Consider the following 70521-nt stretch of genomic DNA (forward strand, 5'->3'; position numbering starts at 1 on the left):
TGATTGGTTATTTGCTATTATGGTTAATTAATCATGATTTTCGTTTGGTATCCATATTTCTAGATTAGATAAGCTTAAAAATAGACACAATTGCAGGGCCGTATTAATTATCCTGCGTAATCGAGAGGGGAGGCGGTATTAATTATTCTGCGTAATCCGAATTTTTAACTCAGGGCCTTTCACATATCACAGGGCCATCCACATAAGTGTTATAGAATACCAAACTCTTTACTACTCTGTATTAACTTAACTAATATGCTGTAAAACTCAAAACCAAACAGGCCCTTAATGCGGGATCCAAACTCCACACACAACGCCCTCATCGAACTTTTTTTAAAACTCGCACCAAGAAAAGTGGGGAACATTGATCGTGGACGGAGGGAGTTCTATTTTTACCACTTTCAATAATAATTATAAGTTTATAACACTTTTTCAATTTCATCTTAAAACTGGTGCTCCTCCCTCCTAGGAGGTTATTTGTGGGACGGAAGGATTATTATATATTTAAATGAATATATTAATTCGTTAGGTAAATGTATCAATTAATTACATTATCTTATTGAACTATTTGAATATATCTAAAACTCTTTTTAGAATCTTGAAAAAGATAGATATCCTATAAAATTTAACTATTTAACTAGATAGGTAAAAATAACAATAAGTCACTATATATTATGTAAATAAATAGCGTACATATAAAGTAAATTGTATATAAATATTAGCATACCTTGATATGTATATATTTGAAAATTTAGTATAAATGCTAAATTTATTTAAAAATATAGCAAAATATTTATTAATTTAGAGAGGCATTAATATATTGATAGATTTTTTTTTAAATATAGAGCATTTCTTAATTTTAGAAATTATAATTTTAAAAATCAAGTTATAATGTGTTAAAATAAATTAGAGATATTATTTAAATTAAATAAATGCATATATCTATTAATTCATCGTGATTGGTATTATCCTGAGTTTCCTTTTTGAGTTGTTCTCCTTCGCTTTTAAAGTTTTGTGCCCTTAGTCTGCGTCTTTGTTCTTTCAAGGGATCTTTTTTCTTTTTCATTTTTTAATAAATCTCAATTTAATAATAGAGATTCTAATAATGATCAATTTGAAGGCGATTCAACAATAAGTTCATATTGTAACAAGTTACTAAAGTATTCATAATTGTAATATTTTAATGATTATTAATTTATGATTTTATGGGACCTATGTATTTATAATATTCTCTAAAAAATTATTATTTTATTCAAAGATTGATCATTTTAACAAGTGACACAAGTTAGGACTAGAAAAATTTATTAGTTTATGGAGTTTATTAATTTGTTGAGTATTATTTCCAAAAGATTTTATTATAGTTGTAGAATCAAAATAAATTAAATTCTAATTAAAACAACTAAATATAATATACATTATATCTATATTTTTATTTTATTAAATATAATAAAATTGATTACGCGCATAACATACGCTCTTTCTGCTGGTGATAATAAAAACAAGATCCTTCCTCCGTCCACAATCAAAAAATGTTTCCTTTCCACTTTTAAACAATATCCCACAATACAAATAAATAATGTGGGACCCAAACTCCCCTCTCCAATCACACATTTTTGAACACTACCCCACAATAACACGTGTAATGTGGGACCCAAACTCCACCAACACTCAAACTTCATTTCTCCACAACACATTTTTAAACACTGCTCATTATAACACATTTAATGTGGGATCCAAACTCCACTCACAACACACTTATCTAACATTTCTTAAAACTCTCACCCAAAAAGTTGGGGAACATTGACGGTGAACGGAGGGAGTATTACATTATTGTCCTTAACTTAGATTAAAAAACAAGGACATAATAAGAAAATTGAATTTTGTAAAACAAGGCTAGCTCTATTATAAACTTATTATAGATATAGATTACAAAATGCTAGTTTTATATCTAGAGTTTTCTAATGTGCAAAACTTTTTAACACTTGTGAAACAGGTTCGTCTGCCAAGAGAGAAGGATGTGGTGGGATTCGCAGATGTGACTGATGAACTAATAAGTCGTTTGACTGAAGAAACCGACTACTTCGATATCATCTCTCTTATTGGTATGCTTGGCTTGGGAAAGACGACGCTGGCATGGAAGGTTATGAATGATCCAAAAGTCATCTTGCGGTACCCTACGCGTATATGGCTTTATATATCTCAAGAGTTTTCAGACAGGGAAATATTCGTAGCTATTCTGAAAGAGATGGATATTGTACCCGGTGATATAAATGAAAAGAGAGTCGAGGAATTAGCCAGGATGGTTGCCGCTGCACTCGAGGGAAAAAGTTTCCTCATTGTCATGGATGATGTATGGAGTCGGGCTGACTGGGACAGACTCCGCATTGCTCTGCCGCATGGCAATAAAAAGGGTAAAGTATTGATCACCAGTCGTATGGAGGATGTGGGCAGGTATGCTAGTAACCCAAGGGATCACCACGAGTTGCGTTTCTTCAAAGACGAAGAAAGTTGGGAGCTGCTCCGGTTAGAGGCACTCCACCAGAGGGAATGCCCTTCCGAGTTAACAAGTGTGGGGCAAATGATTGCAAAAGATTGCAAAGGATTGCCACTTGCAGTAGTAGTCATAGGAGGCATCCTTGCAACAATGTTTTCAGCTTCAAACTTAAATGCAACGATGAGAGATTGGGAGACGGTGTCCAGTCGGGTGAGCGCATATTTTAGTGATGACCCGGCTGATCGCATGAAGAAATTTATATCTCTGAGTTACGCAAACTTGCCTTATCACTTGCGCGCATGCTTCCTCTATTTGGGGATGTTCCCTGAAGACTATGAAATCCCAGCATCGAAATTGATCCGCATGTGGATTGGAGAAGGCTTCATACATCAAAACGATGATTATAGCTTGGAGGAGACTGCACAAAAGTACTTGGAGGAACTTATCAACAGAAACTTAGTCAGAATTGACAAGTTTAAGCCTAATGGCAAGGTTAAAACATGCAGGATTCATGATGCCTTACGTGATTTCTGTCGAATTGAAGCTGGAAGGGAAAATGAAAATTTTCTCCAAGAAATCAGGTATAAAGGAGGATTTACACCTCCAATTGATGATTTGGGTAAATATCGGCGCCTTTCTGTTCATTCCAATTGCTTGAATTTTATATCTTCAAAACCTTCTGGTCCTCGTGTCCGCTCATTCGTTTGTTTTCCCAAGTATGAATTTATATTGCCCTCCGAATACATTTCACACATCCTTGAAGCTTTCAAATTGCTCAGAGTGTTAGATGTTAAACCCATCAAATTTACCAGACTTAGCAGTAACATGTACAAATTGGTTCATTTGAGGTACATTGTCTTGTCGTTCAATTTGGACACTCTTCCTTCAGACTTCAGCCTGCTTTGGAACATACAGACGCTTATTGTTCACACGATGTCTCGTACACTGAAGGTTAAAGCAGATATATGGAAGATGAATCAGTTGAGGCATTTTAAGACTAATGCGTCAGCTACCTTGCCCAAGCCAAGTAAAAACATTAAACATAATGCAGAGCTTCAAACACTCGGCACAATTTCAGTGGAAAGTTGCACGGCCGCAATTCTCGTGCAAGCTTGTAACTTGAAGAAATTGGGCATTCGTGGACGACTAGCCTTCCTTATGGAAGGACAGGTTCAACCATTTGATAGGTTGGGGGAAATGAAATATATCGAAAAGCTGAAACTAATCAATGATGTATATCCTAGACCACCTTCTGTAGGCCAATTGGATGCCCTTCCTCATCCTTACCAGTTCCCATCTAACCTTAGGAGCCTTACACTAGTTGCTACTTTCCTCGATTGGAATTGCATGTCTACCCTTGGATTGCTACAGAAGCTCGAGGTGCTCAAACTGAAGGATAAGGCGTTTATGGGAAGTGACTGGGAGACAGTTGAAGGAGGCTTTCGGCAACTTGAATTCTTGCACATTGAAGAGACAGATTTAGCTGTTTGGAATGCTTCATCTCATCATTTTCCTAGACTCAGAAGCCTTGTGCTCAAGAACTGTGACAAGCTTCGGGGAATTCCAATTCCGATGGGTGACATAGCAAGTCTCCAAATGGTGGAGCTGTACAATAGTGTATCTGCAGTAGCCTCAGCCAGGGATATTCAGGATGCAAAAAAAGCCAGAGGCTGTTCATTCAAGCTCTCAATTTTTCCTCCTCTGAAAGATTAATCTTGATTTATCTCGACAGGTAAGTTACCTTCAGTCCAAGCAAATATTTTTAGATAATTCCGTAATAATCTTTAATCAGGTAGAATTTGCTAAAGTTTCTATTTAGCAATGTATTTTTTTTTTTTTCTAGTCTTTGACTCTTTGCCTTGATCACTTTTTCTTGAGTCTCTTCAGCATATGGCAGGCTTCTTAAGATGATATCTATATTTATAGCTAGAAATTTTCTCTCTCTCATATGTCAAAATTGATTGGTGTTTTCTATCCTAATGCAGTATACGTAACCTTTCTGTCTACATGAATTCTACGCTTTCAAGATTAATAGATTAATTAGACAACCAAAACGGGAAACTGCAATTTGTTCTCCAAACTGTAGTATTTTTTAGGGTAATTTGCCTCAAAATATACCAACTTTGACTCAATTCTTATTTTGTCTCTAACCTTTCAATCTTTGCCAAGAAATATATCACCTTTCAAATTGTAGCAAATCTTGACATTCCCATTTTCAAATTATTAGAAATCGACCCCTCAAGAATAGAAAATTGCAGAATAACCCCAACAAAATACAATCCATGACAAAATACCCTCATTATGATTTCTAAAACAGTTTAACAAATAATCAGGCCCAACATGCTTCCGTAACACTTCGAAATAAATCTTAAATTTAAACCAACATTATACCTTTGTCGACTGGTCTTCTTCAGGAGTCAGTCTTGTTGCGTTTTACGGCTCGTCTGCCCACCCGGCACGCACCAACTACACTCTCGCAAGAGATGGTTGCAACCCTTCTCCTTCACTAAGTGCCGACTCAATACTTTGTTGGAAAAATTAAAGAAGATATTTTTACTCAACCGGAATAGTTGGACAAAAACTAAGCGTTTATAGAGGAATTATATAATAATTAATTTATTTCATAAAATACTCCCCAAGGGAGGAGACTAACTTGTTTAGCTACTCATAGTAGCTAATACTTGTGTACATAAAAAAACTAAAACTAAAAACGAAAACTTTGAAAACAAAATTAAAAGATTACAAAGATAATTTAGAGAGAGAAAGTGCTTGTGAAAATGTGTTGTGATTTTCGGATGCCTTCTTCTCTCCAGAGCTTGAGTTTATATAGAGGTTTGATCCCCTCTATTATTGCTTGGTTGTTGGCCTCGGATTCTTTCTTCGTGGCCAGCTATCTTGAATGTGACCTCCACCTTCTTTTGTCGGCCATAATTGCCGACACTAGTTAGTGTCATCACATGGTGCTGGACCCTTACTTTATCGCTTTGTGATAATGCTGGTAGGGGCCGGCTGCTTTTCCCTTCCACTCACGTTTTGTCCTGGAGTGTTTTGTGAGTGGTCCTTCTGTCATTCCACCCACTTTTGTCGTTTCTTTTGTGGGTGCGATCCTTGCTGTGAATCACATGATTCACTTTGCTTTGTCGGCCACCTTACTTTTTTGGTGCCCGAGGTGTCCTTCCCTTTGGAGTCTGATGCTCATCATGTTCATCAGACCGGAACCTCCTTCTGTCAGGCTTCGGGAAGAATCCTTTGCCGAATTCTGGCTCCTTCTGCGATGAACATTGATCGCAGACTTTCTCAATCCAATGGCCCAGATGAGCCATGTTGCAAAATTTGCGACGAGTCTCCTGGCTCCCCGCTATCTTGTTTTCCCACAACATTTGCCGTTTCTTTTCGAAAGATTTTTCGGCAAAGGGGGTCGTAGTTCCTGTCATTGTGTTAACCAGGAACGTTCCCAGATCCGAGCTTTGGTAGAACTTGAATCTGGACTTCATTTTGTCCATCTCTGTGAGACAGACCCATAGGCCCCATGCTTGTCTAGTGGAGATTTGCTCCTCCTTGAATGTTGAGACGATTGCGGCCTGAAAATCGGGAACTTTGATCCGGTTCAGGGCTCCCGTATCAGGTCTTCGAAGCTTGATGAAGTGGAAAGCTTCACGAATCCCTTTTCCAACTGGCTCTAGCGCTGCACTGAAAAAGTACAACTCCAGAACATCTCCCCGTTTTAGGGACTCGTTGTTCTCCCATGCATCAAACACCGTCTTTTGGATCCATTTAGGTAGACCCTTGATTTCGGTGAAGGCTGGAGAGGTGGTATAAACTGAGGCCAACGCCCCAAACTCATACTCCATCCGTCCCAATATTCAAGTCCCGTATTCCTTTTTGAGCCGTCCCATGTAACAAGTCCCCTTTCCTTTTTTGGCAATAATTAGGACTCAATTAAGCATTTAATTAAGTCTTTATACCCACTTGCTTTTCTCTCTCTCTCTCTCCTCTCTCTCTCTCGTCTCAACCCCACTGCCTCTCTCTATTTTCTCTCCCACTGCCTCTCTCTATTTTCTCTCTCAATCTCCTCCACCGCCATCCTCTTCCACCGCCATCCTCTTCCACCGCTTCCCACCTCTCCACCTTCACCGCCTCTACCACCACTGCGCCGGACTCCAACACCTCCTGCTCCGCCTCGCGTCTCCGCCGCCAACGCAACTCGCGCCGCCTCCAACACCTCCTGCTCCGCATCGGGTCTCCGCCGCCTCGCGCTTCCGTCTTCACCGACTCCAACGCCACCGCCGCTTCGCGCCTCCTCCTACGCCGCCTTCCACCGCGGGCAGATCTGCTCAAATAATTTAGGGATTTGCAGGTATTTAGGGAAAATTGTCTGGTTTTGGTTGTTGGGGTGGGGTTGCATATTTACAGAGGGTGGTGCGGTTGTCGCCGGAGACAGGGAGAGAATAGGGAAGGAAGAGGGCGCTGGTGGTGGCGGCGGACAGATCTCTGGCCATGGTGGTTCTCTGCCCAGCGCCGGACTCAATTTTGCTAGATCTGGGAGAGAGACTGCCGGAGATCGCCGGAGAGAGACCACCGGAGAGAGAAGGTGGTCTGTGAGAGATAAAATTTCCAGAAGGTGGCTGGAGAAACCACCGGAAATGATTTTGATTAATTTCCAATTTTTTAATTTTGCTATATTCCTTGTTGTATTAGTTAATTGAATTAGTAAATAAAATAACATTAAATAAAGTACTAATTATGTGGTCCCTACTACTTTTACATTCATTTTAACTCTCCTAAATACCCGTGCCCAAAAGAAAGGGGACTTCATTAACGGGACGGAGGGAGTACCATTCCTTGACATCGTTTGGATTGGCTCCTGGCGTCGTCCAAACCCAAGGATATTTTCCCACAACATCAACCCGGCAATTTCCCGGATTAATGCCCTTCCTTGTGAGAAGTTTCTCCCACCTGTCTTGATACATCTGCCAAGAAGGAGAAATTTCAATAAAATCAGTATCAACCTTAAGTTGGCCTGTCATTGGCCTAAGATTGATCTCTTCCTCTTTTACCCCAGAGGTGGAGGGTTGACATGTTGAGTCAGGGTGTGATCCCTTAACAACATCTTTTCCTCGAGGGTCCGGCTGTGAAACCATCGCCTCAGGACTTGTGCTAGGGGTACTTGAATCCCCTGCTACAGGTAATCCGTCCTGTACGGAAAGCATTGCTTTAATCCGATTATCTCGGATAACGCGCAAGAGCGGCTTGTTGAGTACTTCCTGAAGATTGAACATCTTCATGAAGCAAGCATTGATTTGGTTGGATACTTGGGCTTCGTCAGCCGCTTGTATCTTTCCCGCTTGTTTGGTGTGTAGAACACACTTTTCCCATTCTTATTGTAGCAGCTCTAGACTTTCAAAGAGCTGCGCCTGTTTTGCCTCGATGGCCTCCACCTCAGGGAGCTCCATCCCTTGTAAGGAAATCTGCAAGAACATTTTGATCAGATTTCAAGATGACAATATCATAATCATAATATTGGCATTCTGCTTGCCATCTAAGCAATCTAGCCTTTTCAGGTTTAGATTCTATCTTTTTTGTTAAGAAAGCTTTAACGTTAGTGTTATCTACTTTCAAAACGAATTTTTTAGCAAGTAAGAAAAGCGGCCATTTTTTAAACGCCTTTCGCACTGCAAAGAATTCTTTCTCGTTGATGTGCCATCGCACAGCTTCGTTGTCGGAGAAAAGACCGCTACAATATCTGCAAGGTTCTTCTCCATAAGGGGTGATCTTTGTAAGCACAGCTGCCCACCAGAAATCACTCGCGTCGGTGTAGAGGACCAAGTCATCCTCGTCTTGTGGTATTGAAAGTTTCGGGAGATTTTTGCAAATCTCTTTCAACTTCTTCATACCCTCTTGATGTTCCTCCTTCCATATGAATGGAACATCTTTCTTCAGTAGTGGACTGAAGACCTTTCTGTGTTCTGCAAGGTTTTTGATAAACATCCCTGCAAAATTGACAACCCCGAGAAAACTTTGGAGCTGCTTCTTCTCCTTGAGATCCTCCGGAAATCCCTGGACTTTTTCCACAATATGATTTTGTAGAATTATCCCAGTTTCATCGATCTCAATTTCCAGAAACTCCATCTTCTGGGTGGCTATGACTGCCTTCTTTTCAGACAGCACTAGTCCTTCTTGTTGACAAACATCCGCAAAGATCTCCAGATGCCTGACATGTTCATGAATGTTCTTTGATGCAATAAGAATGTCATCAATATAAACAAACATAAACGAAGAATAATCTTTGAAGAGATTATCCATCTTCCTCTGGAATATCTGAGGCGCGTTGGCTAACCCCATTGGCATGACATTCCAGACATAATGTCCTTGTGGAGTTGAGAAGGCTGTGAACTTCTTACTCCCTTCCTCCATGCGAATCTGGTAAAAACCTGATTTGCAATCGAACTTTGAGAATACCCTTGCACTTCTGATGCAGTTGATAAGGTGTTCTCTGCTCGGGATGAAATATCCATCGAACTCAAGAATGTCATTAATCCCCTTATAATTAATGACCAATCTTGGCTTTCCTCGCTTGATCTCCCCATGATTTCTCATCAGAAATCCAGGACTGCTGTAAGGCGACTTCCCTGGTTCGATCAGCTTTAAATCAAGGTGTTCCTTGATTATACTCCTCATATCCTGTTGATCTTGAGTGTTCATCAGGATAGGTCTGAACCTAACGAACTCATGCTCCTTTCCAGTTTTAACTTTCAAGGTTGCTTTGAGCTGGTTCTTGTCCCACCATGCCAAAGGATCCTCGTGGTAACATTTCTGAATCCTCATTTTGACGTCGGCAATGGACACCTGTTCTTCTTCCTTGATATCTTGATGTGATATCAGGGAGACTTTGAGGATTTGACTTTCTTCCTCGGAGAGATCTGGGAATCCCTCAGTTCTGCATTTGAGCAAAACTTCTCCGAATCTCCTTTGATCCTTCATCTGGGGTCTCCGGAGTCTGCCATCATCACCACGCTTGCTGCGGAATTTAATTGGCATTGAGCGATGAAAGGCTCCATTGAGCCTTTGCACAATGATCTTGTGATCACAATTGGTTGTGAACACTAGCCTCCTGGCTTCATTGTCTTGTATATACCGCTTGAAGCTTTGCAGAAAATTATTTCCGAATAATATATCTGCTCCGGTATCATGGAAATAAATTGGTGGAGTTTTGACCTTGTACCAAGGTGTCTGTCCTGCTCCGCCGATCAATATTTCCGTTTGTTTTACTCCCTTTGATAAGAGCAAAATCTTTTTGGAGAAATCCCTTCCTGCAATTCGAGGTAGATCTTCTTCCACTTCTGCTGGAAAAACACCTCGTTTTGCTGTACAGATTCCTGCTCCCGAATCCACGTAAGCAGCGAAATATTCTGCTTTGAATTTCTCATACAACATCCCTACAGAGATGTATATCGAGAATGGACTTGTCATTGGATCATCACTCTTTGGCGTCCAATTGTAATCTCCATTCCTCCTGATTTCCATGACCATGGTTTATATTTGTCAAGGAAATCCCATCCTAAAATCAGGACGTCCGCTTCTTGTCCGGCTTGGCCTTCGGTCTGAATTTCAAAACCTCCAACCTCAAGAGTTCCGATGTATCGGTTGTCTCCTGGATTCGCCAGATAATACAACGAACTACAAGGAAACTTGTTTTCCCTGTTTGTTGTATCAAATCTTGTGGAAACTTGTCTCCATCCTTCGGGACATTTGAGCTTGATTCTCATGTCCAGAACCGGTGTTTCCTGAATCGCCCTTCTCTCATACGAATGAGAGAAACTTCTTGTTATAGGCCCTGAAGATAGCCTATTTCCTTGGAATGATAACCTTGGTGCTCCCAATCTGAGACTCTGGGTATGGCTGAGCACCTGCTTGTCTCCAATATCGATGCCGATTTCTCCGATCTGAGGAATCTCCACTCGGTTTGGATTGACTGCCTTGGCAACCTCCTTGAATATTTCTGGAATTTCAATAAATTCTTTTCCCAGAAATAACTCCGTGTGATGGGAATTTGATAAGGCATACGAGACTTGATAAGTCAGTGAGTATGGCCTATTTCCTCCCGTCATAAGCTCCTTCTTTTTGTAGTCCTGATAGAGGGTCAGGGCTCGGCTGAAGGATGAATCCTGCAGATTATAAGCGATCTGTGGGTAGAACTCGGTTATAATCCTCTTGGTATAGAGATTGCCCGAGAATGCTCCAAGAACTGATGCTCTAGCATCTCTGATCCTTTTGTCGCAAAGTGCGACATCAATTGGTTGGTCTGTCCCTGGGGAGAGGGACGATTTGATCACCAACTGAATTGCTCAAATATGAATCCATTTCATCGTGTTTGCGACTTCTGGCTTCATTTTCTTAAGATCCTGCATAATATCTTCGCCTGGAACCAGCTGGATCTCCACCTGATTACTTGTAATCTCAATTGGAAGCGCCATTTCTCGGTTTGTGACACCAAAATAGACATGATGCTTCCTCTTGGATGGAATCAAGCTATTTAAAACTCGATTCAATCTTCCATTGGAAAACCCTTGGTATGTCTGTACCTCTCCAGTTTCTCTATTGAGTTTCTTCACGAGCTTCTTCACCACTTCTTCCTGTGGAATCAGAAAATGGCTAGTGAATCCATTCTGATCCTCCTTCTGGATATGGTGGACCTCGTGTTCTTCTTTATTATGACTCGTCTCCGGTTGATCCATCGGTCATCTCCGAATCTTCAGAACTAAAGACTTCTTCTTGCTCATATATGCTCTCATCAGAGGATATATCTTCAAACTGATACACGGGTATCAGATTCTGGTAAAAGATAGCATCTTCGATATCCTGTGTGGATTCGAATCTTTTTATCCCTTTATTCTCGTTGTCGGGGCAGTTGGTAGAGATATGCCCCTTTGCACCGCACGACCAGCAGTTGCAATCCTTGAAACTTTCATTTGCTTTGGCCTGAGTTCGCCTGAAAGTTTTTCTCGCTGGGATTCTCTTTTGATTTAAGAATCGGTTTCTTGATGGTCCGCTCCGTTGGCCTGATTTGTAGGAGCGTGCCTTATGTCTGGTCCACATAGTTCTTAGCTTCCAAGAACTTCTTCTAGACTTTCTTTCATAGGGTTGGTACCTATGTTTCTTTCTGGTCCTCCTCTGATACAGCAACTCAGCACCAATCTCTGTTGGAAGATCAATGTTGTTGCACATCAATGGGGATTTCTTGTTGAGTCTCCTCAATCTCTTGAGATTCCTCTGGTCCGCCGCCTTCTGGCACCATTCGGACAGCTTCTTGTGGACATAAGACATCCTCCTTGAAGCGCTATCAAGTGGATATCCTCCTGGTGAAACATACTCATTGATGAGCATCTCCCTCCATGGACTTGGAAACGTTGGGAAGAAGAGGTCCATGGCCTTCTGATCTTCAACATCCCCCATATGGACATATAGGGTGTATAGGCGCAGAAATTCATCGAGAGCTTTTGGCTCTAGCACCATCAATCTTAGATTGTAAAGTGCCTGTTGATATTTCTTGCGCTTCTCTTCTGCGGATCCTTCGAAACCCATTCCCAAGAAATGGATTTTAATCTGTTTAGTAATCTCCTTAATGATTTCATACATTGACGTGCTACTAAACAACTCCTCCCTTGTCATGACCTCCAATTTTTCCGTGTATTGTTTTGCCATGCCTGCCAAGCTAGCTTCGAAGACTCTGGCAAATTCTTTTTTGTCGTAATCAATTGTGGCAATCACGACTTTTAATGATGAAGCCCATTCGTCGATGAGACCCTCCCATTCTTTGAAACTGGCTTCGTCGAGTTTGAGAATCAATCCATATGGATGGACTAGTTCCAGTGTGACCTTTCCTACAGGAGTATCCTGCATCTGAGGCCTCCGTCGTCTGGTTCGTTGGAACTGGCCTGCATCGTCTTGAGCTGACCCCTTCTTCGACGGTTCTCCTTCTTGAGACTCGGTTTTGGGAATCTCATCTCCTTGGTTCATCTTTAGATCAACCATATTGAGGTTAGCAAAAGATTCTGCTAACTCTTGTAGATCTTCTAATCCGATTCTGTCAAGGCTATTCATGATATTTGCCTTTCATGATTCGGATTATATCATTCGGCTGCAACTCCTTGGGTGTTGCATCAAATAGAGATAGATGCATTGGGTCTTTGGACCATTGATTCCGAATTTTTCCGGAACATGGTTTTCGCCTTTCGATCTCCTCCACTCTTTTCTGGATATCACGCAAGAGGGTTAGTATTTCCTCTTGTTTGAGTGATATTTTGCTCATCTCCATCGGTAGCTCATACAGCTTGTTGCCGTAATACTCCACCGTCTTTTGAATCTCCCGCAAGTTGACATTGTCGGAAGAGTCTGGCTCGATCTTGTGGTAGCTTGGATAAGCTACTCCCGCCTTGTTTTTTGGTTCCATCAATCGTGTGACTGATGGGCCTCGTCTCTATTTTGTTCTATCGCCGCTCTGGTTGCGGCGAATCTCATGAGGTTCTGATGGTAGAACTGGATACTCGCGATAATTTCGCGAATAAGCTCGATATCTCCTCCTCGTCGTAGGTTGGTAACGAGGGCTCGATTGTTCCATGTGAGATCGCCTATTAGGCGACTGGTTTCTTCCTCCAAATGTTGGAGAGAATTCTTGTATCGTACACATCTCGGACACTCGTCCGGATCCATGTTTTTCAGTGGAGTCTCCTCCCACATAGGTTAATTATAAAATAAATTAAAAATTATATAATTCCTCTATAAAAACCCGCTCTGATACCATTTTCAACAAGGATCTTTTAAACTGTTTTTTCCAGCCGATATACCATTCAAGCCCAATCTTATATATGTTTTGGGTATAAATTGTCAAAATCAAAAGTTTCTGGGGTGAATCTACAAGAAATCATTCAAAGGGGGTTAATCTTAAATATTCAAACATGGAAAAGTGCAATTTGAGACAAATCTCAAAGTTAGTATATCTTTTCGCAACTATGGAAAGCTAGGAGGCAAAACAAGAATTAGAGCAAAGTTCATATATTTTGGGGCTAACATCCCTATTTTTTAAGTATTGCAACTTAAGATTTTGGTAGGATTGGCAACCTAAATTTTACATTTATGACCTATATATGCCTTTTTTGCTCAAATGGGATCCTCTGTCCCAAAATATAGTGTGTACCACCGTGTACCACTTTTATTATGTTATAATTGTTAATTATTTTTTATTCAATTTTAATTTATTATGCTTTTATATAATAGAAAGATAATTAACAAGGGTTCACTCATTTGAGTTTATAATTATTTTTTTATATTTATTTGAATTAATAATAGATTATTTGGGTTCATTAATTCAAAGTTAGGGTATTTAATTTTTTAAATTTTAATTTTTCAATGATAAACACTAATTAGAGTTTATAATATAATAATAATTTTTATTTTTATAAAAAATAATTAATAAAACGAAGAAATGAAGAGTGGTACACGTGGTACATACTATATTATGGGACAGAGGATCCCATCCGTTTTTGGCTAAGCTTTGGCTAAAGTTTGCAAGATATGTTGATCATTATGGTAAATTCTAGTTTCATGATTGTTAATTATCTGGTTCTATTCATTTTAGTAAAGTTAAATGTATACAACTTAGCTTAAAATCAAGGTCATGAATGCTTTTGAATGACATTGAGAAGTTACTATCACATAATTTGTCAAATATTTCAAATATATGTATCAATTAAGGTTTTACACAACCATGTACATTTTATATCAAATATACGTGAATCGGCTATCAAAATAACGTTGATTAGTCTAGGCAGTCGACTCATATTGTGGTTCCAATATTCAAAACTTCGGCCAATGTGTAACTTAAAGGTTCATATTGTATAAATTAAGGAAGAAAAAGATGACACTACAACAAAAAAGGGCTAAAAGGACACGTAAATATGTCCCAATAAATATCTTATTGCAACATCTAAGTTTTCTCCAGGTTGAAAAATGGTGTCGCGTGTTAGAGTGTAGCTAAAGCATTATTAGGTATTAGGACACTCTAGAATGTCGTAATAGATAAAAAATACACAGATTTTAGGGTTAATGGTGTTTTTTACCCTATTTGAAAAAGGAAACATAAAATATACCCACCCAAAATTAAACATATAAAATGTACCCATTTTGAGGTTGAAAGGACTAAGATACCCTTAAAACAAAAAGAAAATACCAAACAAATCCCCTCTCCAAAAAAAACACCAAAAATCGCAACCTCTTCCCCCCACCCCCAAAAAAAATTGCAGCCTCTCCCCATCTCTCTTTCTCTCAGCGCGCCTCCGCCTCCGCCGCTGCCGCCCTGGCGTCGTCGCCGCAGCCATAGATCCTGTCGTCGTGGCCGCCCAGATCTGTCTCCGTCGCGCGCCGCCGTTTTTCTCTCCAGCGCGCTTCCGGCGCGCCTCCGGCGCCTCCACGCACGCCTCCGCCGCAGCCTCCCGTCTCAGCCGTCCAGCCTCTCCTCCTCCTCTGCCTCGCCGCGACTCCTCTCCAAATCACAGGCGCAACCTTCTTCTTCTTCTTCTTCTTCTTCTTCTTCTTCTTCTTCTTCTTCTTCTCTCTCCCATCTCTCTCTCAGCGCGCCTCCGCCGCCCTCCAGCGTGCCTCCGCCTCCGCCGCCCTAGCGCCGTCACCGCAGCCACAGATCCCGTCGCCGTGGCCACAGATCCACCGCAGCCTTCTTCTTCTTCTTCTTCTCTCTCTCTCTACCGATTCCCCCACCTGCACGATTTCCGATCTGATGTCGCACGATTTCCGATCTGATGTCGCACGATTTCTGATCTGAAGTTTGATTTTTGAAATTGTGCCAAGATCTGAAGTTTGATTTTTGAATTTGTGCCAAAAATGTTCAGTGCTCGACGGTTCACATTGCTCGACACTTAATATCGAGCAATAGTTCAATTTGAACTATTGCTCGTCTTGCTCGACATTGAACTATTGCTCGACATGCTCGACAGTTCTTAATTGCTCGACATGCTCGACAGTTCTTAATTGCTCGACACTCGATGTTCGAGGCGTCAAGCAATAGTTCAATTTAAACTATTGCTCGACATGCTCGATGCTCGACAGTTCAATGCTCGACGCTTCAGTGTCGAGCAATGCGAGCAATGCGCGAATTACACATAGGGGTAAAAATGTCCTAAGTGGGTAGATTTTATTGTTTTAAAAAAAGTGGGTATATTTTATGTTTCATCTTTCAAAAAGGGTATATCACATTTTGCCTCCAGATTTTAAATACCTAATGCGACATTGATTTATGTTGGAGCAAATTATTACGACATCTCTTTTTGTCCAAATAAATACTTTATTACGCCATTTTCTTGTGTCCTCAATAATTTGAAGTTATGCTAATAATTTTAAAATGCGAATTTTTATATATTCACATTATTCAATCTATTGGCATCAAATACATTCATTGCTACAAAACTTCAGGAAATAAAAGTAATTGAAACACATAGAATATCTAAATAAATATATTCTACTTTTTATAATATGAAAATATTTAAAATTACAATTAAAAGTCAAAGTGCTTGACACAAGTAACTATTAACAAAGTAATAACTGAATCATACTCTAGGGAAAAATCGGAGTAATCACAAGTTATAACTAAAACATAAATTTCCTTGAAATTTCTAACATTAGCAGAAATCTCCCATGTAGAAAAACTTGAAGGAAATATCTGCAACAACTAACGATGGCCTATACATCTGAAATGGGACGGAGCTCTTAGCATTTGCATTTAATTTAAATTCCTGAAAGAATATGAAAACGAGTAAGTAAGATAGGAAAAGATAAATTAAGCATGTAAATCTAATGCACTACAAGATGACACTAAATTATGAATGGCATGCATCAAATTTTTTAAACATGTACTTCACCTTAATTAGCATGTGGATTAAGTGTTGACTTCTTTGAAGACAATGAATCAACAGATGAACTAGGAGACAATCCACGGCCATCAGAAGTTGTAGTACCTCTTCCATGAGCAGAAACAAATGATGCAGAACTACTGATCCGAAGAACAGAGACTAGTGCATCTTGTGCTTCAGGACCTGTACCTTCTGATAACTCGTTGAAGAAGCTTCCTTTATCCTGATCTTTGGGTAATATACGTGATGGATCAAACACAATAGCATTTGCGGATAATTCGACATTAGAACACTTTCTTTATTTAATGAGTTTGGACCTGAAAATGTAATCACTCAATCTTAATAAACACAAAGATGAATAACACGGAACAAATCAAGTATATAGAACAAAATATAAACCAAAGCAAAAGAAAAATGAGGCCAGAATTGTGTCATTCAATGAAAAAATGTCAATTCAACAACTCTTATAAATCCTACAAAAATTTAAAAAACTCATCCAATAAAAGAAAGCTACAACTAATTAAAAAGAAGGAAATGACAAATATATGTATGTAACTGGAATAAATAAGAGAGATCGCTCACCCTCAGCTTTAGATGCTTGACGCTGATCATGTAACTGCAAAGAAAAAGAAGTGATGGTTAGATCCGTAAACAACAATTTAAAGAAACACCATCAAACTGCAGAGCACTCAATAGACTCTCACTTCGTCCTCCTGAGGCTAACAAGCCCTTTCAATGAGAAACTATATAATCAAGATCACATGCAAACTATAGCTATCTACTTGAGGCTAACAAGCCCTTTCAACATGCATCCAATGACAGCAGGTGCAAACAATTAACAATTTCAAACTCAATCGTCAAATAAACGGATGTTCACATGGCAGCTTATTCAAATACCTTTAAGCGAGATGAATTAGCAAATGACACTCTTAGAGGTGGAAATAGATGCATAGAAGTATATTTGCACTAAATAGAAAAGATCTAACAAAAGAATCAAAACAGGGAGGAGGTAAAAAATAACATATAATATATATTCGTTGATAAACTCAAGTTGCTCTACTTACGCCTTCGGATTTAGTAGCCATACCCTGCAACTACATCAAGAAAAGTTGTCATCTAATATTACATTGTATCATGCCATAAAATATTAGTGGTCCAACGTGGTTTAAAATTAATTTTCAATGCTTACTTCACTCTTTGTAGAGCGCTCTTTATAGAGCGGCTGAGTTGTATGTGCTTGATGACAAAGTAGTTGTATAAGCAAGATTGAGTACCTGCACCAACATAACAAGTCGTTTAGAGAAACAGGAAAAACAAGAGTAATTAGAAATGCATAGTTCAACAATCTAGCTAGAAAAGTAAGTAATTACTTCCACCGCCTAACAAAATTAATCAAACATGCAGGGGGAAAATCAAGTACAAACTTGGTGGAAGGTAGCCAAATGAAAGCTGAGTGCTTTTGCATAGAGAAACGTATACACGAGCACTATCCTGGACTTATTAACAATTGGACTGAGACTTTATCAACCTGTACATCCAATATCAAGACATTAATAGACATAGATCTTCTTGACCTCAAAAATGTTCCAATTGGAAGTTTCAATAACTTAAAAACAAGGCAAGTCAGACATTCAAGACACCACTATATATATACCCTAAAGTATCCATTCAACGATTGAGAGAAGATTGGTAACTAGAGAAAAACAAAAGGGTAGTCCAAATCGTATCTCACATATGCCTACGGATTGAAGACAAAATTGATGGCTGCAGACAGGAGATATCATATTTTTAATATAAAAAAATGTAGGAATAAGAAGAGTATAAACCTTACATCGCCGCGTCGGTGCCCTCGAATTTATGCCTGAACCAAAGTATATAGGCAATTCAAAAACCTAGCAGATTGAATTGAAAATATCATATATTCAATCAAAATCGGATAAATGAGAATAGTAGAGCCCTATCAAAGTCTTACCTTTCACCGTCGAAATTGATGGTTGACAAGAAGAAGACCAGCAATTAAAAACTAATTGAACTTAAATTATCAGAATTTTATAGAGCACATCAGCATGAGAAAAGTAAGCATCCTATCATATAGGTGATTTTGGAGGAATCATACCTACGGAGATGACTTCCGAGCGCAGCGGGTGCGAGCACAACGATGGCAATTTTATGGCGGTTCACGGCATGTCGAGGATAGTATACTGGCGGAACCATTGATTGTTCACATCAATGGGAGAATTCAAAGAGGGATGAAAACTGCTGGTGTAATTTCTAGAGGATTTTTGTGTTTTTGGAGCGAAATATCAAATAAGTTGTTGTAATATTTGGAATTTTTCGTGGGAATGGTGGGAAGATTTTTTGTTTTGTTTTTGAAACATGGTGGGAAGCTTTTGACAAAATAAAAACTCTGGTGGGAAATGTTGTTGCTGGAGGTTTTTCTATCTGTTAATTATTTTTGTTAAATTAATTATTAAAATAAAGGATATTATTGTAATACTATTTGTTTTATTTTTCAATCTTTGGTGGGAAATGTTGCTGTAGTATTTGTTTTGTTTCTGTAATTGAAAAAATAACAATAAATAAATAAATAAGTTATAAAGGGGTTCTAAAGAAAATATAAGGGGAAAATGAATTAAAATGTTTGGTCTATAATTAGAACTTGAAAAGGAAATCGGAACATCGTCATTTTGCAAGATGAGTTTTAACTAACACAAATTTAGTATTTATATCTGATACCTTTTATAAGTTATTTAGAATTTATAACTATACAATTAAAGTAAATCAACCAATAAATAATTTATTTAATTTAATTTATCATAAAATACAAGTATATCTTAAATAGCTTATATATATATATATATATATATATATATATATATATTATAATAATTTATATTATACATTGAACCATGCATATGTGTTGTATAAGAAAAGGTATCCCAGCCATTAATTGCTATCTATCTAAAATGTAGACGGAATAAGTAATAATTTTATTAAAATAAAATATTAAGTTATTCTCCCACAAAATTAATTTAGCAACATTTTATCATGTCATAATTATATATGTATTACAACATATAATATTGTGTGGCGCAATAGCTTATAATACATGTATACAACATTATATAATGTTGTAATAAGATTAGTATTACCACATATAGTATTTGGTGTAGCAATAGTTATTAATAAATATTCAACAATGAATCATAAAAAAGTTGATGTCACAATAGAGGTTTTATTATGACATCCGAAGTTTTGTGTCGCCAAAACTATGTAGTAATAGTCATTTTTTCTTGTAGTGTGAAGAAGTTGCAATGTGTGAAAATGACTATGTTTTACTCCATTAGCTAAGATTTTCGTAGTTTTCATTAGGAAAGCTCTCAGTTATATATTAGTATATGTTGATATGAAGCCTTTAGCTAGTTGAGTAATAAGAATTTTCGAGTTTCACATGAACTAACTACTCATGATGTTTACAGCCTACAGGGATACCATGCCAAGCTGCAGTCTGAAATGCTCGATAACTCCTGCCCTTCAATTTCTTCTACTCATTTATGCTCGACTCATGAAATGTTACATTTCTAGAGTACGTTCGGAATAAATGCAGACTTAATTTCTGTTTGTTGTGTTGAATACAAAATATTGCACGGTTGTGTTGAGTTATCATTTGATCATATCATATATCCATTTTTCTACTATTTCAAAGATTTTGCCTCAGTATTGCCCATTCGAGTTTTAGAAAAAATATATATATATATAGAGAATGATAAATATTTTGAGAATGAAGAATTAATTTCGTCCCTTGGATGTAGGAGATCTGATGAATGAGATAATTAATTAGCATTAATTCTTATAGAAATAATATTAAAGGTTAATTAGGTAATTTTATTATTTTATGTAACCGTCCTGAATTAGATAGGAGTTGACCGAATCTTGTTTTTTGTTAGATCAAAGACATATCTTGTGTTTGTTGCGATTTTTACTCTTTTTTTTCCCTTTTTTATTTTGCAAGTTTTTATTGCACACATTATATTTTTTTTAAATAAGGCTGTATCTAACAATATCGCATAATGCAACTTCAAAGTTTTATTCACTGTATTTATTTCAATATTTAATATTTTTGAATATTTTGTTTTATATTTTCGACTGTTACGCCTCTAATCTATGTCAAATATTTTATATCAGCTAAAAAAAAATCGAATATTTATTTGGATGTCAGAATTGAAAAGCTCTATGTTACGCTTATTTTGTTCGGAATATTTTGTTTTATAAGTTGTTACGCTTATTTTTTGTTTATGTTTGTGGTTCTCTAATGCAATCGTTTATTTGTATAACATTACTGTTAGTAAAAAAAAATTCGATTTTTTGTGTTGTTACATGTGTTTCAGTTTTTCGTTATTGATTGTTTTTTTTTAATTGTTTTTGTATTTTTTTTATCAGTTTTTGATATAGTAGTATTGTATCCTAGATTAATGGAATATCATTGAATTTATATTTGGTTTTAGTTTGATAATTATTAGTTTTTTTTTATATATGTTGATGTATTATTTTCGTTTTTGTATTTCTTCAAATTAATGTTTAAAATCCGTGAAACAATATGTGTTTTATTCATCATAATCATTTTATTTCTTATTTTTCAAAAATTGTCCTCCCTTTTAGGCTTATTTGAAATATTTTATAATAGCAAGTAAAATTCGAACATTTTATTTAGATGTTCCTAAATTTATTAGGCTTGTTCGAAAAGTTCTATGTCAAATATTTTGGCTGAACCACGTTAAAAATATCGGTGTTATTTTTTTTTTATCATTTCATATCGGTCGATATCTAAAATATTGTGTCACACTAGATCCAGGGCAGAATAAGTTGCGTCTAATTCCCAACATAACAATGACACTACAAGAAAATGCGGCTCTAACGTCCGAATTTTCGGTCGTTAAAACCCAAAATTGGTCGTTAATATTTTAACGATCGTTTTCTGTGGTCGTTGTTTGCATCGTCGTTCCGAGTCTTAACGACCGTTTTTTCGGTCGTTAAATTTAACTACCGACTTTTTATTTTTAACGACTGAATTTTCAGTCATTAAAAATAAATAAAAATAATAATAAATTTTTTCGAAAAAATATTTTTTTAGTTGTGCTACACAAGTATTTTAGTATTTCTAATGTATTTTGACCTTAATTTCATACGATTTGACGAACTTTCCAATGGGTCATCCATCTTAGTTGTGTTCTAAGTCAAGCACGCTTAACCTTGAAATTCCTTTCGAGTGGTCACCGGTACAAAACACTCGTATTATTGATATATCTATTACCTATTAATTCATTTAAACTCTATTTCAATATACAATATCATTAATCATTGATAACCTTATAATATGTCGAGATGATATCTAAGACTTGTGGTACCGACGAAAGATTGACGGTAATATACGATCGAATTTAAAATAATAAAAAATTAATATTATCCTAATTTTAAAAAAATATGAGTATGAAAAATAACAATAAAATAATAATCGTAATATACAATATTATTGTGATAAATTACTAAATTATTAGATTTATTTAGATTTATTAATTTATTAGATTTATTATAATTCAATATACAATATCATTCATTTATTAAAACAAATAACTTATTATTTTAAAATAATAAGATATTTGAAAATAAATAAAATAGATGATATCAAATATTTTATTATTTTAAAATAATAAAATTATTTATGTTTTGAAAATAATGAATCTAATAATTTAATAAATCTAATAAATCTAATTATATTCTCAATAATTCAAAAATAAGAATTAAATAGAAAATTAATTAAAAATAATTATATATATATAATCAAAAAATAAAAATAAATAAATATAAATAATAAAAAAATGAAATTGAAAAAATAAATAAAATAAATAAATAATTAAAAATAAATAAAAATAAATGAAAATTAAAAAAATTAAAAAATATTTTTAACGTCCGAAAATTTTGGTCTTTTAAAAAATTTAAAAATAAAATTAAAAAAAATGAAAAATATATATATTAACGACCGAATAATTCAATCGTTAAAAAAATAAAAATAATTAAAAAAAATATTAACGACCGAAAAATCGATAGTTAAGAAATAAAAAAGTATATAAAAAAATTTTAACGCCGAAAATTCGGTCGTTAGAAAAATAAAATATTAAAATATTAAAAAATTAAAAAAAATCAGTCGTGAAACAATCATAAATTGGTCGTTAAGGCCGCAAAATTAACGACCGAAAATTTCGGTCATTAGAAGCGTATTTTCTTGTAGTGTAAGTCATGATCTGCTCAACTAAGAATCCCTCTTAATTAAGTAGTACTAGATGAAACACAATAGGAAAAAAAAACTTAGAATGTGGCTGTGTGCTTGAGGCAAAAGTAAAGCCCGTGCTTGAGCCTAAAGTAAACTTGAATCAAGCACTAACCACTTCTTATTTCACCAAAACATGGGTGCAACCAGTTACACCATGTAACCGGATTGATCCGCATTTAAAATAGTATTATTTATACGGTTAGGATCATGATATGGATTCAAGTTAGAATACGGATCATGATTTAAGTGAGGGTGGTTGCACCCAAGACCACCTCCTTCCATTTTAGCAATTTGACCAAGTCTTCTTGTTCGATTCCATAACCCAGTTTGTTAAGCTGCAAAATATATAAAATATAGTTTTGAAAAACAAAGAATATTAATTTAATGAAGAATGCAAATCAGCAAAATAAAATAAAAAAATGTTAGAGTTTATTTGAAACCCGACTCTAATACCAATTCAAAGTTCTTGCTCCCACAAATACTATGTTGGACTAATTATTTGAACAAATATTCGAACAATTATTTATGAAAGCAAAAGATACAGTGGAAAATAAATGTGGACACAATGCATAATTTACACAATACAACTTATAATTAAATTGCACCGTGAATCCACTATAAGAATCTTTCATACAATGAATTAAATTCTTACTTAACAAATAATTTCTCTTATTTTTTTTTTTTTTTGAGACAGAAAGCTATCAATATTGTTACTCAATAGTCAATATCATCCCGTACAATATCCCCAAGCTAACTAGGGAAGTTTTGAGTCCACCTCGTTGGATGCTCAACATTACGCGCAACTATGTATGCATAATTAAGGTTAGCAACAACTACTATACACTCATAAATGTTGTTTCATTGTTTGCAAAGCTCTAACATGGTTGAGAAGCTGATCATCCAAGAAATGCAGTGAACTTGAATCCCAAATTTTTAATCCATCAGCTAACTGCTAGAACTACAGATTTCATTCTTTTAATAGATAAACATAATTTTTTTTGTAGCTTACTAAATTAAATTATTTATTAGTGTCATAATTTGACATGAGCACAAATCTTTTTGCATGACAAATACATACTCACCTTACTACCGATGCTTCTGATCCGAAAAAGTCAAATCACTTCATTTTCTTTAGATTTCTTCTCCAGCGCTTATATCGAGGCAAGTCCGTAACATGGTAAACTTTACTTATATTCCTACAAAACAAGAAGATGCAGAGTTACAGCTGACTTTTCCTTATATAATCATATAGAGTTGATGGTAGCTTTTACCTAAGCAAAAAATCAAAAACAAAAAATATTCATCATAAAAGAAAAGTATAAAAACTACCCTTTTGAAACTTCATCTTGTTGTTCTGCATTGCTCGAATCACAAACTTTGCTCGAGCAATACGAGTTGAGCATGTCGAGCAATAATGGAAAATGCACTAATGCACGACGTGCTCGACCACGATAAGCCGAGCAATCGAGCATTCTTAGAAAATGCACTAATGCTCGACATTGTCGACCATCGAAAGCTGAGCATTAGTGCAAAAGCTCGATATAAGGTAAAAAAAGTCAAGAGTAGATACTCCCTCCGTCCCGGCCAAAACGCTACATTTGCTTTTCGGCACTGGATTTAAGGAGTTGTAGATTAATATTTTTAATTGTGTAATAATAAAGTGATAAAGTAGGAGAGTGAAAGTAATAAAGTGATAAAGTAAAAAAGAGAAGGTAATAAAGTGATAAAGTAGGAGAGAGAAGGTAATAAATAAATACTTAATTAGTGTTAATTAAGTGTTTAAAATTCCTTATTTTTGCCAAATATAGAAATGTAGCATCTTCAGTTGGGACGGCCCGGAAAGGAATATGTAGCATCTTGGGCGGGACGGAGGGAGTATATAATTTATATATTTGTGTTGAAAATAGAAGTCAGAAAAAGAAGCACAATAACTTCAGTCAAATATTAACCAAAATCCCTTAATCAAAGGGATTTTGGTATGACTATCAGCTATATCTTTACACTATAAAATAGGAACGATTGTAATGAAAACATATGAAATACAAAACACAAAGTATCTTTACAGCCATCTTGTATCTCTTCTTTATCATGTCAAATATACTGCGACAACAAGGCTGCCATCAGCATATCTGAAAACCCAGTTCAACATGATAGAACTAAGCATGTCGAAGTGGACTCAAACAGTCTTCCAAACCAAGCAGTCGATGGCGAACCAAGCACGCCAGTACTGAGACGCTCCTCCAGAGTTCCCAAGCCAACCCGAGATTTCTGAAAAAGATGTTCAGGTCAATCCTGAAGAAGTCGATGGCTGCCATGGACGGTCAGGAGGAGGCCGAATCGGCGGTGGCGATGTCGGTGGTTGCCGTGGACGGCCAGGAGGTGGCCGAATCGGCGGTGGCTATGAGCGGCCGGCGACCGGTGGCGGTGGAACGAGCAGACGGACGTACAGGAGGAAAAGGAGGAGACGGACGAAAATGTGGAGAAGGAGGCGGAACTTTTGAGGAGAAAGGTATAGGGTTTGGTGGTACTTTTCCACTAAACCCACCAACTTATACTAATTTTCCCTTACACCCCTCAAACTTTTGGAAATTACAAGAAATACCCCATCTTTCTAAAAGGCACCCACAAGTCATAGGAAATTCTAAATCTGACCCTAATCTTTATCAAAATTCTTTAAACACCCCTATTACATGCCAAACAATAAATTCGAAAATTAATAAGAAAATTGATAAGGAAAAGGGTTGGATTTTTGATTGTGGGGCTACAGACACAATGACTTTCGATAAATCAGACATTATTGAGTCATCCAAGTCTTTTAGAACACATGTCCAAACTGCCAACGGGGATTTAACTCGGGTTGAAGGGGCTGGAACTATAGAAATATCTCCCACCTTACGTCTGTCAAACTGTCTTTATGTCCCGTCTCTCTCTCATAAATTAATGTCAATCAGCCATGTTACGAAGGAACTCAATTGTACTATGCTAATGCATCCTCACTTCTGTTTTCTTCAGGATATCAGGACGGGGAAGATTATTGGGCGTGGCACTGAGCAGAATGAAATGTATTATGTGGATGAGATAGCTCAACAAGGCAAGGTGATGCTGGCTCACGGAACTGCAGACCGGGAAGCCTGGCTTTGGCATCGTCGTTTAGGGCATCCTTCCACGGGTTATCTTAAGCTTTTATTTCCTAAATTAGTGAAAAATGAAACTTTATCTTGTGAAGTCTGTGTTCTGGCTAAAAGCCACAGACAATCCTTTAAACCTAATAACACTCAAGTGAACTCTATTTTTTCACTCGTACATTCTGATGTTTGGGGACCATCACCTGTTATGGGGGGTCAGGGTTTGAGATATTTTCTGCTTTTTATTGATGATTGCACTCGGATGACTTGGGTTTATTTTCTTAAACATAAGTCTCAGGTTTTTGAAAAATTTACTCATTTTTATACTATGATCCAAACTCAATTTCAGAAAAATATCCAAACTCTTAGGACTGACAATGGGGGCGAATTTGTTAACAATTCTATGAAAGAATTTTTTGTACAAAAAGGAATGATTCATCAAACAACCTGCCCTCACACCTCTGAACAAAATGGTGTTGCCGAGAGAAAGAATCGTATTCTACTCGAAATGACTCGTGCTATGATGCTCGAGTCTCATGTCCCCATTTCCTTCTGGCCTGAAGCTGTTGCAACTTCTGCTTATCTTATAAATCGTCTCCCAACCAGAACTCTTCAGATGAAAACTCCTTTACAGAAGTTGTCCACTTTGGCTAATATACCCACTGCCCTTACACTGCAACCACGAATCTTTGGTTGTTCCGTATTTGTTCATGTTCCCAAACATGAGCGAACAAAACTCTCTCCTTGTGCCATTAAGTGTGTGTTTGTGGGCTATGGGGTCAATCAAAAAGGGTATAGATGTTACAACCCCCAAAACCGTCAAATTGTGACCACCATGAACTGTAACTTTCTCGAAACTGAGTATTTTTACAGTAACCACCATAACAGTCAGGGGGAGAGTGAAAGTGAGAATGAGAATGGGATAGACTTGTTAAGATGGTTACCAATGCCAGTCCCGGAAGCAGATCCAACAGAAAAAGTTAACCTAGCCACCGAGATTACTTCATCCACATCTGAGCAATCCAATCCACCGCCACTCCAAATATCTTCTTCGCCACTGATATCTGAGGTAAGGGCTTCTGAACCTACTATTGTGACTCCTGATTCTGCTGATAATATTTCTCAAGTCATTGAAGAGGAACAGGAGGACAATACAGTAGATGGAGATACTGGGAGATATGTGCTACCATCCAGAAGTAATCGGGGTGTACCTCCTAAACGGTATACCCCAGAGAAAATTGTGAGAAATTCCCGATACTCAATTGGGAATATCGCCAAAGGAAACTTGTCAAAAAATGCCACAGCCTATGAAGCGGCCTTATATGATGAGGAAATTCCACAAACAGCAGAGCAAGCCCTGAAGATCGAGCATTGGAGAAATGCTATGAAGAAAGAGATAGGAGCCCTAAACCGGAATCACACATGGGAGAAGTGTAGGTTGCCAAAAGGAAAGAAAACTGTGGGATGCAGATGGGTTTTTACAATCAAACGAAAACCCGATGGATCTATTGAGCGATACAAAGCTCGGCTGGTTGCGAAAGGCTACACACAAACATATGGGATCGACTATGCAGAAACCTTCTCGCCTGTGGCAAAAATGAACACTGTCAGGGTGCTCCTCTCCATTGCTGCAAACAAGGATTGGGATCTTCATCAGTTTGATGTTACAAATGCCTTTCTTCATGGTGAGCTTGAAGAAGAACGGGAGGTATACATGGAAGCACCCCAAGGTTTTTCAGATGAGTTCAAAGAAGGGGAGGTATGCAGTTTAAAAAAAACTTTATATGGACTCAAACAGTCTCCCAGAGCTTGGTTTGGAAGATTCACCACAGCTATGAAGAAGTTCGGGTACCAGCAAAGCAATTCAGATCACACCTTATTCTTGAAGAAACGAGGTGATCTTATTTCTTGCTTAGTCATTTACGTTGATGACATGATCATAACAGGAGATGACTTAGAAGAAATTCAGAAGTTGAAAGAAAATCTCTTCAAGGAGTTCGAAATGAAGGACCTTGGGAGACTGAAGTACTTTCTCGGGATCGAAGTACTCAGATCAAAGAAAGGGATATTTATCAGTCAGAAAAAGTATACTCTTGATCTTCTTGCAGAAACAGGGATGTTAAATTGCAAGCCAGCTGAGACACCTATGGCTGTCAACCATGGGCTACAGATTGTGAAGGGAGCTGAATTGGCAGATCGAGGAAAATATCAACGTTTGGTAGGGAAACTCATCTATCTTTCCCATACCCGACCTGATATTTCGTATGCTGTTGGAGTTGTGAGTCAGTTTATGCACCAACCACAAGCCGATCATATGGAAGCTGCGCTCAGAATTGTAAGATACTTGAAAAGAACCTTTGACTATGGAGTACTGTTCAGGAAAACTGGACATCTCGAGATACAAGCCTACACTGATGCTGACTGGGCTGGAAATCCAGTTGACAGGAAATCAACAGCAGGATACTTTGCATCTGTGGGAGGAAATCTTGTCTCATGGAGAAGCAAGAAACAAAAAGTGGTTGCTCTCTCAAGTGCAGAAGCAGAGTTCAGAGGGATCAAGAGTGGATTAACCGAAGTACTTTGGCTAAGAAGATTGTTGATGGAATTAAACCTTCAATCAACAAAGACATGTCAAATATACTGCGACAACAAGGCTGCCATCAGCATATCTGAAAACCCAGTTCAACATGATAGAACTAAGCATGTCGAAGTGGATAGACACTTTATCAAAGAGAAGATTGAGAAAAAGATTGTGGAGCTCCCGTTCGTGAGGTCCGAAGATCAGCTCGCTGATATCCTAACTAAGGCAGTGAACTTCAAAAGTTTTTCAGAAATTCTTCACAAGTTGAGTATCGGAAATTCCGTCACTCAACTTGAGGGGGAGTGTTGAAAATAGAAGTCAGAAAAAGAAGCACAATAACTTCAGTCAAATATTAACCAAAATCCCTTAATCAAAGGGATTTTGGTATGACTATCAGCTCTATCTTTACACTATAAAATAGGAACGATTGTAATGAAAACATATGAAATACAAAACACAAAGTATCTTTACAGCCATCTTGTATCTCTTCTTTATCATGTCAAATACCAATTTAAACAATTTGTAAATCTCTTACCATCGAGCTGAAACCAGCCTTTTGATGGCCGGTGGTGGCGGCGGAAGCGGCTTTTGGATGGGCTTACAACCAATACAACGAACTTGAAACACATCATCTCCGTAACTTTGCTGCTCTTCTTGAATTAGTTTGACGGATTCCGCCACCGAATTCTCACAGTCCTTAACCTCGATCAACTTTAACGTCGGTATTTCTCCCATACTATCTGGGATTTCACTGAGATTTCGCTGTTCCATTGCTTCAGATCCGATCGATCGATGAGTAGAAATCTCAGCTTTGGGAAGTCTGTATCGCTAGTAACCCATTCTTGCTGCACGAAGTTGAATTTTCTCAGTTTTAGCACTTGAAGATTAGGCAACGGACCGAAAATTTTGAGGTAAGGATCGTGAAAACCCCAACCGATCAAGGCTAACTTCTTCAGTGAAGTTGGAAGCAGAAGATCGTGGACACCAGACTTACACCGATAGCTCTCCTTTTCCAGCTTCAAATTTTCAAGTTGATGGAGATGTACAAGATTATGGAAGAGTGATTCTCCCGATCCCCACGAATAAGAGATGGACAGCTTCCTAAGGTTGGGAATCATGTGGAGGAGACTTAATGAACAATCGAGATCTCTCACTTTCCCTAGTGTTTGCAGATTGTTTAGAGCAAAAGGAGCACTATTGGGATGAGTTAAGTAACAACTAGAATAACCGAGGATAATGAGATGCCTTAGTTGCGGCATATTCCAAATTTCATCCGGCAAATTTCTATAACCACCTGTCCGAATGATTAAGGTTTGAAGACTTTGAAGGTTTGAGATTGCTCTAGGAATTTTATCGTCATAGGAGAAAGCAATGTACCTCAAATGAAACAGCTCAAAAAATTGATCAGGGACCAAACGCGGAAGAAATCCGACTCTCAGCACATCGAGGACCCTGAGCAATCTAAAGCTCCCGAAAGACTCAAGTTTATACTCGAAGTACATTATAGTCCGGATGGTTGTGCTAAAAATGTGAGCGAAAGAATCGAGTTTAGAGCTAGAAACACTTATCCTGCGCTCATCTTTCATGCTCTTCATCAGCTCCAGCGCTCGCCTACCCTTAACGTGCACAAGAAACTTCTCTTCCTGCGATTTCTTGATGCACAAATCTCGTACCAGATCATGGAGCCTGCAACTTTTTATTTTGCCATTAGACTTATTATTGGAAACAATAACAAGACTTCTCCTGATAAGATCCTCCAGATACTCTTCTGCTCTGTCTTCAAAGCTTTTGGATGCAACTGGTTTCACAAAGCCTTCAGCTATCCATAACCTCTTCAGGTTCTCGACTTTGATCTCGTGATCTTCTGGAAATCCTCCCACGTGTAAGAAACACGCCCTCAAATGATGAGGCAAATGGATGTAACTCAAGGATAGAATCTTTTGCACCCGCCCATCTGTTGTGGCAAGAGATGATCTTACATTTTTAGCAATTTCCTCCCATGAAGTTGGAGTTTTACTCACCGAGGATAGGAGTCCTGCAACCACCACCGTTGCAAGGGGCAATCCTCCGCAGCTTCTTGCAATCTCCCTTCCAATGGCCTCCAATTCACGAGGGACGGAATCTTGGTGTCCGAACACCTTCTCTCGTAGTAGATTCCAGCTCTGACACGGATCCATCAAACGCATCTTATGGGAAGGCGTGGAAGAGTTGGCATAAGCAGCAACATCTACCAACCTTGTGGTTAACAGAATTCGACTCCCATTGTTGTCGTCAGGAAACAACTTCTTTACATCATTCAGTACCTTGGTGCTCCACATATCATCCATCACAATCAAAAATCTCCTGCCTACTAGGATTTTGTACACTTTCTCCGCCATGGATCTATCATCCCTTTCTCGGTTGAATTCTTTCAAGGAATCGAAGATGTTTGAAAGAATTCTTTCTTCACTATAATCTTGTGTTATAGTGACCCAAACACGAATCTGAAAATGCTCCATGATTAATGGATCATCATAAGCATTTCTAGCAAGAGTCGTCTTGCCAATTCCTCCCATACCAGTTATTGGGAGGATTTGGAGTTGTCGCGAATCTCCACAAAGCCAAGCCTTTATTTCTAGCAAATCTTCGTTCAAGCCAACCATATCGATTTTGCCAGCTTCTGCACCCTGAGATGAGGATGAACTAGTCCCAACAGAGTCATCAAGTTCTGCATCTTTGATGGTGATGATGCTATTTTTGATCTCCACCACCACTCCGGCGATTGAATCCATTTGATTTTCTATTCTGCGCAACTGGAATATAAACTTGATTCTTCTTAGTTCTGCAATCCAGTGGGTATATCGAATATTGTAGTGGATTTTTTCCATCATATACAATTCGATAACATCTTCTGCCTCCATTGCTACATTCCTCATTCTTGCTTCCAAACTCTTGGCTTTCTCGGGAAAATCCTCAAGAAAAGCTCGGAGTGTAATAACATATTTATCGAGAGATATAATATGTTTTTTTTCGTGAGGAGAAATGGAAAATTGATTATGATTGAGGAATTGATCAATGGTTCTTTCAAGTGAAACAAGAGTAGAATAAGCCATCCTTACACACTCTCAGAGACAAGATTATGCAAATCAAAGGTAGAATAGAAGAGAAGGGAAAGAAACTATGCTCTAACCACAAGATTTTGCAGATAAAGAAACTATCCTCTTAATACAAGATTTTGAAGATAAAATGATGGAACAACAGCAAAGGGAGAATCAGAAGAGAAGAAATAAACTCTCTTCTTGCTACAAGATTTTGCAGATCATATGAAGGAACAATAACAATTGTAGAGAGAGAAACTGATAATTATCAAAATAGACAAATGGCAATCTGTTTTGTTTGATGATTTCTTACATTCCTCTGAGTAAATATAGTGTCCAAAAAGCAGAAGGGTTGTTAGAGAGACTACTTGTTATTTTCTATAAGAAAAAGATAAATAATTGCTGATCGTTTAATTATTTGTTGACAAAAAATGCAAGCATGACATTTTAACAAACATATTATTTTACGACTATTGTAACTACCGTTAATATTGTAATTTATGCAATTTAAAGAATTCGACAAATGCTTACCCCACAAAGTAATAAATTAATTAGATACAATAATCCATCCTTTTTGAATTTATGAGAAACATAATAAAGTTGTTAGAAAGCATTCCATGACTTTTAATTAAATTAGTACAGCCTATACGTCCATTACACATGGTAAATACAACACCATTTTCAAACCTTTGCAAATACAACACCATTTTCAAAATGTATTATTGAAAAGATCCAAATACGATGGTGACATCCCAACAACCAGATTATTGAAAGAATATTATTTTCAACAATTTAATGCCATTCAAAAGAAAAATTGTACACCTTTCACAAACTAATAAAATAATTGCATAGAAAATTTCTAGAGAGAGACGATATATCTCTATTTCTCAGTCTTGAAATGTTCTCATATAATATAAAGCAGCCGGGTTGTTAGAGAGACTTTCATTTTGGCTGGTTCAATAGGATAATTATCGTACTAATTAGTTGTACATATCGCTATGAATTTTATACTGTTTGGAATCTTCTGCAAAAAAAATATAGTCTTGATTCTTGGACACTTCTTTAATAACATAACTAGGTAGTCTCAAAAAAAATCACATAAATAGGATATGTTCATAGCTTCTCTACAGTAAAATCTTGGTATATAAATAATGTTCCATATATTGAAATTTAACTAATTTATATAAACTAAATATTGCAATTGAATGAATTACTATATTGTACTATTAATTTCAGTAGTCAATAAAAAATTGATGTAGTCTCCTGTACACCCGAGTGTACCGTAGACTCGGGTATAAATGACACTAACACTAAATCTAAATGATACTAACACTATTTTGTTTTACAAATGACACTATCATGTCATATAAATAACACTATTTCGAAATGACACTAACACTAAATGACGCTATCATGTTATCGAAATGATACTAATACCAAGACCAATCAATAGTTAGAAAATAAAAAGAAAGATATATGTATGTGTAATCTTACACTCAACTAATTGTTTCTTAGACTTCTTAAGGGATCTAAAAATCTTAAGAGAAAATATTCTTAAGGGAGTAAAAGCCTAAAATTCAAGTGACTTTAATCAGGTGTATTTTGTATGTATGGAAAAACCTGATTGCAACTTGTTCATAACAATGTCCCAATTCAACGACTCCAACACTTCAATAGATGACAATTTCAATGTGATTGGGCAGCTACGAATCTTTTAAATCAATTAATAGTTTTTTTTTTTCCATACCAAAATTCTCAATTTATGGCGTGCATGAGGTCAGCTTTAGTTCCAGAAATCTCACCTTCTTGGACAACAGTAGATGGGCTTCTCTGACACAAATCGTCGAGCACTTTATCTGCACGGCGGAACCATTCGCTCCTAAACCAGCCCCAATCCAGATTATAGGCTGTTTTTCCTTTAAAGAAGATCTTTAGGTGTTGAGCAAGGACCAACAACATCAAAAGCACAATCAGGTCAGTTGCTCCAGCTGAAAATATTTTCAATTTTTTTGAGTTTGTTTTCGGTATAAGCTTTCACTAAACAAAGATATTTTTTTGTGTGTGTATTTATTACCTTTTCGGGCCCTTGTTTTATTTTGTTAACCAAAGCCCAGCAATTATAATTTACAAGCCCAATATGGAATCAACGTGCCAGCCCATATCACAGTTCGATTATATATTTTCTTTTTCTTTATTTTTTTATTTCTTTGTAAAATTACTAATTATAAAATATTTAATATACATATCAAATTAAAGATCACGATAAAAAAAAAGTAATTCAACATATATTTACATAAATGTTTTATTTAAAATATAAAAATTATATTTATTTTTAAAAAAATTCTCTCTCCTTAATTCTCTCATTTTTATTTTTATTTGTATTTACATTTCTTATCTTTTTTCTTTTATTATTGTAAAAAGAAATTATTTTTTATTTTTTCAATATTCAACTCAAATATATTCAGTTAAAATTATTTTTTTTAATTATATTTATAAATATGATAATTGAGTTGGTATCAATTTAAAAAAAAAAAAAAACATTTTTCATGCATTGCATGTAGTCCAAATGCTAGTTATATTAAAAGCCAAGATTTCAAATTGATTTCAAAATTGAGTGGCAATTTTAAAATTATAATAAAATTGAATGTTTTTGTATAAACTATATTTTTTTTTCTTTTTTTTTCCTTTGTCATTATCTTCTTATTTTTTGTTTTATTTCTTTCTAAGATTATGAAATTCGACTAATTATAAAATATCTTATATATATTATACAAATATTTGATTTATAATGTAAAACTTATATTTATTTAAAGATTTAAAGTTTTAAAAGAAAATATCTCATCTCTCATCTTTTTTTCAATAAATCTATTTTTCTACTCTTTTTCATTTTTCTTTTATTTTTTACATTTTTTTTTTGTCTTTTCATAATATCAATTTTAATTATTGCGTATATTTATTTTATTTTATTTTGATGTGTTAAAAAATGGAAGCTATAGTCCTCATTTGGATGTGTTAAAAAATGGAAGCTATAGTCCACGTTTTCAAATTCTGTAACATATAATCCTCATTTTCAAATTACGTAACATATAGTTCTTTGAAAACACTAAAAGTAATGGTTCTGTTTTAACAATTAGCTCGGATTATCTTGTTGATTTTTGTCATCTGCTCGAAGGAGAAGAGACTCTCGCTTTACTCAATGTAGTAACTCTAGTGTTTGATACATACTCTGATTCGATAGTGCTAAGTTCTAACACCCTTTTACCAAGCATATAGCTTCTATGCATATTTCCTTGAATTATGTATACTCGAGTTGTTGTGATAAAATGGTCATAGTTCACTATTTTGTGAAATCAGTGTTGATAGTGATGGTTTATTTGCATGTAGCAACCAGCACTTTTCTTGGTGGGAGGGAAGGCCTTCTACCATGAAGTAAAGCTAAGTTATCGAGGAACAGAACGTCGCCCTTTTGCCACTTGAATTGGATGCTCTCTTCTTCGATGATCTCTTGGCATCGTTTCATCGCCTCGTACGGTATTTCACTTGCATCGGCCATGGTGGCGGACCTGAGCTCGTTACCGTGCATTCCAACGACAGTGTTGAACCACATCCTCCTTCCTTTTCTTCCCTCGTCTGGGACCTAGTATCGTCTTCACCCCACCCTCTGCCAGCCATTCCATCTCCATTCCTAATGCCTTACCCCTGCACACGCCATTGATTAAGAGGGCGTTTACTTTGGAGGATTAGCCTTGATATATAGATAAAAAATAGTATGGCTAATCCTTTGTTTACTTCGATGGATTAAAATTTTGGGATATCCCAAGACCCTTGATTTTTTTCTATCATTTAAGCTAGTTTTACTCGATTTATATCCCATTTCAAAGGTGGGATTGGAGTAATCCTACTCTCTAGGATGAAAATACTCAATCATCACTACAAGAAAATCGCTAATAGATGACAGACGAAAAGCATCATCTATTAGAAAACCGTCTGTCACTAATGAAGGTGTAGTCTATTTGTAGGTGTTGATGGACGACGGTTTTTTGCATCTGATCAATCATGCAAAGTAAACGCTCCCTCTCCACAATATGTCTAGAAAGAACTCGAAATTGCTTACCTCTTCTCTGCTTCTACGCAATCTGAAGTCCCAAATGCATCTTCCCAACCTCGACCTCTCATGGAAGAAGTATCGTTTTTGCTTAGGGCCATGAACGTGTATCTCAGTCCTTTCCTCTCCATCTCCTCCACCATCTCCGGGTACTCTTCCAACATCCTCTCCGTTACATGTAACGGAAGCTACGCGCGATCGGAGTATCTCCTCCTTCCGGTGGAGGTACTTCACAGAAGAGAATCACCTTCTCTGGGAATTCTTTTATCTGATTAAAATTAAAACCAGTGTGAAACCCTAAACAAAAAAGATCCATTAAATCATTAATTGAACTCGTGCAATGAAACTCACCAAGACCATCTCATGGTGGTAGTATATGAACTCCGACAGGGGACCTTCGTTGGCCGTCCAGACCCTCTTGTAGACATACGTGCGCGGGGCGGGCCCCACGTACCATATGTCCTCCCACCCGAAGGCCTCGACTATGTCGTTGAACTCGTGGGCATTCTTCATACAATAGGAAAGGAAGACAGAGTTAGAAATATAAAGTGGAAACATGAGATACTTGTAAAATGAAATCTGAGTCCAAGAATTCAGAGATCAGTCATCAAACTTGAGAGGGAAACCACCCAACAAACTCAATAAATCTCTAACCTGTCAAAAATCGAGGGAAAGCAGATTTCTGATAGGCTAACAGTTAATACAACGAACTTCAAAAAAATCATCTCCATAATTTTGTTGCTCTTCTTGTATTACTTTGACAGAGTCCGCTAGGGATTTCTCACATCTCTTGACCTCAACCAACTTCAGTGTCGGAATTTCTCCCATACTATCTGGAATTTCACTCAGACGTCGGCAATAATGAATCAGTAGGTGTTCGAGCAAAGGAAAGTGGCTGCCGTCAGTGTTCCATTGCTTGAGATTTGAATCATCAATGAGTAGAAACCGCAGCTTTGGGAAATCATGATCACTAACTGTCCACTCTTGTTCCTTAAAATCGAATTTTCTCAGTTTGAGCACTTCAAGATTCGGCAACGGGCAGACAATCTTGAGGTGATGGCCGTTGCGACCCCAACCGATCAAGGCTAACTTCTTCAGCGAGCTAGGAAGAACAAGATTAGGGACACCAGTATATTCATACGAACTTTCAAGTACCAAGTTCAAGTTTTCAAGTCGACGCAGATGCATCAGATTGTGTAAAAGTAAGGCTTCGAAATCCCAAGAACAAATGAGGGACAGTTTCTTAATATTGGGTATCATGTTGACGATACTTGAAGAACATTTGAGATTGCGCACTGCCCCAAGTGTTTGCAGATTTTCTAGAGCTAAAGTGGCAACATTGAGCTCATCCAACTCACACCAATAACCAAGAGTAATGAGATGTCTTAACTGCGGCATATTCCAAATTTCACGCGGCAAATCAAAAGTATTTTTCACGATTAAGGTTTGAAGACACTGAAGGTTTGATATTGCTCTAGGAATATGACCCACGTAGCAGAAAGCAAGGTACCTCAAATGATATAGCTCGAAAAATTGATCAGGTAGAAAACGGGAATGAAATCCGACTCTCAACACATCAAGGACCCTGAGCAATCTAAAACTCCCAAAAGAGACGAGTTCATACTTGAAATACAATATAGTACGGATGGTTGAGCTAAAAACGTTGGCGAAAGATTCAGTTTCATCAGATTGAGAGATACGTATCCTGCGCTCATCTTTCATGCTTGTCAGCAGCTTCCTTCCCTTCACGTGGACAAGAAACTTTTCTTCCTGTGATTTCTTTATGCACAAATCTCGTACCAGATCATGAAGCCTGCAATTTTTTGTTCTGCCATTAGACTTATTATTGGAAACGATAATAAGACTTCTCTTGATAAGATCCTCTAGATACTCTTCTGCAATTTCTTCAAAGCTTTTTGATGCAACTGGCCGTTTCACAAAGCCTTCAGCTATCCATAACCTTATCAGGTTCTTGACTTTGATCTCGTGATCTTCTGGAAATCCTCCCATGTATAAGAAACACGGCCTCAAATGATGAGGCAAATGGTTGTAACTCAGAGATAAAATCTTTTCTACCTGTCCATCTGTTGTGGCAAGAATATACGATTTTACATTTTTGGCAATTTCCTTCCACAATGTTCGAGTCATACTCACCATAGATAGGATTCCTGCAACCACCACCACTGCAAGGGGCAAGCCTCCACAACTTCTTGCAATCTCCCTTCCGATGGTCTCTGTTAAAGTATTTTCATATTCTATTTAATTGTCATTGAGTAGACAATAAGTGTATAAAGATTTCATGATCTGGATTGAACTGTTTCTTCGAGAGTTTCATGTTTCTGGCAGCCTCTTTCCCTGCGGGATTTTGAAGGAGTTTCTCTTGGATCTATTTATGTATATATATCTACTAGATCTTTTGTTGGCTTGGGAGTCCTCATTCATAGGGTTTCATTGAACCCTAATTTGTGCTGCTGCAACTAGATCGGTTTATGGGCCGTCGCCTGGAGCCCGACAAGAGCCCAAACTTCTTCTAGGGTTTGGCTATATATACTTGATGAAGGGAATTCGTTTTGGCTGGGGATTTTCGTTCAGATCAGTTCTCACGATGTAGACGTGAATTATTATTCCTGCTAGGTGTCCCCCCGGGCTTGGTACCGTCCGTAGTACTTTTCTAGATATTGTACTTTTATTTTCTCCTAGCAGAAGAGTGTTTGTGAGTTATACACTTGAGCGTACATTGTAAAAGAGTTATTTTCTCTTCTTTATTGTTGGTTCTTATTTCTCAAGGGATTAGGTGCGCCTAGAAAGTTAGTCGTTGTCTAGCTTTCAGTTATTCACCGTTGATGAGGTTTTGGGAAGATGTAGAGGCTAAGTAAGAGGGTGTCTTATTGTGTAAGTCCTTTGTACATCTTAACTTCATCTAGTGGATGATTTTCCCTGGGCGAGGCCCCCTAGACGTAGGTTGTTTAACCGAACTGGGTTATCATTCGTTGTGTTCTATCTTTCGTACTCACATTCATTGATAAAACGCATCTCACCACTTTTTGTATGGATTAGTTATTTTTTTCAATTGGTATCTGAGCAGGTCACCTAAGTTACCGGTGTTAGATCTTGGTGACGTTAATCCATGTGGTATTTTTGGAGGTATTTTTTATTTTGAAGTTTTTCGCCGCAAGTTTGAAGTTCTTCTATGTCAACGGGGAGAAGTCGAGATGAAAGGAAGGTTGTTGCTGCTACTGCTACATCGAATTCAGGGGGAGAAGATTGTAAAGGAGGAGACTGTTTCTTGGTCAGTCGCAAATACTGCACCTCCAGGAGTTTCTGCTTGTGTCGCCTGGTGCTGTTTCCCCAAGTGTTTTTTGAAGTGTTGCAACAGATATTGATTCTCCTGCTGCTATTGCTGGTTTGTTTACCTATTTGCTCTTGATTTGAGGGGGAGTTCATCATATCTCAGTTTATGATTTTGAGATTATTCTTGTTGCGATTTATTCCTGAGTTGAGCAGATGTTGGTTTTGTCTACACCAATGACAAAGGGGGAGATTGTTAAAGTATTTTCATATTCTATTTAATTGTCATTGAGTAGACAATAAGTGTATAAAGATTTCATGATCTGGATTGAACTGTTTCTTCGAGAGTTGCTTCAAGAGTTCTACAGTATGTTCCTTGTTGGGTTGCTTCTTCGGTCTCATGTTTCTGGCAGCCTCTTTTCCTGCGGGATTTTGAAGGAGTTTCTCTTGGATCTATTTATCGATATATATCTACTAGATCTTTTGTTGGCTTGGGAGTCCTCATTCATAGGGTTTCATTGAACCCTAATTTGTGCTGCTGCAACTAGATCGGTTTATGGGCCGTCGCCTGGAGCCCGACAAGAGCCCAAACTTCTTCTAGGGTTTGGCTATATATACTTGATGAAGGGAATTCGTTTTGGCTGGGGATTTTCGTTCAGATCAGTTCTCACGATGTAGACGTGAATTATTATTCCTGCTAGGTGTCCCCCCGGGCTTGGTACCGTCCGTAGTACTTTTCTTAATATTGTACTTTTATTTTCTCCTAGCAGAAGAGTGTTTGTGAGTTATACACTTGAGCGTACATTGTAAAAGAGTTATTTTCTCTTCTTTATTGTTGGTTTTTGTTTCTCAAGGGATTAGGTGCGCCTAGAAAGTTAGTCGTTGTCTAGCTTTCAGTTATTCACCGTTGATGAGGTTTTGGGAAGATGTAGAGGCTAAGTAAGAGGGTGTCTTATTGTGTAAGTTCTTTTGTACATCTTAACTTCATATAGTGGATGATTTTCCCTGGGCGAGGCCCCCCAGACGTAGGTTGTTTAACCGAACTGGGTTATCATTCGTTGTGTTCTATCTTTCGTACTCACATTCATTGATAAAACGCATCTCACCACTTTTTGTATGGATTAGTTATTTTTTTTCAATTGGTATCTGAGCAGGTCACCTAAGTTACCGGTGTTAGATCTTGGTGACGTTAATCCATGTGGTATTTTTGGAGATATTTTTTATTTTGAAGTTTTTCGCCGCAAGTTTGAAGTTCTTCTATGTCAACGGGGAGAAGTCGAGATGAAAGGAAGGTTGTTACTGCTACTGCTACATCGAATTCAGGGGGAGAAGATTGTAAAGGAGAAGACTGTTTCTTGGTCAGTCGCAAATACTGCACCTCCAGGAGTTTCTGCTTGTGTCGCCTGGTGTTGTTTCCCCAAGTGTTTTTTGAAGTGTTGCAACAGATATTGATTCTCCTGCTGCTATTGCTGGTTTGTTTACCTATTTGCTCTTGATTTGAGGGGGAGTTCATCATATCTCAGTTTATGATTTTGAGATTATTCTTGTTGCGATTTATTCCTGAGTTGAGCAGATGTTGGTTTTGTCTACACCAATGACAAAGGGGGAGATTGTTAAAGTATTTTCATTTTCTATTTAATTGTCATTGAGTAGACAATAAGTGTATAAAGATTTCATGATCTGGATTGAACTGTTTCTTCGAGAGTTGCTTCAAGAGTTCTACAGTCTGTTCCTTGTTGGGTTGCTTCTTCGGTCTCATGTTTCTGGCAGCCTCTTTCTCGGGATTTTGAAGGAGTTTCTCTTGGATCTATTTATCGATATATATCTACTAGATCTTTTGTTGGCTTGGGAGTCCTCATTCATAGGGTTTCATTGAACCCTAATTTGTGCTGCTGCAACTAGATCGGTTTATGGGCCGTCGCCTGGAGCCCGACAAGAGCCCAAACTTCTTCTAGGGTTTGGCTATATATACTTGATGAAGGGAATTCGTTTTGGCTGGGGATTTTCGTTCAGATCAGTTCTCACGATGTAGACGTGAATTATTATTCCTGCTAGGTGTCCCCCCGGGCTTGGTACCGTCCGTAGTACTTTTCTTAATATTGTACTTTTATTTTCTCCTAGCAGAAGAGTGTTTGTGAGTTATACACTTGAGCGTACATTGTAAAAGAGTTATTTTCTCTTCTTTATTGTTGGTTTTTGTTTCTCAAGGGATTAGGTGCGCCTAGAAAGTTAGTCGTTGTCTAGCTTTCAGTTATTCACCGTTGATGAGGTTTTGGGAAGATGTAGAGGCTAAGTAAGAGGGTGTCTTATTGTGTAAGTTCTTTTGTACATCTTAACTTCATATAGTGGATGATTTTCCCTGGGCGAGGCCCCCCAGACGTAGGTTGTTTAACCGAACTGGGTTATCATTCGTTGTGTTCTATCTTTCGTACTCACATTCATTGATAAAACGCATCTCACCACTTTTTGTATGGATTAGTTATTTTTTTTCAATTGGTATCTGAGCAGGTCACCTAAGTTACCGGTGTTAGATCTTGGTGACGTTAATCCATGTGGTATTTTTGGAGATATTTTTTATTTTGAAGTTTTTCGCCGCAAGTTTGAAGTTCTTCTATGTCAACGGGGAGAAGTCGAGATGAAAGGAAGGTTGTTACTGCTACTGCTACATCGAATTCAGGGGGAGAAGATTGTAAAGGAGAAGACTGTTTCTTGGTCAGTCGCAAATACTGCACCTCCAGGAGTTTCTGCTTGTGTCGCCTGGTGTTGTTTCCCCAAGTGTTTTTCGAAGTGTTGCAACAGATATTGATTCTCCTGCTGCTATTGCTGGTTTGTTTACCTATTTGCTCTTGATTTGAGGGGGAGTTCATCATATCTCAGTTTATGATTTTGAGATTATTCTTGTTGCGATTTATTCCTGAGTTGAGCAGATGTTGGTTTTGTCTACACCAATGACAAAGGGGGAGATTGTTAAAGTATTTTCATATTCTATTTAATTGTCATTGAGTAGACAATAAGTGTATAAAGATTTCATGATCTGGATTGAACTGTTTCTTCGAGAGTTGCTTCAAGAGTTCTACAGTCTGTTCCTTGTTGGGTTGCTTCTTCGGTCTCATGTTTCTGGCAGCCTCTTTCTCGGGATTTTGAAGGAGTTTCTCTTGGATCTATTTATCGATATATATCTACTAGATCTTTTGTTGGCTTGGGAGTCCTCATTCATAGGGTTTCATTGAACCCTAATTTGTGCTGCTGCAACTAGATCGGTTTATGGGCCGTCGCCTGGAGCCCGACAAGAGCCCAAACTTCTTCTAGGGTTTGGCTATATATACTTGATGAAGGGAATTCGTTTTGGCTGGGGATTTTCGTTCAGATCAGTTCTCACGATGTAGACGTGAATTATTATTCCTGCTAGGTGTCCCCCCGGGCTTGGTACCGTCCGTAGTACTTTTCTTGATATTGTACTTTTATTTTCTCCTAGCAGAAGAGTGTTTGTGAGTTATACACTTGAGCGTACATTGTAAAAGAGTTATTTTCTCTTCTTTATTGTTGGTTCTTGTTTCTCAAGGGATTAGGTGCGCCTAGAAAGTTAGTCGTTGTCTAGCTTTCAGTTATTCACCGTTGATGAGGTTTTGGGAAGATGTAGAGGCTAAGTAAGAGGGTGTCTTATTGTGTAAGTCCTTTGTACATCTTAACTTCATATAGTGGATGATTTTCCCTGGGCGAGGCCCCCCAGACGTAGGTTGTTTAACCGAACTGGGTTATCATTCGTTGTGTTCTATCTTTCGTACTCACATTCATTGATAAAACGCATCTCACCACTTTTTGTATGGATTAGTTATTTTTTTCAGTCTCCAATTCAGGAGCAACGGGATCTTGGCGTCCGAACACCTTTTCTCGTAGTAGATTCCAGCTCTGAGCTGAATCCATCAAATGCAACTCATGGGAAGGCATAGAGGAGTTGGCATAAGCAGCAACATCTGCCAGCCTTGTGGTTAACAAAATTCGACTCCCATTGTTGTTGTCGGGAAATAACTTCCTTATATCATCCAATACCTTGGCGCTCCAAATATCATCCATTACAATCAGAAATCTCCTACCTACTAGGATTTGGTACACTTTTACTGCCATGGATATATTACCCCTTTCTCTGTCGAATTCTTTCAAGGAATCTAGGTGGTTTGATAGAATTCTCTGTTCACCATAATCTTGTGATATTGTGACCCAAACACGAATTTGAAAATGCTCCATGGAAAATGGATGATCATAAGCATTTCTAGCAAGAGTGGTCTTGCCAATACCTCCCATACCAGTTATTGGGAGGATCTGGAGTTCTCGCGAATCTCCACAAAGCCTACTCATTATTTCCATCAAATCAACGTTCAAGCCAACCATATTGGTTTTTCCAGCTTCTGCACCTTGTGATGAGGATGAACTAGCCCCAACATAACCATCAAGTTGTGCATCTTTGATAATGATGTTATTTTTGATCTGCACCACCTCTCCGGCGATTGAATCCATTTGATCTCTTACTCTGCGCAACTGGAATATAAACTTGATTCTTCTTAGTTCTGCAACCCAGTGGGTATATCGAATATTGTAGTGGATTTTTTCCGTCATATACAATTCAATAACATCTTCCGCCTCCATTGCTACATTACTCATTCTTGCTTCCAAACTCTTGGCTTTCTCTGGAAAATCCTCAAGAAAAGCTCGGAGTGAAAGGACATATTTATCTAGAGATATAATATGTTTTTTTTCAGGATGAGAAATGGAAAATTGATTGTGATTGAGGAATTGATCAATGGTGCGCTCAAGGGAAACAAGAGTAGAATAAGCCATCCTTACACACACTCTCAGCTACAAGGTTGTGTTAATCAAAGGTAGAATAACAAAGAGAAGGGAAAGAAACTATGCTCTAACCACAAGATTTTGCAGATGACATGAAGGAACCATAAAGAGATAAAGAACAGAAAGAAACTATCTTCTTAATACAAAGATTTCGAAGATAAAATGTTGGAACAACTGCAGAGAGAGAATGAGAAGAGAAGAAATAAATTATGCTCTTGCTACAAGATTTTGCAGATCATATGAAGGAACAATAACAATTGCAGAGAGACAAGTTATCGAAGAGAGAAACTGGTAATGATTCAATTCTATCTAACAATGTATTATTGAAAAGATACAATTATGACATCCCAACAACCATATTATTTTAAGATTATTTTACCGACTGTCAACAATTTTACACAAAATTTGTACATATTATTTATATAGACACCACAATAGATCTATAAGGCTGTGTTTACTTTGATGGATAAATTTATCCATAAAAAAGGATGGATAACAAAAATTTATATCTTTAAATGTCTCATTTCTTTTCCAACATTTGACACAAAAGCATTTTTCCTTCCTTATTTTCACTTCAAGGGTGGACACCCTTGAAGTGAAAATAAGGAAGGAAAAATGCTCGAGTCAAATGTTGGAAAAGAAAGGAGACATTTAAAGGCATAAATTTTTGTTATCTATCATTTTCCATGGATAAATTTATCCATCAAAGTAAACGCAGCCTAACAAGTCAGTTCTTGAAAGGTGAAAGGTCAATAGATTCCATGAAATTAATAAAATCATTAGTCCACATGAGCTAGCTAAGATTAAGGATTAAAAAAACTATAAATTTTAATAATAGAAAATTAACTTGTATAGCTGGCCTTTAACGGATGACTTAATTGTAGTAATTAATTTTGTCATTGACTTCTTAGTTTACTTGATTCCAGAAACATAGCTGTTGAGGTCAGTTTAAATAATCTGTATAAGCTGTCAATTAACAACTTGTACATTTTAACCCAAAAAAAAAAAAAAAAAAAAATCAAATATTAAGATATCGTAGATGCGAAAATCCTTAGGCATAGTTGCACCTAATAATTGAAGTTTAGAATAACCTTCTCTCCATTCACAAAAATTATATTGTTTCCTCTTTTGAAAACTGTACTTTATATTTGAAACCTCATTCACACTTAATATCAAAATTTCACTTATTTAACGCATCAATTTTGATGTGTCGTTTTCTCGACATTATACATATCTAGCAACTATTTATTAAAATTCATGCCCCAAACCACATTATAATTTTCATTGACAGATAAATTTCGAGTGCAAAGCCAGCAATTTCAACGAGAGATTTCTTGAAATTCATGTGTTGAAACCAAAATAGTTACCTTATGGCATCCCTCAGCTGTGATTCGGGTACAAGAATTTGATCTGTTTCGATTGTTAATCTCTTTGACGCAAATCCTCGAGCACCTTATCTGCACGGCGGAACCATTCGCTCCCAAACAAGCACCAATCCCATTTGCTGGCCTCTCATGGCTGCTTCTCACCATGTTTTTCCCTCAATAGAAGAACAAGAAATTCTCCTTTAGGTGTTGAGCACATCAAAGCTCAATCAGCTCAGATTCTCCAGTTGAAAATATTTTCACTGAACGAAGATTTTTTTTTTCTTTTTTTATTTGGTTATGATACGTTTTAGATACACTTCGTTTTATTTTGTTAACCAAAGCCCAACATCTTCTCAAAAACAAAAAAAAACAAAGCCCAACATGTGTAACTCACAAGCCCAATATGGAAGCGAGGTGGCAGCCCACAAGCTAATCATTTACATTTGGGTTGGGCCAATTTTATATTTTGTTTGAAATTACAAAATTTATGGTTTTATACTGCAATTAATAATTTTAGTATAAAAACACTTTAGTCTCTAACTAATTATTATTTGTTATAAGAAAATATTAATGAATGTTATCTTATTTTGAATAAAATAACATATTTTAAATAATATTAATAATAACCAACACTTTAGTTATAAAAGTCAATTCATGAAACTATCCATTCTCTTTTAACAAAAATAAAAGGGCAAATAGCGTCAAAATCCGTATACTTTCCCCGTTTTCGCATATTTCCCCTGACTTTAAAAATTCGCGATAGAATCCTTGACTTTTAATCCCGTTCGCGTTTCTCCCTAAAAAATGACCGGCGATATATAGATATGATGACATGGAGTCCGGAAATCCACGTAGGATTAAATTCCGGCGTATTAAGCGACGTAGTTTTACTTAATAATGTAAAACGTCGTCGTTTTGCCTTTTTTAGGGATTTAAATGTAATCCAACATAGAAAATTAGGGGAAAATTGATTTGTTACTCTAATTAGGGTTATTCTTCTTGGGTTCTTCTTCTTCAGCCAAATCCATGTCTTTCTCGTCATCATCCCGGCGGAATTTCAGCCACGAGGGCCGAGTTATGTGCAGCCATGGACTCCAAGCTTCAATACCTTGAAGCTTCGAAGGAGGAACGAGAGGGAGCTGCGAGCGGCTGGAGTCCGGCTGCGCGTCGGGCAGGCTGAGGGCAGCAGCTAGGGCGCGAGCTTGTGCGGCGTCAGCAGCGGTTGACGGCGACTCGGCTGACCGGGGTGCACGGAGAGAAGGCGGCAACCGGTGGTGCAGTCCGGCGGCGACGGTAGTGGAGCGCTAGAGGGAGAGAGACAGCGCCAAATGGAGGAAAGAAAAGAGAAGATGGTGGTTTGTATGTGAGTGAGAGAGCTAGATGGATGGGAGCTTTGCTGGCGGTTGGCGGTCTTCGGCGGCGGAGGGAGACGAAGGCAGTAGGCTGCCAGAGGAGGAGGGAGGTGGCTGGGCGTGGAGAGGGTGTTCGACAAGTTAATTAATTGGAGAGGAAAACGACGACGTTTTCGTTTCATTTAAGTGACTCAACAATCTTACTTAAATGACTCAGCAAAATAATGCCACATAGGTGACACGTCATTGTAGTTAGTCGCCGGAAACTTCATTAAGGGAAAATTGCGCATCGGACCAAAGGTTAAGGATTCTATCGCGAAATTTAAAAGTCAGGGGAAATATGCGAAAACGGGGAAAGTATGGGGATTTTGACGCTATTTGCCCAAAATAAAAAAATATCCACTACATAAAAATTTTAAAAATTAATCAATTTTTGTGCATCTTTGACGATGAATTAAGTATTCACGAGGCGCATAAGAAATTGGATAAGATTTTACAAAGTTTGATGATTCACAACCCATTTCCTGGGTATTGAAGTGTGAGAGGTATTTGTGTGCGTATGTTGGTCTAGTGGTAGGAGGTCCAAGACTTTGAGGTTTTGGGTTCGAGTTCTCTGTCGTGCAATCTTTAAATTTCTTTATTTATTTATGTAATTTATCAAAAAAAAAAAAGTGTGGGGGGTATTTTAAACCGTAAGTCATGTGTTTCTGCATATTATTGTTATTATGTAGACATCTATACTAATAGAAAAAAAGCCTAAGGCAGTCTAAGGCACAACTTGTGGATTGCCTATTTTACCCATGCTATATATTTATTATTATAGTTATAAACTATAACTTGTGGATTGCATATTTTACCCTTGTTATATAGTATTTATTATTATATTTATAAAATATAAATCTATTTTGATATACATTTATTTGTCACCCAAATCTATAGAGAATACTTTATATCTATAGCTATTGATAAGGCTTATAAATAAATATATCAATTAATCCAATAAATTATCTAATAAAAGTAATGAATTAATAGATTTTTTTAAATAATAGATTATCAATTAAAATAACATTAATTACACGTACAACGTACATTCTTTATGCTAGTTTTTCAAAAAAGCCTCGCACGATCTTTAAATTTCTTTATTTATTTATGTAATTTATCCAAAAAAAAGTGTGGGAGGTATTTTAAACTGTAAGTGCATGTGTTTCTACATATTATTGTTATTATGTAGACATTTTTCAAAACAGCCTCTCTACATCCTGAGTGATAATGTGATGGGCTTCGTTGTTTCCTTTCTGTGATGACATTTTCCAAATTAGCTCGGATTATCTTGTTGATTTTTGTCAGTCTGCTCGAAGGAGAAGAGACTCTCCTTTTACTCGAGTTGTTGTGATAAAATGGTCATAATTCACTATTTTGTGTAATCATAAGTAAGTGATCATTTTTGTGAAATCAGTGTTGATAGTGATGGTTTATTTGCATGTAGCAACCAACACTTTTCTCGGTGGGAGGGAAGGCCTTCTACCATGAAGTAAAGCTAAGTTATCGAGGAACAAAACGTCGCCCTTTTGCCACTTGAATTGGATGCTCTCTTCTTCGATGATCTCCTCGTCCGGTATTTCACTTGCATCGGCCATGGTGGCGGAGCTGAGCTCGTTACCGTGCATTCCAACGACGGTGTTGAACCACATCCTCCTTCCTTTTCTTCCCTCGAACACCCTTGTCAAAGGCCTGGGACCTAGTATCGTCTTCACCCCGCCCTCTGCCAGCCATTCCATCTCCATTCCTAATGCCTTGCCCCTGCACACGACATTTACTTTGGAGGATTAGCCTTCATAGATAAAAAATAGTACTCCCTCCGTCACACCTCCATAGTCCACTTCACTTTTTCACTCATATTAAGAAACTGTAATAAATAGTGCTTGGAAATTCAAATAGTATTTGGAAATTACAAAATAGATGTAATTACTCAATTTTGCCCTTATTTATTCTATGTTTCACTATATTCAAATAAGGTTACTTTGGTAAAAAAAGAAATTTAATGCTAATTTAATTTAGAAAGTGGACTATATTGTGGGACATCTAAAAAATGAATAAGGGACTATGAAGGTGGGACAGAGGGAGTAACAAATAGTAACGCTGATCCCTTGTTTACTTTGATGGATTAAAATTTTGGGATATCACAAGATCCTTAATTATTTCTATCATTTAAGTTAATTTTACTTAATTCCTATCTCATTTCAAAGCTGGGATTGAAGTAATCCTACTCTCTAGGATATATAAAAATACTCAATCATGCATTTGATCAATCATGCAAAGTAAACGCTCGCTAAGTGGAGACAATATGACTAGAAAGAGCACGAAATTGCTTACCTCTTCTCTGCTTCTACGCGATCTGAAGTTCCAAATGCATCTTCCCAACCTCGACCTCTCATGGAAGATGTATCGTTTTTGCTTAGGGCCGTGAAGGTGTATCTCAGTCCTTTCCTCTCCATCTCCTCCACCATCTCCGGGTACTCTTCCAACATCCTCTCCGTTACACGGAAGCTAGGCACGATCGGAGTTTCTCCTCCTTCTGGTGGAGGTACTTCACAGAAGAGAATTACCTTCTCTGGGAATTCTTTTATCTGATTAAAATAAAAACCAGTGTGAAACCCTAAACAAAAAAAAAAAAAAAAAGATCCATTAATTGAACTCGTACAATGAAACTCACCAAGACCATCTCATGGTGGTAGTATATGAACTCCGACAGGGGGCCTTCGTTGGCCGTCCAGACCCTCTTGTAGACATGCGTGCGCGGGGCGGGCCCCACGTACCGTATGTCCTCCCACCCGAAGGCCTCGACTATGTCGTTGAACTCGTGTGCATTCTTGACGTGGAAGCCTCTGAGGAGGACGGCACTGTTTTTCACTATCGTCTTCTCGAACCACTCCTTGTTCTCCCTTATGGCCCACAGCAGCCCCTCCACCTCGCCTCCGCCGCCCTCCGGGGGCTGCAGCACTAGCGGGACAGCTTCGCCGTCCACCACCTTCTGCCCTTCGCACCTTCCTACCTTGAAGTATTTGCAGCTCATCTCCATCAGCATGTAGTAAACGTAGATTGTACAAAAATATGCTTAACATTATGGATGCACAATTTGATTTTATATGAATTTGGGAAGATGCTGTTGCATAGCACTTAAACAATGGAATCAGTTGATGATCGGCATCAATTTATATGCTTTCTTGACTTTGTCGACTGTCGTTTCCTACAAATGTATGGTGGCATTCGCTAGCTTTTGGCTTTGTTTGCTTACCTTTGTCCAAGTGTAATCCATGGTTTAAATCTTTGACTCTGCAAATTTAATATTTATTTTTGACCACTTTTGATAACTAGATCATAAATATATTGGTCATTCATTTTGAAAATAAAATAAAAGTGTCGTGATCACTGAAAAATGTGCAAATCTTTAATTGCGAAAATTATTAATTACGATATCCCAACTGCTTTATCTAAGAAAGAGCCTCACATACACCTATGTATCATTGTATATATCTACCTTCTTCTACCTTAAAGCAACTCGAGATATCCCAACTCCTTTATTATCTAAGTTTCTGACAATTGTATAAAAAATTTCTAGAGAGAGACGATATATCTCTATTCTATATTCTTGAAATGTTCTCTAATATGCTACGTAAATATTACTCCCTTTGTCCCATAACAAGTGTCCTAATTTATTTCGGCATGAGAATTTAGGCAAGTATGATTAAAGAGTAAAAAAATAAAAAATGGTATTTTGGGAGATGAGTAGAATTAAAGTGTTGATAATTAAAGGTAAAAAGGCAAAATTAAAGATGGAGGGTCTACCTCTATGATGCACGGATTCTTCAAAAATTAGCATGCATGTACGGCGAATCGGATTCTTTTAGGGTACGATTCTCTCGAATTCTCGTCGTATTCGCACCCGATTCGCCACGTGGCGTATCTTTTAAAACAATTTATAAAAATAAACCGGATTCGCAAATTCCGTAAGCGAAATTCACGTATCTCGTGCACGAAAGACCTACACAAGGTTATTTTAATAATTTTATTTTCAGTTATGACTTATATATTGGACTAATAATATTTGAATTGTTATATTGTTGCTCAATTTATAACTTATATAATTGAAAATGCTTAACTTTTGGGTAAAATAAAATGTAAATTACATATAATTAATTTAAGAAAATTTAAATTGTATATATTTTATAAGCATTATATATCATAAAATTTTAATAATTAGATGTATCCTTGCCGAATCGCACCCTATGATTTTTAAAAACCCGTATCCCCATACTCGAATCGTATCGCCCCCGCATCCGCACCTCCGTACTATGCAACATAGGTCTACCTTCTTATTTTAGAACTAGGATATTTGTTACGGAACACCTCAAAAAAAAATTAGAATACTTGTTATGGGACGGAGGGAGAGAGTATAATAGTAATAAATAAAGCAGCTGGGTTGACGATTATTTTGGCTTTTTCAATAGGATAATTATTCTACTAAGTAGTTCTAGACATCGCTTTGAATTATATATTTTTTGAAATCTTCTGCAAAATATTATAGTCATAGACATTTCTTCAATAACATAAATACTCCATCGTCTCTCCATGAAAATAGGTTTCAAGGGAGAACTGTACGATTTGAAAAAGATTTAATTGTTTATTTGGTAAGTAGATAAAGAGTCTTATAACTAAAAAAAAGAAAAAAAAGAAAGAAAAAGATTTAACGATAGAAAGGTGCTCACACATTAAAAAATGGTGGGTTCATGAATGATAAAAAAAAGGATTATTAAGAAAACGTAGTAGACTATTATTCTAATATTAAATTGTATATTTAATACACTTTATTTATAATATAAAAAAGAATTTTTAAAATAATTTTATTATTTTAAAATAAAACATAATTAAATAATTTTATTTAATCTATTACGTTATAGAGTTTGTTAATTTATTTGAGAATTATTTTAAAGAGGTTTTTACATAGTTATAGAATCAAAAAGATCAAATTGCTAATTAATATTTAAATATAATAAATATCATATTTATATTAAAGAGGTTTTACTATAATTATAGAATTAAATGGAGCAATTTTCTAATTAATATTTAAATATAATAAATCAACATATACGATTCTGATCTATTGGGTCAATATAAATGGGCCAGCTCAACGTAAGACCTATTGGGCCAGCTCAATAAAAGATCTTCCTTATTCACTTTTATACAAACAAATTTAGATAGCATGAGTTTATAACTTTAAGCCGCGGCATGGGCTGGGCCCAGTTTTTGCTCTAGCATGGGTGATGTTAAACAAAGCCCATTTTGGCTAATTATGCCCATGGAATTATGCCAGAGAGAGGGCCAAGGCTGTGAGTGCACTAAAAAGACTGTTCGAGGAATTGCCACAAAGAGGAAGAAGAATGTTTGGGAAGGTAGATGAATTAATCGACTTCCTACTCAAGGTGAGCAAAAAATCCGAAACCGAATAACCGAACTAATCAAAACTGAAATTTTAAAATATAGTTTGGTTTTTTCGATTTTTCGGTTCGGTTTTTTTTTCATAAAATTTCGGTTTTTCGATTCGGTTCGGTTCGGATTTTTTAAAACCGAACAAAACCAAAAAACCGAATTATATTTATAATATATATATTTTATATATATAATATTTTAATAATAATTTTATAAAATCTAACTTCTAATATTTTTTTTAATTTTATAGCTTTTTCGGATTTTTCCGGAATTTTCTATTTTTTTTAAATCGGTTTTTTCAGTTCGGTTCGATTTTAAGTATAAAAATTTCGGTTAATTCGGTTCGGTTCGATTTTTTTTTAAAAACCAAACAAAATATGACTTGGTTTGGTTTTTGGTTTTAACAAAAACCAAACCATATAACCGAATGCACACCAGTACTTCCTACGCAGGTTAGAGCTTCGTGTATCCTATGAACCTAAAGCCTGAAAGATTTCTGCTTCATATTTACTGACTTTATTACTTAAAACAGTTGTCACCACCTATTTGCTAGGTTTGGTTCAAGTTACTGTTTGGCTTCATATGTTGGCAGAATAAATAACGAGTATTGAGATTTATCATCTTATGCTTGTTTAGTTATCTTAATTTGGTTTGCCTGTCTCAATCTTCATTTGTTAGTCGCTTGCTATATTTTCACAGCTATTTTCTACTCCCTCCGTCCCGCAAAGCTTGAGCAATTTTTCTTTTCGGGTTTTCCCATGAAGCTTGAGCACTTTGTTTATATAGCAGAAGTTTTTTCGTTCATTTACATTTTTACTTTTTCACCTACTACATTTAACACATAAAATACTAATTCTTTAAATGATATATTTGGCTGTGCGTGATAGAATATCATTATTTTGGGATTTGCAATAATAACTTTTTATAGTATGAGTGACCTAGTTGATCGAATGGTGATCGGAGTGAAGGATTTGAGATAAATGAAGAACAATAAACAGAAAAGATGATTAATTATGATTCTATTTCCTCATGTGATGATATGAATTCCTAATGAAGTGTTTTACCAATTGAGTTGTACTTTACTGTCATTCTCCTAAAAAAATTGTTACTTTGATTTGGGCTATAAATTATTTTCTTGAGCTTCTTACACCATGGAAGCAATGAAACTAGAGAATAACATAAAGTGGCTCTATCCACGACATAAAAACAGAGCAAAAATATAATTTTCACTAATCAAAGCATACAGAAAAATAGCTCTGGTCGAAGACACTTCTTTCCATTTTCCATCCTCTCAGCTCTTTGTATGAGAATCATTGGCTGCACACACACACACACACTTGATAAACAATACGGATAAGAAACTCAAAAGCTACAACTACTCAGAGTCCGCTATATGCCCTTGTAATTTTATTTCTCATCAATTTATACTCTGTAATTAGGATTTTTACTATGTAACTCACTATAATCTCTTCAATTAATTAACTCAATTATCCAAACACTTTAACAATTTATAGGCTCTTAAAATATTACTCCCTCCGTCCCATTATTAATGAAGTTTTCATTTTTGGGTTGTCCCATTATTCATGGCCAGTTTCTAATTTTAGTAATGATTTTACACTACAAACAATGTGGCCCCACACATCTTTACACACTTTTACACTACAATCTTATTCTCCTAAATACCCGTGCCCAAAAGAGATGGGTCATGAATAGTGGGACAGAGGGAGTACATCTTATAAACTCTTAAAGCATCTCTCTAAAATAAGCTTAGAAACATACCCCCTTAGTTTGACGCTTCCCCTCCAACCAATAGATCAGGGGTTTGCGTCACTAATGAGGAAAATGAGGAATCATTATTGATTCTCTCTCTCTCTTTTTTTTTAAATACCCTCTTAATTTGGTACATAATACCTATGCATGGTATTTATATATAAAAGAATTTAGTTAGAAGGAATTTGGAGTTACCTCATTAGAAGAGTATCATGATTAACGAGTCATAAAACGAACTTGAAGCCAAAACTGCCATTGTGAGAATCTGAGGCCTAGTTCATCACATTTGATTGCATATTTCCTGATGAACAAAAACATTAATCTTTACATGAGACGTTTGGTTTGAATGATAAGACCTGATTGATAAAATAATTCAACTTAATCAAGTGTTTGGTTTGCATGATTCGGCCCATCATCCAATTGAATGATTATTTATCATCTCAAAGTTGGATGTATTATTTAATCACCTCTAGTCCTATCAATTTTATCTATCACATCCACCAAACCAAACACCCCCTGTGCGAATACCTCATCTGAAAACTGAAAACTTTAACAAAGAACTGAAAACTTTAGAAATTTTGACATTTTAACATTTTAACAAAGAACTGAAAACTTTAGAAATTTTGAGATGTGCGAATACCTCATCTGCAACAAAATTAATCTTTTGTTTCGACAGAAGGATGGAAAGAGCACATCATCGATGAGCCATGCGACGAACTTGAACTTGAAGGGCATCATTTCCCCACTCTTGTTGTTTCTCTAGAATCCTCTGGGCCGACTCCACAAGTGACGTCCGCGCTTTCCCCTTCACCTCAATCAGCTCGAGTGTTGGAATTTCCCCGATATCTTCTGGTATTTCAGCGAGCTTCCAACAGCCGTCGAGCACGATGCTTTTGAGCATTGGGAAGTGGCTACTTTCAGTTATCCAATCCTCGAGAAACGACTTTTCTATAACCAAAATTTCTAGTTTAGGAAACTCTCCATCGCTTGTTTCCCATGTGCTGCCTCTGCAAGCCCAATGAGTCAGTTTAAGCACTCGAAGATTTGGCAACGAGCCTACAATAGTCATATCCTCCCAAGGAAGAGTCACACGGCTTAATGTCAACTTTCTCAGAGACTTAGGAAAAGTGAAGTCATCCTTCTGGTGAAACACAATTCTAACAGATGAACGTAACTTCAAATCTTCAAGTTGACGCAGATGCACCAAACTGTTGAGGAAAATTTCGCCATCAGAGCAATCAATCTCCAATTTCTTTAGGTTTGGGATCATTCTCAAGATCCTTTTCCTACACATGGTATGTGACACTATAGAGAGTGTTTGGAGGTTTTCTAGACTAGAAGCTGTTATTCCTACTGGATTTGGTAACCTGCCATAGAAGACAAGATGTCTCAATCTTGGCATCCTCCAAATCTCCTGTGGCAAACGGATTAAATATAATCTAAATTTCCTCCAATTATTCTTTGCGTGAAGGCTTAAAGTCTCAAGATTACGAAGCTTTGAAATGGGCCAAATGGCTGTAGGTATCCTTCCACGATAGTAGACAGCAAGGTATGCTAGATAAAATAGGTCAAATAGTTGATCTGGTAGTGATTGCACATAAACATCTCCTGCATCCAATACCCTTAGCAATCTAAAACCTTCCAACTTGTTTGCTACAGAAATGCCACGGAAGCACAAAATCGTATGGATGGTTAAGCCATATATTTTCTGAAAATATGGTAAACCCGAACGAGTAATTACACTTACACGGCGCTGATTTTTTCTGCCCTTTACTGAAAGTCCGCTGCTGAAGTTCACAAGAAACTTCTCTTCATGCGCTTTTCTTATGCATAAATCCCGCATCAGATCATGGAGGCTGCAACTTTTGATCCTGCCATCACACTTTCTCTTGGTAACCAAAACAAGGTTTCTCTTGACAAGATCCTCCAAAAACACTTCCGCCTCTTCTTCTAAGGTTTTAGATCTGTTCAGACGTCTCAAGAATCCCTCAGCTACCCATAATTTGATGAGTTTTGAGACACGGACCTCACAATCCTCAGGAAACATTCCCATGTACAAGAAACACGGCCTCAGATAATGAGGCAAGTGAGTGTAACTCAAAGACAATATATTTTCAAATTGTCCTCCTTTAGTAACTGAGTTCACATTTTGTGCAATTTTCCTCCATGAAGCTACATTGTTGCTAACCGTGGATAGGAGCCCTGCAACCACCACGATTGTAAGTGGCAGCCCTTTGCAGATTCTCGCGATCTCCTTTCCAACGTCCTCCAACTCTGGAGGGCAATCTCGATGTGCAAACACCTTCCGTTGAAGTAGATTCCAACTTTGTGCCTCATCCATAAAGCGCATATTGTGAGGACCGCTCAAATGATCAGCGTAAGCAGCCACATCAGTTTCTCTTGTCGTTAACATGACTCGGCTTCCATTACCATCTTTAGGAAGTATAATTCTTACATCATCCCAAGCGTCTGTGCTCCAGATATCATCCATTACAAGGAGATACCTCCTGCCTTTCAAGATCTTGAACACTTTTTCCCCAGACGATTCATTGCTCTCCTCGGATCTATCTTTATCAAACTCTTCCATGGAAGATAGGAGGGCTGATAAAACTACATCTGCATTGTAGTCCTGTGAAACTGTGACCCAAACACGAATATCGAACCGCTGCACTGTTAGTGGGTCGTCGTAAACACACTTTGCAAGAGTAGTTTTTCCTATACCGCCCATTCCAACGATTGGGATAACTTGTAAATTGGGCGATTCTCCACAGAGTCGAGATTTTATTGCTAGTAGATCTTCATGTAAACCAACCATATAGTCAATCTTGATGATGGGAGCAGGCTTGGCTAGTGAACCTGTTGCAGAAGAATAAAACCTAGTCATCACAGTGGAATGAGGAACCATTATTAATTCTCTTTGTCAAAAAATAAAAAATAAAATACACCTGCTGCAGAGGAAGAAGCACCAAGTTGCATTGCATCTGTACTGTTATTCTTGATGATCATCACCTCCCTTGTGATTGACTTTGCTTCTTTTCTTATCTTTCTTATTTGCCATTTTAGCTTTGATTTGGCAGCTAAAACATTCCACCAATGTGATGGAGCTTCCACCAATATGAAAGACTCAATAATATGCTCTGCTTCATATGCTAAATCTCTGATTTGCCCATCCAAGATGTTGGCTTTCTCGGGAAAATCTTCAAGAAACTCTTTCAAGAAAATAAATGGTTGATAGATAGATCGGATTTGTTGTTTTATATTACGAGAAATGAAATATCTATCTTGATCCAAGATTATGTTTTCAGTGGTTTGGCCAAGGGAAAGAAGAGCAGCATAAGCCATCTTTGGTGATCACAGTTAAGTTTTTGCTGCTAGATTTTTGCAGATAAAGATAAACTAAGCTGGAAAAATGGCTGAAAGAGAGCGAAGAGAGCAGGGCTAGTTTAGAAGACAGAGAGATACATTATTCATTATTGACCAACCATATGTTGTCCTTTTACAATAAAGCCAATGGATTATCTACTTTATTTTTGCAAGTGGAGGACGAAATGACAAAGTCGCCCTTGGAAAGGTTTTTGTGCGGGCCCTCAATCATTTATGTCTATCAATTCATTTCCTCATCTGAAATAAGTTAGTACTATACAATATGAACTAATTTTATTTAATTCATATTCTATTAATATACTCCCTCCTTCCCGTTAATCAAGTTCCCTTTCTTTTGGGCACGGGTATTTAGGAGACTAAAATTAAGAATTAAATGGTATATTTAAAAAAGTTAATGTTACTTTAATTAAGGGTCTCAGGCTCTAATACACTGCCGCACCACCGCCTGTGCACCACCGCACCACCACAATTTCTGAACCACACCACCGGACCACCGTAGCAGCCAGAACAGTGAACGGAAATCAAAAAACGGAGGCGAACCCTAATTTCTGCCAAAACACTGGGCCTTAATTTCAATTTCTGAGCCGGAACACCAAAACACCACCACAGATAAATCAAAAAATGGAAATCTTTCAATTTCTGAAATTAAAACAACAAAAATAATTGAAAGGGTGGAGGCGAGCCCTAATCGTTTTGGGCGAAACAACAAAAAATGGAAATCTTTCAATTTCCTCTCCGCAGCGGCCGACGGCAAGAGGTGGTGGGCGAGAGCCGGAGGCGGAGGGCAGAGGCGGCGTTGGAGCCCGCGGAGGTGCGAGGCGGCGGAGGCGTTGGAAGTGGAGCAGGAGGATGGTGGAGGCGGCGCAAGAAGATGGTGGCGAAGGCGCGAGGCGCCGGAGGTGCCAGGCAGTGGAAGGAGGCGAAGGGCAGCGGCTGTTGCGGCAGAGGCGGTGTTGGAGCCCGCGGAGGCGCGAGGCAGCGAAGGCGTTGGAGGCGGCGCAGGAGGATGGTGGCAGAGGCGTGAGGATGGTGGCGAAGGCGCGAGGCGCCGGAGGTGCGAGGCGGTGGAAGAAGGCGGATGGAAGGTGAAGTTGTTGGAGGCGATGGAACAAGAGGAGAGAGGGGGGATGATTTAGAGAGAGAGAGAGTGGCAGAATCGAGGTGGGTAGGGAGTAATTAAGTTATTAATCCATCCTTAAGTATAGCTAAAAAAGGAAAGGGGACTAGTTACATGGGACGGCTCAAAAAGGAATACGGGACTTGAATATTGGGACGGAGGGAGTATATTATCAAGGGAAAATCTTATTATAGCCAAAATGCATAAATCTTTAAGTTTTATAGTCCTAATTTCGAATACACTAGTTATATAACCATTTTTTGTTTAAAAGACAACTATACCCACAATTGACTTAGGCAATGTGTTTAATTTGATTTTGAGTTTACTCGATGGTGTCACTACTCGATGGGACTGTCACTACTCGATCGAGTACACCATCGAATAGTGAGTAGTTGGCAATATGTTTAATTTGATTTTGTGTTTACTCGATGGTGTCACTACTCGATGGGAATTGTCACTGCTTGATCGAGTACACTATCGAATAGTGACTAGATTATGTTTTTCATGTTTATTTCTTCTTCTTTTTTGGTTTGTTGGTGCTAAATCTTTGTATTCTGATATTGCACCAGACACCTTATAGGTAGAAGAGACCGTCGTTAATTTATGTAACCCATGCTATTAATTTATACGTACGAGGTACCGTATTTCGGCAAATTCATTTTGCAAATGTTCAAAGGTGGAACGATAGGGCGTCTTAGTGATCACGAGAGATACGCAAGCGTCAACAATGCTCTCCATCACCTATTATCCCTACAGATTGAGGGAGGGAATATTCCTCACCAAGCATGGTTCGATATCGATGGTCGTATCATCCATTTTACACAGTGGATTATGCACATATCACCACACTTCACTTTGGATTTAGTAAGTTTGATCCTCCCACTGACACCAAATTCCGGCTACTAGTATCTTCACAGCTATCTTGGTCATCATCCCACAAAACTAACTTAGGTTGAAATTCAAAGCAAAACAACTCGGGACGAATCCAGCCACATCAACCACGTCAGTTTCTCTTATCGTTAACATGACTCGTCTTCCATTACCATCATCGGGAAGTATATTTCTTACATCATCCCAAGCCTCTGTACACCAAACATCATCCATTACAATGAAATACCTCCTGTTTTTCAAGTTTTTGAACACTTTCTCCTATCACTCTTACTTGAGTCTCAAATATTTATTACTTCAGATATTAGAAAATCAAATTGATGAATGAGTTGATCTGTCAAAGCAATAATCTTTCTATGCCTACATCTAACTCAAGTAAAAAAGTGCACAGTTGAATAATATGATGAAGACATTGAAAGCAAAAAAAAATTACAGAGCAAAAAAGAGTGCAAAGCTTGTAAAAACTAAAAAGTATAATTTGGTGCAAACGTAATGCCCAAACCTAAGTGGGCTCAGCCCCGCACTTACAAAGAATAGCTTTTGGAGCAAATAAAAAGCCCAAACCCAATTGGGCTCGTAATCAATTACTATGGGCCAAAGAAGCCCATACTCAATTCATTAAAATAGTCAAGGGGGAAAGTGAATAGACTTATGCTTATTATTGAGAATTTAAGATCTTCTATTGCAAATTTGTGTGGCATTATCTATTGCATATATAGATGAACGACATGTGGCAATCTTAAGGGTTCAAGATTGCCCAATGTTAGGGTTTATATTTTCCTTAAATAAACCCTAAAATGTCAATCATCTATAAATTTAATAGGAGAGATGTCACATTATAATGCAATAGATTATCCGAATTGATTGTTGAGAGGCCTACTTTGCCACAATGACAACTATAACTCTGTAAGTAAAATAATGTAAACAAGAATGTCAATCCACACATACATTCAACTTTGAGAAATACATGATAACACAGTATATAGCATTCAGATTTATTTTAAACTAGCTAGCTTGCAAAAAAGCAGGAGTTTATCAACTATTCATGCTTAAACATTTCACCTTAACTCTCTGCTTCTTTCATAAGTCGAATATCTGATAAGCTAGCTAGCTCCAACGATACTGTGCATCTGAAAAAGAAAAGAAAAAGTGACAAGAATCAACTGACATTCTACCAACAGAGAAATGTTCAAAAGAGAGGAAGATGCAATTAGCATACTAATCTTATTTCTATAAAGCATGCCCGCTAAAAATGGTGTCAAATCATTCAACTTTTATAAATTTCTTACCAGACATGAAGGGCAGAGTCAAGTTTGAAAGATCATATCAAAAACGCTTCAAACGAACTTCAAGGGCATCCCGTTTCTCTTTTATCTCTGTCGCCGAGTACAGAAGAGATCGGTTATGATCATCGATCTCAATCAGTTCAAGCGTTGGAATCTTTCCAATATCAACTGCAATCTTAGACAAATACAGACAACGATGAAGCATTAGGCGCTGAAGCCTCGGAAAGTGGCTACTTTCAGTTGTCCAGTTCTGCAGATTAGATTCATCAATATGCAAAAGTCTCAGATCCACAAATCCTCCCTCAATAGTTTTCCAGAGTTCCCCACTGCAAGCATAGTTCTTTAGTTTCAACACTTGAAGAGAAGGCAACCGGCCAAAAACCATCATATATGTCCAAGGAAGCCTCCATCCACTCAATTCCAACTTTTTCAGCGATCTAGGAAAATAAAATTTGGGACACAGTTGAAATGAACAATGCGTCTCCAATTTCAATTTCTCCAATCGACTTAGCAAACCAAGACTACCAAAATCAAAGTAGTTTGGACGAAACTTCTCCTCTAACGAGTAGCATATTTCCAACTTTCTAATGTTTCGAAACTTACGCACCATACTAGAACTGAATACAAAGTTTGTTGCCAGAGAAAGTGTTTGGAAGTTTTTTAGAGAAGACTTTGCTGAATCTTTTGGATCGGGTAAAGGAAGAAATGAAAAGGCGATAAGATGCCTTAATTGCTCCAGATTCCAAATTTCGTCAGGCAAGCTAACCTCCGATCTATAAATAATTAAAGTCTGAAGATTATGAAGCTTTGATATAGCTGAAGGAATAATATTGCTAGGAATTTTGGAAGCAAGGTAAGTGAGATGAATCAAATCAAACACTTGACCTAACTCCCAAAATGCATGATCCTTTCTACGTAAAACGTGAAGGACCTGAAGTGACTTAAAATTCTCTATAGAGCCTTTGGGCCTATACCCTCTCTGTGAAATACATATAATAGAACGGGTGCATGAGCTATGCGTAGAGTCTTTAAGATCAAGATCATACCAACTAACACTTACGCGTTGATGATTTTGTAGCACTTGTGGAAGAAAATGCCTTCTCACGATAGGATTAGGAAAGTAATCCATAATAGGTAGAAGGAACTTCTCTTCCCCAGCCTGTCTTGAACAAAAATCCCGAACCACGCTATGAAGCTTGCACCTTTTGATTTTGCCATCACTCTTCTTGCTAGTAACCAAAACTAGACTTTGCTCGACCAGCACCTCCAAAACATCTTCCGCCACCTCTTCCAACGTTTTAGATTCATCTCGACCTTCCAAAAAGCCCTCAGCTACCCAAAGTTTGATGAGTTCTGAGACACGGATCTCATAATCTTCAGGGAAGCCTGCCATATACAAGAAACACTCCCTCAAATGTCGAGGCAAGTGTTTGTAACTCAAAGATAATAATATAGTTTCCAACTGTCCATCATTTGCCCCAATTCGCTTCCACAACTTTGGAGTTCTATCAATCTTGGATAAAAGTCCTGCCACAGTAACAATTGAAAGGGGCAATCCTTCACAACGTTTTACATATTTTTCCCCAATTTCTTGTAGCTCAACAGGACAATCTTGATCTCCGACGACCTTCTTCTGGAACAAATGCCAACTTTGTTGGTCATCCAAGAAACGCAACATATGAATGGGGCTCGCAGAGTTAGCATAAGCAGCTACATTCTTTAGCCTTGTGGTTAATATGATTCGGCTTCCATTATTATCATCAGGTAATAGCCTCTGTATGTGATCCCAAGCTTCCATACCCCAAATGTCGTCCACTACTATGAGATACCTCCTACCTTTTAAGTATTTGTATATTTCAGACTCCTTAACCTTGCATTGTAAATCACTCTCTGCTTGGATTCCCTTTCCTTTCATCGAAGCAAGCAGATTTGAAAGAATAATTTCTACATTGTAATCTTTCGATATTGTGACCCAAGCGTGAAAATCAAAACGATAAGTAATGAATGTATCATCATAAACAATTTTAGCGAGTGTGGACTTACCAATGCCTCCCATTCCCACAATAGGGAGGACTTGCAGCTCGGATGAATAGCTTGTAAGCCATGACATTATCTGCAACCTATCTTCATCAAAACCAACCACAACATCTTTGCTTGTCGGTGAAGATCTTGACGATGAACCAACAGCAGTCCACTTAATTCTCTCCGCTAATCTCCCCAACCGGTTTGAAATGCTGACAGTCAACTCTGTTGCTACAGCTTTGATCAAAACCATCAAAATCTTCACCCTTGAGTGCAGATCTTGATGATGAACCAACAGCTGGAGAATCACTCAGTCGTCCTATGTTCTTAACTGAATCTTCAGCAGTTGACTTAATTCTCTCCGCTAATCTCCCCAACTGGTTTGAAATGCTGTCGGTCAGCTCTGTTGCAACAGCCGGAGAATCATTCAGTCGTCCTACGTTGTCAACTGAGCCTTTAGCAGTCGACATAATTCCATCCGCTAATCTCTCCAACTCGTCCGAAATCTGGAGAAACTGCTCTGAAGCCATTACACTCTCGAGTGCAGATGTTGATGATGAACCAACAGTTGCATAGTCTTCAGCTGACATAATTTCCTCTGCCAATCTCCCCAACACGCCTGAAAAGTGGAGAATCTGCGTTCTCACTGAACCCAGATCTTCATCAAAACCATCAAAATCTGCACTCTTGAGGGCAGATGTTGGTGACGAACCATCAGCGGTAGAATTGTCTATTAAGTCTCGAGCAGTCCACTGAATTCTGTCCGCTAATCTCGCCAAACGATTTGAACTGACAAACAGCTTTGTTGCTAATGTTGGATCTCCATCAAGATCATCAAAATCTTCACTATTGAGTGCAGATCTTGAAGATGAACTAACAGCAGGAGAATCACTCTGTCGTCCTACGTTGTCGGCTCTGCTTTCAGTTTGACATCAAAACCCCTCAAATGATAACTTAAGTTGAAATTATGTACGTCAAAATGGTCTCTTGCAGATCGACAAAATTCTCTCCACTCTCACCAACAAGTATAAAAGGCTGACAATCAGCTCTATTGCAGATCTTGATGATGAGTCACTCCGCCTTCTTACGTTGTTGACTAGGTTGTCGGGACGCTTGCAGTAGTCCACCACATCTCCGGCAGTTGAGGCGAGCTCCTCTGCCAATTCCCCCAACTGGATGGAAATTCTCGAACTCGCCTCTGTCGACGCACAATCTGAGACATTTTCTGGGGAGAAAATATACTCAATAATCTCCTGTGTTGTCTTTACTACCTCCCTGATTGCTTCTTGTTTTGGGAAATGTTTGAGATTCAACTGCAAGACCACAGCTTTGTCGTGGATGGATATAATTCGTAGTTTAACACGAAGAGTGGTGAGATCATCTTGGCGTCTAAGGATTTGGCGTAAAGTTTGTAGCAGGGAATCGAGAGCTTCAGAAGCCATATGAGGTGTACGCAAACAATTTTGTGAAACTGAATGTTTGTCGGTTTGGATTGGAATTACCAATCCTTCCTCTGATTTGCATACAAATCGTCCAAATTTTAAAAATGGCGGAGAAAGAGTGCAGAATGTTTCAATTGAGGGGCCCGCGGAAGGAGTCTCTCTTGTTTTGATTTTGGCCTCTCTCATTTGAATCCGTTGGTTATATAGTTTTTTTGGCCGTTGTTCTTGTAGTTGTCTATCTTGTCAAAAACTTTGCTTGTTGGTTTGTTTTTTATTTTATTTTTTGTGCGGGTAGTTTGTTATAATGTTAAGATAATTAAAATGTACTCTGCTCTGCGCCGATGAGGCATAGTTAAAGTAACAAAGTTGAGAGCGAGAGACTCTCCTTTGTGAGAGGTCTAAGATTCAATTTTGTCTCTGTGCGTATAGTTTTCCCACTTTTGTGTGGGTAGTGTTTTTCACATTTGTGTGTAGGTAGTGTTGTGCCTGCGTGCGGTTGTTTTTCCAACTTTGTGTGCTGTAGAGGTCCTGCCTACGTGCGAGTTGCTTATTTAATTATGTATTAGATACCTATTGTAATTCTTAACTTTTGTGTGAATAGTGTTTTCCACATTTGTTTGTGGGTGGTGTGTGCAATTGTTTTCCCAACTTTGTTTGTTGTAGAGGTCCCGCCTGCTTGCAAGTTGCTTATTTGATTATATATTAGATACCTGCTGTAATTCTTAAAAAAAAGAAAAAAGTACTCACTTTGTGTGTGGGTAGTGTTTCTCTTGCGTGTAGTTGGTTTCCTACCTTTGTGTGGTGTAGAGGCCCCACCTGCGTGCGGGTTGCTTATTTATATTAGATACATGTTGTAATTCTAAAAAAAAATAAAAATTGTTCATTCTGTCTATAAGGAAGTAGGGCTGACAAATCGTGCGGATCGGGTCGACCTGGTATCGACCCGACCTGATAAGGTCAAACCCGAACCCGACCTGATACACCTAAATCCAAACCCGACACGAACCCGATATCAACACAATTTGAGTCGGGTTGACACGACACGATACCGACACGATCTGATAACGACCTGATAACAACATGATTTGAATTGGGTTGACACGACACAATAACGACACGATGCGACTACGACCTGATAACAACACGAATTTGATTTGATTCATTCACAGCAATAATAATAAAAATACAAGATTCGTCACATATGCTCAACATATCCAAACTGAAAATACAATCAATATAATGCATTAAACCAATAAGCATCAATATATCACATATGCTCAAACGAAAATAACAATGCATCAACCAAGAGTCGTCAATCCCTCACATAACTACAACATAATCCAAGTGAGCTTAACAAAACATAACTAGACCAAGTGTTTATCCAGAATTTTCGCTATTCTTACTAATGACAATGCCAATAAGCTTAACAAAATATAATAATCCAAGTGACAGCCTTCATGCAATAGTGGAGACCGAAGAAGATTCGGTTTAAGGCGAACAAAGAGGTGCCACGCCGTGCCTCCTACGTGGCCGTGAGAGTCGACAGTGGAAGTGACTGGGAGGGGTGGCGAACGAAGAGGGGCATCGCCGGAACGCCGACGTGGCCGTGAGAGTCGACGTCAACGGTGGGAGAACCGGAGAAGAGAACTTGGGTGTGCGGCGGAATTAGAATTGAAGGGGTGTGCGGCGGAAGTTGGAAGAATGGAAGATATTGAAACCCTAAACTAAAGTGAAGATAAAAAATTAGAAATCAAAAATTAAAAAATTAAAATAAATATTTAATAAAAATAATAATATTACTATCGGGTTACCTGAACCCGATCTAACCCGACCCGAATCCGACACGAAATTATCAGGTCCTTATCAAGTCGACCCGATAAGGACCCGAACCTTATCGTGCGTGTTACTAACCCATTAATTTCGTGCGATTTTGTGTCGTGTCGAAAATTGTCAGCCCTATAAGGAAGTATCGCATTTTTTATTTTCGTCCCTCCCATAAAAGAGTATCACCTCCATTTTGAGACATGACCCCACACATTATTTACCACACATTATCATTTTTTAAAGCAAGTAATAAGTTTCTTTCACCACTCAATATATTATCTACCAAACAGAGGGAGTATTATGTTAGATATGTATGTTCAGCAATGATCCCAACTTCAGATACTCCCTTCATCAACAAAAAAGAATTTCAAAGTGAAGAGTTGTATTTCAAATTTTAAACTATCACATCCTAACTTCTTCCCTATATTTAATTATAAATTGTATTTTATTTTATTGTGAACTAATAATATACCTTTATTTTATTTTTTTATATTAATAATACCCGTATAAATTGTATTTTTATTTTATTGCAATAACTAAAAGAAATTCATTGACCACATATACATTATTCTTTTGCTGAGGACCTCACCAGGTCACCATTAGCTCTTTTCGTCTCCCCCTATGCCTTATCTCTTCACATAGACACATTTTTCATCGTCCAATTTATCTCTCTCTCTCTCTCTCACACACAAACACAGTACTTTTGTCATCTTCCAAACCATTTGACTTCATCATTAAGCCTTGGTCGAAAAGTTTGATCTTCAGCAATGGCTTTTGCTGCTCTTGTTTCGGTAGCACAAGTCAGAGACCAAATTCTGAATCATGACCAATAATATCCCATTCCTATTCCTTCGGTATAATAAATTGCATCAATCCATTTCCACACTACTTTCTCTCAGTCACTACTCGATCATTTTTCAACAGATTGGAACACTATCGAGCTGAAAACCTTCCATCAATTTTGGAGATCGATCGAGTCAACTGTTGAGTTCAATCAAGTCAGTCATGCGATCGAGTGATTCTCCAGCTGCTGCTCCAACATCAACCCTTGCGCCGACGGGAAGAATTGATGCGGTTGGTCTTGATCGCGATGTCGAGGCAATGTTGAGTCGCCTCCGACGAGATGCCGACGAACTCCAAATCATTCCGATAGCTGGCGCAGGAGGAATCGGTAAAACAACTCTGGCTCGAAATGTTTATCACGATCCTTATCTCATAGACAAGTTTGACATTCGTGCTTGGGTTACAGTATCTCAGGATTATAATTTTGGTAACATTTTCAAGAATTTGCTTGTTTCCATGAAAGTGTTTGTCAAAGAAGATATAACTAGATTGAGCAAAGAGGAAATGGCTTTAAAAGTGTACCAAACCTTAACAGATAGGAGGTATTTGATTGTAATAGATGATATGTGGAGTACCAAGGCTTGGGATGAAATAAGGTCGTATTTTCCCAACAACTCCAATAGAAGCAGGATCATATTGGCGACGAGGCTAAAAGATGTGGCTGCTTATGTTGATTCTTCGGAGAAATTCCATGAGATGCAATACTTGGATGATTTCCAAAGTTTGATTCTACTTAAGAAGGAATTGTGTAAAGGAGAATGCCGTCTACCTATGTTGGAAGCGATGGAGAATATAGCAACAAAGATCGCGAAAAGCTGTGGAGGGCTGCCCCTTGCAATTGTGGTGACTGAGCGAGACTGAAGCCGACTGGGAGCAGATCACTGCCAACATAAATTTGGTCATCACAACAGATGAAGAGAAGTATGCTGCAATATTAGATTTGAGTTATACCAATTTGCCTCATCATTTGAGGCATTGTTTCTTATACATGGGAGCTTTTCCAGAAGATTATGAGATTCGAGTCTCAAAATTGGTGAAACTTTGGATAGCTGAGGATTTGGTAGAATCAACTGCAACCAAAACCCCTGAGGAAGTAGCAGAGGTGTGCCTGGAGGATCTGGTTAAGAGAAATCTTGTTTTGGTTACGAAGAGGAAGTCTAATGGCCGGATCAAGAGCTGTGGCCTTCATGATCTGTTGCGCGACTTGTGCCTTATGAGATCGTTGGAAGAGAATTTTCTACTAACTTTTATGGGTTCGTTTTTTCTTCCTGAAATCTTTGCAACGCAGCTCCGTATTAGTATTTCTCATTCCAATATTCTTGCACACATTGATGGCTCAACCATTCATACTATTATATGCTACAGTCATAGTTCAGTAGACTCTTTGGAAAAATTTAGGAAGCTCAGGATATTGGATATGCTAAACACCAGTGTCCCAGCTCAAGTGTTTGAGCTTCGTGATCTTAGATTTCTTGCTTTCAGCTACTCCGATGCAATTCTTGAATCCACATCAAACCTTGAGAATCTCCAAACCTTGATTATTTATCCAAACGATGCATCTATATTGGTTCATTTTCCACTTGAAATATGGAAGATGCCACGGTTAAGGCATCTCATCTCCCCCTCTGTCCATCCCTTACCCCATCTTGATGGAGCAATGTCTCCTTCAGAAAACTTACAAACACTTTCACTTGCAACCAACTTTGAATGTAGTGAAAGGATGTTGGAAATGATTCCTAATGTTAAGAAGTTGGGCATATGTTACTATGAAGAGAAGGTTGATGGGGACTATCATCTAGAAAACCTTCAACGTTTGAAAAAACTTGAGAAATTGAAAATAGAGATATGTGCTGATTTCTCTCGAGGCCAAGTCTGAATCCTGTTTTTCCAGAGACGTTGAAAAAGTTAACCTTGAGTGGTTGGCGGCGTCCTTGGACAGATTTGAGCATTGTTGGTTCGTTGCCTAATCTTCAAGTGCTCAAACTGAGAAACTATGCTTGTGATGGAAGCATTTGGGAAACAAGTGATGGAGACTTCAAGGAATTGAAATTTCTTCTAATTGATGAATCAAATATTTAGAAATGGTTGACATATAGCAGCCACTTTCCGAAGCTCAGGAGTCTAGTACTTCAACGGTGTCCTTCTCTTATGGAGATTCCAGATGATATTGGATACATTCCGACACTTGAACTGATTGAGATTGATGGCCGGAACAAATCACTCGTGGAGTCGGCCAAAAGCATACAAAAGGAACAAGAAACTGACTATGACAATTACAGCATTCAAGTTCGTTATTGATATGCTCTTTTGATTGACGAGGTTTGCGATTATGTTTGTCTTCCTTTCCCATCTTAATTCAATTAAAAACTAGTGCTCTGCTTTTGATTTTATTTATTGTAGATTTTACCAATGTTGTGTGTTGGAGTTAATTTTAACTCCATAAAACTTTCCTAAAGTTTTGGTTTGTTTTGCCTTCTTCACGTACGTGTGTTTTGTAGGGTTCGAATGGCTGAGTCAAAGAGAGGTTGAAGACTCCTACAAATGAGGAAGATGAGAAGAGGGAAAAGAGAGAGAAAAGGAGTGGTTGAAGGCTCAAACGTGGCTGTTGGAAGTTAAGGGAAGAAAGTTGGTGGAGTTTGTTCCTACAAACAAGGAAAACCTAACCACTTCAACAACCACTCCATCCATCACTTGCAGCACGTTTTTCAAGGCTTGGGGAGCAAGTTGGAGACGCCTATATAAGCTGGGGAAGAGTTCTCATTCAAAGTGCAGCTTGAGAGGGTGATAGGCGATTCTTGTACGAGTGTTATGTTGTGTGTTACGATAACATCTTTTACAACACTCATTGTTCCTTAAGTCTGCCAAGAGCTTACAAAGAGAAATCAAGCCATGTAGGGCAATTGTGTACGAGTGTGATTCCGCATGTTGGGATAACATCAGAGTTAACACTCGTTGTTTTATTTTGTAAGGTTTCGGAGTATTACTCTTGAACCGAGTTTTGTTTTTTAATGAGAGTATCGTATGTTCAATACCTAGAGTCTTGTAAAGGTATAGAACGTGAGTTGTTCATTCTCGATTTAGTCATTTTGCCATGAGGCGTCTTCAAGTTATACTTTATAACTTGAAGAATTTTTGTATCTCCTTGTGTCTTCTCCCATTTTTATTTATTCCGCTGCCTTTTACTCTGTAATTTTTGTGCGTGCTGTTCCAACACACTGCACAACATTTTGTTCCAGAAGAAGCAACACTATCATTGTGAAAATCGAATGAGGCGGCCGCCTTGAGGCGCGCCTCAAGGCGAGGCGGTGATAAACCCGCCCCGCATATACGCCTTTATGCATATTTTACAAATTAGCGCCTTAGTCCTATTGAGGCGTCTCCTCAAGGATTAAATTCTGAATGAGGCTAACAACTTAGTCCTATTGAGGCGCCGCCTCAAGAATTAAATTCTAAATGAGACGGTGATAAATAATTCAACTTTTAAACCTATATCAGCCGCAATTATTGACTTCTTTTATTCTCTTATTTGCAACTTCTATATCAGCCGCAACTTTTATCTAAGTGGGCCCTAAAAATATTATAGTTTAATCCTAATATATTGAAAGTATAAATAAGAGTATTACTTGACAAACAGCAAACTAGAGTAGCAGCAGTCAGCCTCCTCATTATTCAGCTTTTAGTTTAATTATTTTAAGACTTTTAAACCCATAATTTTGGAGTGTATTTTTTTTATTTTTAAATGGTGTTATTTGCTGTTTAAAATGATTATGAGTATTTTTTTGTGTTCTTTTTTATTTTTAAATGGTGTTATTTGTTGTTTAAAATGATTATGAGTTTTTTTTGTGTTCGGTGTGAGGCTTACGCCTCAAACCGCCTCGAGGCTTACCGCCTCGCCTCGACGAGGCAAAACGCCTCAATCCCGCTTTAAGATTTTCACAACATTGGATTTTACATTCAATTTTTGGTACCACGAGTTT

General features: G+C 37.6%; 8 protein-coding genes and 1 pseudogene across 30 annotated transcripts in view; 2 read left to right on the forward strand and 7 right to left on the reverse strand.

Moving 5' to 3' along the window:
- Positions 1–4207, forward strand: part of LOC131018118 (putative late blight resistance protein homolog R1A-10) — a 6544-nt gene extending 2337 nt beyond the window's left edge. Inside the window, exon 2 of the mRNA XM_057946840.1 lies at positions 1994–4207. Coding sequence (XP_057802823.1) covers positions 1994–4207 — 2214 coding nt within the window. The remainder of the gene's footprint in view (positions 1–1993) is intronic.
- Positions 4208–16004: 11797 nt separating this feature from the next.
- LOC131016965 (uncharacterized) lies at positions 16005–19119 on the reverse strand. 17 transcript variants are annotated; one of them, XM_057945817.1, is made up of 7 exons: positions 18386–18412; positions 18245–18305; positions 17838–17941; positions 17603–17687; positions 16996–17029; positions 16603–16730; positions 16005–16296 (listed from the first exon to the last, which is right to left on the reverse strand). In XM_057945817.1, exons 3-7 carry the CDS (start codon positions 17876–17878, stop codon positions 16183–16185), a joined length of 402 nt encoding a protein of 133 aa, XP_057801800.1. In that variant the 5' UTR covers positions 17879–17941; positions 18245–18305; positions 18386–18412; the 3' UTR covers positions 16005–16182. The 17 variants fall into 17 exon arrangements, 4 of the variants coding, with proteins under 4 accessions (XP_057801800.1, XP_057801797.1, XP_057801799.1 ...); XR_009099273.1 differs by lacking the exons at positions 17838–17941; positions 18386–18412 and adding an exon at positions 18530–19111 and having other exon boundaries at positions 16519–16730; positions 18245–18274; XR_009099272.1 differs by lacking the exons at positions 17838–17941; positions 18386–18412 and adding an exon at positions 18530–19110 and having other exon boundaries at positions 16423–16730; positions 18245–18274.
- A 3886-nt stretch (positions 19120–23005) lies between these two features.
- On the reverse strand, positions 23006–33683 carry LOC131016841 (putative late blight resistance protein homolog R1A-10). 4 transcript variants are annotated; one of them, XR_009099236.1, is made up of 3 exons: positions 33327–33683; positions 23824–23937; positions 23006–23076 (listed from the first exon to the last, which is right to left on the reverse strand). XR_009099236.1 is itself a non-coding variant. In XM_057945610.1 (3 exons), the coding sequence occupies exon 1, from the start codon at positions 31537–31539 to the stop codon at positions 29161–29163; it is 2379 nt and encodes a 792-aa protein (XP_057801593.1). In that variant the 5' UTR covers positions 31540–33665; the 3' UTR covers positions 23006–23076; positions 23824–23937; positions 28983–29160. The 4 variants fall into 4 exon arrangements, 3 of the variants coding, with proteins under 3 accessions (XP_057801593.1, XP_057801592.1, XP_057801594.1); XM_057945610.1 differs by having other exon boundaries at positions 28983–33665; XM_057945609.1 differs by lacking the exon at positions 23006–23076 and having other exon boundaries at positions 23312–23937; positions 28983–33665.
- A 763-nt stretch (positions 33684–34446) lies between these two features.
- On the reverse strand, positions 34447–36142 carry LOC131016947 (clavaminate synthase-like protein At3g21360; annotated as a pseudogene).
- On the reverse strand, positions 36000–44144 carry LOC131018119 (putative late blight resistance protein homolog R1B-14). The gene is made up of 4 exons (XM_057946841.1): positions 42803–44144; positions 38939–38969; positions 36284–37863; positions 36000–36136 (listed from the first exon to the last, which is right to left on the reverse strand). Exons 1-3 carry the CDS (start codon positions 43751–43753, stop codon positions 36320–36322), a joined length of 2526 nt encoding a protein of 841 aa, XP_057802824.1. The 5' UTR covers positions 43754–44144; the 3' UTR covers positions 36000–36136; positions 36284–36319.
- Positions 44145–47864: 3720 nt separating this feature from the next.
- On the reverse strand, positions 47865–50192 carry LOC131016925 (clavaminate synthase-like protein At3g21360). Its single transcript, XM_057945728.1, has 3 exons — positions 49195–50192; positions 48855–49108; positions 47865–48281 (listed from the first exon to the last, which is right to left on the reverse strand). Exons 1-3 carry the CDS (start codon positions 49564–49566, stop codon positions 47954–47956), a joined length of 954 nt encoding a protein of 317 aa, XP_057801711.1. The 5' UTR covers positions 49567–50192; the 3' UTR covers positions 47865–47953.
- On the reverse strand, positions 49394–57209 carry LOC131016832 (putative late blight resistance protein homolog R1B-16). Of its 3 annotated transcripts, none has more exons than XM_057945599.1 (4): positions 56684–57209; positions 54379–56594; positions 53934–54039; positions 49394–49529 (listed from the first exon to the last, which is right to left on the reverse strand). In XM_057945599.1, the coding sequence occupies exons 1-2, from the start codon at positions 57078–57080 to the stop codon at positions 54433–54435; spliced, it is 2559 nt and encodes an 852-aa protein (XP_057801582.1). In that variant the 5' UTR covers positions 57081–57209; the 3' UTR covers positions 49394–49529; positions 53934–54039; positions 54379–54432. The 3 variants fall into 3 exon arrangements, with proteins under 3 accessions (XP_057801582.1, XP_057801581.1, XP_057801580.1); XM_057945598.1 differs by having other exon boundaries at positions 49394–49533; XM_057945597.1 differs by lacking the exon at positions 49394–49529 and adding an exon at positions 53076–53285.
- A 3244-nt stretch (positions 57210–60453) lies between these two features.
- Positions 60454–62328, reverse strand: LOC131018120 (putative late blight resistance protein homolog R1B-16). The gene has a single exon (XM_057946842.1). It carries the CDS (start codon positions 62326–62328, stop codon positions 60454–60456), a length of 1875 nt encoding a protein of 624 aa, XP_057802825.1.
- A 4035-nt stretch (positions 62329–66363) lies between these two features.
- Positions 66364–69791, forward strand: LOC131016933 (putative late blight resistance protein homolog R1A-3). Of its 2 annotated transcripts, none has more exons than XM_057945740.1 (2): positions 66364–68863; positions 69043–69791. In XM_057945740.1, the coding sequence occupies exon 1, from the start codon at positions 67533–67535 to the stop codon at positions 68418–68420; it is 888 nt and encodes a 295-aa protein (XP_057801723.1). In that variant the 5' UTR covers positions 66364–67532; the 3' UTR covers positions 68421–68863; positions 69043–69791. Both variants share the same exon structure in this region, with proteins under 2 accessions (XP_057801723.1, XP_057801724.1).
- Positions 69792–70521: the final 730 nt, after the last annotated feature.

This window comes from Salvia miltiorrhiza, chromosome 3, assembly GCF_028751815.1.
Source record: "Salvia miltiorrhiza cultivar Shanhuang (shh) chromosome 3, IMPLAD_Smil_shh, whole genome shotgun sequence".
NCBI lineage: Eukaryota > Viridiplantae > Streptophyta > Magnoliopsida > Lamiales > Lamiaceae > Salvia > Salvia miltiorrhiza.

Bases quoted from the DNA above. Each gene is read 5' to 3' on its own strand.
- LOC131016965 (XM_057945814.1), bottom strand. From the start codon at position 18,627: ATGGTTCCGCCAGTATACTATCCTCGACATGCCGTGAACCGCCATAAA. The intron at 17,688-18,244 runs GTAAGGTTTATA...ATGTTGGTGCAG, and splicing joins GAGGGCACCGACGCGGCGAT to GTACTCAATCTTGCTTATAC. The intron at 16,297-16,602 runs GTACAGGTCCTG...ATATTCTTTCAG, and splicing joins CTTCAACGAGTTATCAGAAG to GAATTTAAATTAAATGCAAA.
- LOC131016841 (XM_057945610.1), bottom strand. From the start codon at position 31,539: ATGGCTTATTCTACTCTTGTTTCACTTGAAAGAACCATTGATCAATTC.
- LOC131018119 (XM_057946841.1), bottom strand. From the start codon at position 43,753: ATGGCTTATTCTACTCTTGTTTCCCTTGAGCGCACCATTGATCAATTC. The intron at 38,970-42,802 runs GTGTTCGGACGC...TTGGGGAAACAG, and splicing joins GGAATCTACTACGAGAAAAG to CACCAGGCGACACAAGCAGA. The intron at 37,864-38,938 runs GTGCAGTATTTG...ATACTTTAACAG, and splicing joins ACAAGCAGAAACTCCTGGAG to AGACCATCGGAAGGGAGATT.
- LOC131016925 (XM_057945728.1), bottom strand. From the start codon at position 49,566: ATGCTGATGGAGATGAGCTGCAAATACTTCAAGGTAGGAAGGTGCGAA. The intron at 49,109-49,194 runs GTGAGTTTCATT...TATTTTAATCAG, and splicing joins ACCACCATGAGATGGTCTTG to ATAAAAGAATTCCCAGAGAA. The intron at 48,282-48,854 runs GTAAGCAATTTC...TGTCGTGTGCAG, and splicing joins CGCGTAGAAGCAGAGAAGAG to GGGCAAGGCATTAGGAATGG.
- LOC131016832 (XM_057945599.1), bottom strand. From the start codon at position 57,080: ATGGCTTATGCTGCTCTTCTTTCCCTTGGCCAAACCACTGAAAACATA. The intron at 56,595-56,683 runs GTGTATTTTATT...CTTCTGCAACAG, and splicing joins TGCTTCTTCCTCTGCAGCAG to GTTCACTAGCCAAGCCTGCT.
- LOC131018120 (XM_057946842.1), bottom strand. From the start codon at position 62,328: ATGAAAGGAAAGGGAATCCAAGCAGAGAGTGATTTACAATGCAAGGTT.
- LOC131016933 (XM_057945740.1), top strand. From the start codon at position 67,533: ATGGGAGCTTTTCCAGAAGATTATGAGATTCGAGTCTCAAAATTGGTG.